We start from the raw sequence: 72,089 nt of genomic DNA, 5'->3' as shown, positions 1-72,089 counted from the left end.
TCTGTGGGCTTGGTTTGAACCTACACAATCTGTGGCCTCTCACTCGGGCCGACAGTCGACTAATGCTCCTATCAGGATGGTGCTGGTAAATGCTAGATCGCTAGCTAACAAAACCTTTATCCTGAAGGATTTTTTATGGCCCGTGAATTGGATTTTCTCTGTGTTCCTGAGACATGGATGACTGCTGGTGAGTCTAGTGCTTTCTGTGAACTTATGCCACCCGAGCGCACTTATTTTAACTCTCCGAGGGTGTCAGGATGCGGCGGAGGCACCGCCACCATTTCAAAGAACAATATACAAGGTCTGTTAGAAAAGTATCCAACCTTTTTATATTTTTCAAAAACCTGATGGATTTGAATCACGTGTGCTTGCATGAGCCAACCTTGAACCTTCGTGCGCATGCATGAGTTTTTTCACGCCTGTTGATTGCGTCATTTGCTTGTAAGCAGCCTTTGTGTGAGGATGGGTGGAGTCTCTCGTCGGATTTTCTTTGCAAGGAAAATGGCGGAACAACTGGAGCAGCATGACTGCATCAAATTTTGCCAGAAACTGGGCGACAGCCAGGTGGAAACCATTTGGATTATTCAGATGGCTTTCGGTGATGATCCTCTGGGCATCAAACAGATTAAGGAGCGGTACAACCGGTTTAAAGACGTCTGCACAACGGTGGAGAGCGAGCCACGCTCTGGGCGGCCATCAACATGCTGAAATGACCAGATCATTTCCAAAATGAACGCTGTGGTGATGTGGGGCCGTCGTGTGATTATCCAAAAATTGTGGAAGAGGTGGACATCAGCACTTTTTCGGCACATTGCACTGTGACAGAAGATTTGGCCATGAAAAGAGTTGCAGCCAAATTCATGCCGATGGCTTCGGCACGAAGCTGATGGCGGAACAAAAGTGCCACCGTGTTGAAGCCTCACAGGACATGTTGTGACATGCCCAGCTCTTCCACAATTTCTCGGATAGTCACACGACTGAAAAGCCACTGAAAGCCGTCTGAATCTTCCAAATGGTTGACGAGCTGGGCATGTCACAACATGTCCTGTGAGGCTTCAACACAAAGGCGCTTTTACTGATTTTAACAGTGATTTTGCTGATTTTCTGTCACAAATAATGCCAAACTATGATCGGATTTTAATAGTTGGTGATTTTAATATTCATGTTTGCTGTCCTCTGAAGCTGCTGGCCAATGATTTTTTAGATTTGATTGATTCTTTTAATTTTGTGCAGTCTGTGTCTCGTCTGACACAGGAACATGGGCACATTCTCGATCTTGTTTTAACTTATGATTTTACTGTTTCTAATTTAGAGGTTTATGATGCTGTTTTTTTGGACCATATGCCCATTGTTTTTGACATGTCTCCTTTTTGTCATATGGTGAAATCTTGCGCTCCTACTCAGACCTGTCGTGTTTTTAATTTTTCCACTGCTGCTCAGTTCTCTGCTGCCTTTAACGCTGCGATCAGCCATTCTGAGTCTTGGCTTTAATTTAGATGTTGACTCCTTCACCTCTTGATTCAACTTGATCTGTCAGACTGTCTTAGATACCGTGGCTCCATTGAAAATGAAATCTTCCAAACGTTGCTCTGAGCCTTGGATAAATGATGTTACACGCACTGTCAGGTGCGAGTGTAGGAGAGCTGAGCGAAAGTGGAAGAAGGACAGACTTCAGTTGTCCTTCCAGTTACTGCGTGACTGTTGGCGTTTTTATTAGAAAACTATGAAGGCTGCTAAATTTAAGTACTTTTCTGATGTTATTGCTTCGAACTGTCATAATCCTCGTGTTCTTTTTAAGATTGTAAATTCTGTTTTACGTGCACCACAATTGGATTGTCTCGAGAGCTCCACTGAATTGTGTGAGAATTTTATGAGTTTTTTCTTAGAAAGGTTGCTGGTATTAGGGCCCTCATTAGTTCTCCTGTTTATGACCCTTCTATCTCTGTGACATGCTCAGCTGTTTTTGACCAGTTTGAGTCTGTCAGTTTGCCGTCTTTGAGACATATTATTGATCATATGAAGCCTGCTGGTTCTCCAAATGACCCTTTGCCACCTCATCTTCTTAAAGAGGCTTTTTCCATGTTGGCACCATTTGTATTGAATATTATTAATGGGAGTTTGGTTAATGGAATAGTGCCTACCAGTTTCAAGAATACAGTGGTAACCCCACTTATTAAGAAACCTGGCTTAGATTCTTCTGAACTTTCCAATTTTAGGTCAATTTCCAAACTTCCTTTACTCGCTAAAATTTCGAAAAAAATTGTTTACTGCCAGTTGAGTTCTTTTCTTAATAATCATGACACCCTGGAGTTGTTTTAGTCTGGTTTTAAATCTCGTCACACTATTGAGTCGGCACTGTTGTGGGTTTTTAACAATATTTTTTAGCTACTGATTCTGGTCATTGTGTTGTTTTGGTCCTGTTGGACCTGACAGCGGACTTCGATACAGTGGACCATCAGATCCTCTTGTCTCACCTGGAATACTGGGTGGGCATTAAGGGTGTTGTTATAGATTGGTTTAGCTCCTACTATCAGAGAGAAGTTTCTGTGTCTGCATTGAAGCTGTTGAATCTTGTGCAGTGCCCTTTACATGTGGGGTCCCTCAAGGCTCCATACTTGGCCCTCTTATTTTTTCTCTGTATCTACTCCCAATGTGATACATTTTTAGGAGACATGATATCTCATTTCACTTTTATGCTGATGATTGTCAGATTTATGTGCTTGATACCATATCAACTCACTATAGAAATCTTTTTTCTCCTTCATCTCACAACCTACCTGTGGGACATATGCACTGATAATATTCATCATCACCTCTTCAATTTCCGCCTTAAAGAGTTTAAAACATTTAATACTAAATGAATGACATCAGAACGCTGACCATCTGTGTGTTCCTGTGTGTTGATCTGTCCTTCACTGTGTTTTCCACTATGTATAACATCATCATGTGACTTCTGCATGACGGCATCATTGAGACGCTCTGATCAGGCTTAACAGCATTAATGCTGTTGTCCGTATGCAGCAGCTTGACCAGAGCATCTCAATGCATTTCTCCTGTCGTGAAACTTATAAAACACCAAATGTGTTGTTAATTTAAATAACTTGTCCAGAATTAGTTTGGTTAAAATTTTAACCATAAGTTAAAACTGTATGCCTGGAGATGACTTGGTTGATATGCCGGCAAGTCATTATTGTGTAAAGACAAATGACAAATCTTTTTTTTCCTCTCTCTTGCTTTTTCTTCTGTAACCAGCTTTTCTCTGCCTGCAGAGGATAGAGCTGTCCCTGTGCTACAAATCATTTAGCAGGCAGGCACTAAAATCTTTGATTTCAGACTTAAGAAATATTTTTAACTGTTAAGCTTTATTTACTATGCCTGCAAAAATATGTTGGTGGTCTAAATTTATCAGATGCTAATTGGTCCACTGATGGTTTTCAAAGTTATCTGAAAAGCTAATCCGATAATGAAAACATTAGCTTCGATAATTAGCAGTTAGCAGATTAGCAGAACTGTGCATCAACTATGAGATTTTTGGTCATGTGGTGCATTTCTCTGGACATGATGCAGTACACTGGATCCTCAGTGTTGAGGACCCTAGTGGCTGGAGAAGGTCACAGACATGCCCATGTTTCATGTGAGATCTGAACTGACCTGACCCGGTTTTGTAGATCTAACGAGATGGTGGAGCCAAAATCTGTTGATGAACTTTTGAGTTCAAGATACTTTTAAAATAAGAAGTTCAGAATTACAGCCCTTTTTAAGTAGATGGATGGACAGGATCCTCCGGAACCCTGGAGCAGCACCCGGAGCTGCCGGAGCCATGGAGTCTCTGAAGCCCCTGGAACCCTGGAGCTCTGGAGCACCAGAGCTCTGGTGCACCAGAGCCCCCAGAGTCCCATAGCCCTGTAGCCCAGGAACCCAGGAGCATGCAGAGCCCCGGAGTACTGGAGCACCAGCAGCCGGACAGTTTTCTGTGTGAGTGAATGTTTATCTTCATATGATGACACACTCGTAAACCGCCTCGGCGCTGAAATCCATCTGACAGATGCAACCACTCTGATGGACCCCCTCCGCCGAGGATCCTGGGTGAGAGCAGATTTACAGAGCTAATAATAGAGTAAACTAGATATATTTCCAGAGAAGGAATTCTGCACAGAGCCTATTTATAATGACAGAATCCTATGATGGATCCCTGGACGATTAACGCCAAACCAGTATTAGACCACTGGTACGCTGCAGTACAGGAACTCACTCAGATAAAGTTAGCATCATCTTCCCACTCTCACTTAGTTGCTGACAAATATGAAAGACAGACGTCAGATGATTGACAGGAGGGAGGGGTGGGATCTGAAATACATTCAAGGAACCGGAGCTGTTTTTAATGGGGCAGGGCCCATCGTTAATCCTCAACTCTGTAAGTGAGATAGAGTATCTCGTCAATAGTTTTACATCCTCATTGAAGACAACTTTGGATGCTGTAGCTCCTCTGGAAAAGAGAGCTTTAAATCAGAAGTGCCTGACTCCGTGGTATAACTCACAAACTAGCAGCTTAAAGCAGATAACCCGTAAGTTGGAGAGGAAATGGCGTCTCACTAATTTAGAAGATCTTCACTTAGCCTGGAAAAAGAGTCTGTTGCTCTATAAAAAAGCCCTCTGTAAAGCTAGGACATCTTACTACTCATCACTAATTGAAGAAAATAAGAACAACCCCAGGTTTCTTTTCAGCACTGTAGCCAGGCTGACAAAGAGTCAGAGCTCTATTGAGCCGAGTATTCCTTTAACTTTAACTAGTAATGACTTCATGACTTTCTTTGCTAATAAAATTTTAACTATTAGAGAAAAAATTACTCATAACCATCCCAAAGACGTATCGTTATCTTTGGCTGCTTTCAGTGATGCCGGTATTTGGTTAGACTCTTTCTCTCAGATTGTTCTGTCTGAGTTATTTTCATTAGTTACTTCATCCAAACCATCAACATGTCTATTGGACCCATTCCTACCAGGCTGCTCAAGGAAGCCCTACCATTATTTAATGCTTCGATCTTAAATATGATCAATCTATCTTTGTTAGTTGGCTATGTACCACAGGCTTTTAAGGTGGTAGTAATTAAACCATTACTTAAAAAGCCATCACTTGACCCAGCTATCTTAGCTAATTATAGGCCAATCTCCAACCTTCCTTTTCTCTCAAAAATTCTTGAAAGGGTAGTTGTAAAACAGCTAACTGATCATCTGCAGAGGAATGGTCTATTTGAAGAGTTTCAGTCAGGTTTTAGAATTCATCATAGTACAGAAACAGCATTAGTGAAGGTTACAAATGATCTTCTTATGGCCTCAGACAGTGGACTCATCTCTGTGCTTGTTCTGTTAGACCTCAGTGCTGCTTTTGATACTGTTGACCATAAAATTTTATTACAGAGATTAGAGCATGCCATAGGTATTAAAGGCACTGCGCTGCGGTGGTTTGAATCATATTTATCTAATAGATTACAATTTGTTCATGTAAATGGGGAATCTTCTTCACAGACTAAGGTTAATTATGGAGTTCCACAAGGTTCTGTGCTAGGACCAATTTTATTCACTTTATACATGCTTCCCTTAGGCAATATTATTAGACGGCATTGCTTAAATTTTCATTGTTACGCAGATGATACCCAGCTTTATCTATCCATGAAGCCAGAGGACACACACCAATTAGCTAAACTGCAGGATTGTCTTACAGGCATAAGGACATGGATGACCTCTAATTTCCTGCTTTTAAACTCAGATAAAACTGAAGTTATTGTACTTGGCCCCACAAATCTTAGAAACATGGTGTCTAACCAGATCCTTGCTCTGGATGACATTACCCTGACCTCTAGTAATACTGTGAGAAATCTTGGAGTCATTTTTGATCAGGATATGTCATTCAAAGCGCATATTAAACAAATATGTAGGACTGTTTTTTTGCATTTACGCAATATCTCTAAAATCAGAAAGGTCTTGTCTCAGAGTGATGCTGAAAAACTAATTCATGCATTTATTTCCTCTAGGCTGGACTATTGTAATTCATTATTATCAGGTTATCCTAAAAGTTCCCTGAAAAGCCTTCAGTTAATTCAAAATGCTGCAGCTAGAGTACTAACGGGGACTAGAAGAAGAGAGCATATCTCACCCATATTGGCCTCTCTTCATTGGCTTCCTGTTCATTCTAGAATAGAATTTAAAATTCTTCTTCTTACTTATAAGGTTTTGAATAATCAGGTCCCATCTTATCTTAGGGAACTCATAGTACCATATCACCCCAATAGAGCACTTCGCTCTCAGACTGCAGGCTTACTTGTAGTTCCTAGGGTTTGTAAGAGTAGAATGGGAGGCAGAGCCTTCAGCTTTCAGGCTCCTCTCCTGTGGAACCAGCTCCCAATTCAGATCAGGGAGACAGACCCCCTCTCTACTTTTAAGATTAGGCTTAAAACTTTCCTTTTTGCTAAAGCTTATAGTTAGGGCTGGATCAGGTGACCCTGAACCATCCCTTAGTTATGCTGCTATAGACTTAGACTGCTGGGGGGTTCCCATGATGCACTGTTTCTTTCTCTTTTTGCTCTGTATGCACCACTCTGCATTTAATCCTTAGTGACTGATCTCTGCTCCCCTCCACAGCATGTCTTTTTCCTGGTTCTCTCCCTCAGCCCCAACCAGTCCCAGCAGAAGACTGCCCCTCCCTGAGCCTGGTTCTGCTGGAGGTTTCTTCCTGTTAAAAGGGAGTTTTTCCTTCCCACTGTCGCCAAGTGCTTGCTCACAGGGGGTCGTTTTGACCTTTGGGGTTTTTACGTAATTATTGCATGGCTTTGCCTTACAATATAAAGTGCCTTGGGGCAACTGTTTGTTGTGATTTGGCGCTATATAAATAAAATTGAATTGAACTGAATTGAATCTCACTGTGCTGATGTCAGCAAAACAGTCGCAGATTACTGATGCTAAACAAACACCGAAACAATGGCAATTCTGGCCTGCATTCCCATGATGCTTTGCTTTCTTCCCACAATGTTTCACCATTACCAAAAGCACAAATACTTGACCCAAACCAGATGATGGAATAGTCATCAGATCTGTTCCAGGAAAGGTCTCTCAGCCTGAGCTCACATCATTTTAAGGAATTACATTAAGCGAGCTGATAACCTGCCCCAGGACGGGTTTGATCCAAAGACTGAAATGACAACATCATCTTCACCAACAAAGCTATCACCTGCCACCTACCACGGATGCCAAAGAACTGTTAGGGCGCGACGACAGCTGCCTCAAGAAGAGAAAGCTACTGCTACTAATACTATCACTACTACTACTACTACTACAAGTATATATATATATATATATATATATATATATATATATATACACAATTCACCATGAATATTACACAAATCAATCAAGTAGGAGCATTTATGTGCAAAAAGTAAAGGTCATTTAGGCAGCCATCTTGAATTTTCAAGTGGCCAGTTGACCAGATTTGGTAAGTATGACCTTGGGAATCATGCCAAATCTCATAGTTATGTCAGGATTTATACAATGTTGCCTTAAAACTGATGTTATTTGGTCCGCGAACAGTTTTGACCATGTTGAATGTTTGGTCTCCAAGGTAACGGTCAAACAAGTTTGAAATCCATCCGATTCTATGACATATGTTACACTGTAATGTGACAATTAAACATGACAGATTGCGTGAACTGTTCCTTTTTTGACCCCTGTACAAACTGAAACATACGTTTGACACCATTTTTGCTGTTTTTACCCCATGACTCTTTAATCACTATTCATTAATCACATAACTAGTTACTTTATTAGTTATATTCAGCAGCTGCAGACAACTGAATGGAACTACAGCAACTACAGTAACTACAGCAACTACAGTAACTACAGCAACTACAGTAACTACAGTAACTACAGCAACTACAGTAACTACAGCAACTACAGAACTACAGAATTACAGTAACTACATTAACTGCAGTAACTACAGAACTACAGTAACTACAGCAACTACAGCAACTACAGAACTACAGCAACTACAGTAACTACAGTAACTACAGCAACTACAGAACTACAGAACTACAGCAACTACAGTAACTACAGCAACTACAGCAACTACAGCAACTACAGAACTACAGCAACTACAGTAACTACAGTAACTACAGCAACTACAGAACTACAGAACTACAGCAACTACAGTAACTACAGTAACTACAGCAACTACAGAACTACAGAACTACAGCAACTACAGTAACTACAGCAACTACAGCAACTACAGAACTACAGCAACTACAGTAACTACAGTAACTACAGCAACTACAGAACTACAGCAACTACAGTAACTACAGCAACTACAGCAACTACAGCAACTACAGAACTACAGCAACTACAGTAACTACAGTAACTACAGCAACTACAGAACTACAGAATTACAGTAACTACATTAACTGCAGTAACTACAGAACTACAGTAACTACAGCAACTACAGCAACTACAGAACTACAGCAACTACAGTAACTACAGTAACTACAGCAACTACAGAACTACAAATTACAGTAACTACATTAACTGCAGTAACTACAGAACTACAGTAACTACAGCAACTACAGCAACTACAGAACTACAGCAACTACAGTAACTACAGTAACTACAGCAACTACAGAACTACAGAACTACAGCAACTACAGTAACTACAGCAACTACAGCAACTACAGCAACTACAGAACTACAGCAACTACAGTAACTACAGTAACTACAGCAACTACAGAACTACAGAACTACAGCAACTACAGCAACTACAGTAACTACAGCAACTACAGTAACTAGAGCAACTATAGTAACTACAGCAACTACAGTAACTACAGAACTACAGCAACTACAGTAACTACAGTAACTACAGCAACTACAGTAACTACAGCAACTACAGTAACTAGAGCAACTACAGCAACTATAGTAACTACAGTAACTATAGTAACTACAGTAACTAGAGCAACTATAGTAACTAGAGCAACTACAGTAACTAGAGCAACTATAGTAACTACAGCAACTACAGTAACTAGAGCAACTACAGCAACTACAGCAACTATAGTAACTACAGCAACTATAGTAACTACAGTAACTACTGTAACTATCAATCAATCAATCAATCAATTTTTTTTATAACTACAGTAACTACAGAACTACAGTAACTGTGGCAACACTGCTTGTGTTTTTTGAAGAAGTAAATGGAAAATGTGTGTGCAGCTGATTGAAATGAGACTATGCTGAAGTGTAATAAAGGTGGTTAAATGCAGAGGGAAGATTTCACCTTCTTTTTATGTTTTCACTTCTTTTTCTGCCAAGCACATAGTGAAATTTTCAGGGTTCATTTATTTAGTTATTTGTCTCTCTGTTAGCGAGATTATGTCAAAACTACTGCACAGATTTTGACTAAATTTGCACCACAGATAGACATTAGACTCCACTGACTTTTGGAGGTGATCTGGTTCTGCATGCGGACTGGCGGACGTCAGAAATCTCGGATTGCTCTTGTTTTACGCCGCCGCGGCCTGCAATTGGCTGAGAGTGAACTCACTCACTTTGTAACCATGTGATTGTGCAACATACACTTTGGTTCACATTTACCAGTAAAGACCAAACACCTGACATGTTGGTGTCTGTTGTCCGCCGTCAGTCCGTCCCTGTCGCGCACTGCTGCCAGCTGCTGACCTCTGACCCCTTTCTGGTGCTGGCTCCCGTGCAGCGAGGAGATGTTTGGAATCAGGACTATTTATTGCTGAACCACAATGAATCCGTGTCTTCACGGTGATGTCACTGCATTTCTGTGGCCACATGCCCAGAGTCAGGAGTCACTGCCAAAGATCATCTGTGAGAGAAGATGACTCACTCCGGATTTAGAGATGAATCTGCTGCTGGTCTGAAGCTGCTCAGCAACATCTCCGCTTCAAAATGCCACTAGAGCTCAAACCATAAAACACCCACCGAAACGCTTCTGAAGAACATGATCCAGTTTCATCAGTCAGCGTGGGTTTGGATGTCAGAGAGGGGGCGTGACCCAAAGACCAAAACGTTAAAAGGAACAAGGAATATCAAATAAATAAAAAATAAATAAATCAACAAAATCAATGCAGCTATAAATGTGTCAGGCTCAGTGGAAAACAGATTATGAGTGAAAGATGTAGGCACACAGACATGGAGACAGACGCACAGAATTGTTCTCAAAGCTCAGGAGCACAGCAGGGGTTAAAAGAAAAGGTTTAAAAAACCAGTCAGAACTCTGTGTGTGTGTGTGTGTGTGTGTGTGTGTGTGTGTGTGTGTGTGTGTGTGTGTGTGTGTGTGTGTGTGTGTGTGTGTGTGTGTGTGTGTGAAAGAGGCAGTTTGGCAAACATCATGATTTTAACATTTCATCTTCTTCATAACTGTAAACTGTGTTTGTCAGGAGAAATTCCAGCAAACTTTCATATCATAAAAGTCAACAACTATAAAACTCAAAATTGAAAAGTTTATGTATTAATAATGGGATGTCAAAACCGTGTGTGTCCAAAATAAATAAATAAATAAATAAATAAGATGGATTTCTGACATTTATAAATGCCCTTTTTTTTTTAACTGAATTCTGTCTGTCAAGTAGGAAATGTACCAGATGCCCTGAAATGCTCACATCAGCCTCCTAGATGGCGACAAAAGCTGCTCAAATGTGCAGCGACATTTCAACTTTTTATTCCTGTGAAATTTATCTTTTGGTCAAAATAAGATGGGCTGACAGCCAAAAATCAACTTCCAGTTGTGTCCCTGACTTTATGGGCAACTTACTTGTCAATTCGGGGTTTTCACGTATCCCATCATCCCTTGCGTGCGAGAGAGTCGCTGCAGTCAGAACAACATAGAGAATCTACACAATGACAGTTGTAAATGAATATTATACTACGAAAATCTAATTTTTTTTATGCTTTTCATCACGTTAATAAGAGACTGCTGCATGATACCCTGAAAACTGACTAAAACTGTTGTGTGGGCCGCTGAAGAGGAGGTACTGCTGGCCCACCACCACCAGAGGGCGCCCTGCCTGGAGTGCGGGCTCCAGGCACCAGAGGGCGCTGCCGCATCATGGGAGTAGCCTGGGTGACAGCTGTCACCCATCACCAGACACAGCTGTTCCACTCAGCACAGAGGTATATCAGGAGGACGGCGTCTCCACCTCAGTGCCGAGATATCGCCTAAGACTAAGGTAGTATTCTCTGCATTTATATATATTAACCAGCTAAACCTATTAAACCTTTTCAGGACTGGTGACTACAGATAGCTTCACTGTTTTGGATAAGTACTCACCTTCCTGCTGTTCTTTGACAAGAGGTGGAGGCGGCTTCTCCCCTCTCCGTTACTGGGTGCGGTCATCCACGCCTGTGTGTTGTCGCTCTCTCCTGCCAGCAGTACCGGATCCGACGAGCGGAGGCAGTGGCCACCTGGGAATTCGGGACTTGGCGGTTCCAGTATTTCCAGGGTTCGGTGGCAGAGGAGATCTGGGTGGTTCCGGTTCGACTGAGACGGACGTCTCCTACCTTCGAGCCTGCCCACACGACACCAGCGGATTCGACCCCAAATTGTGTTTGTTATATTAATTGTGCCTGTTTCACAGAAGTAAATCTTGTTATTTACCTTCTCCATTGTCCGTTCATTGCGCCCCCTGTTGTGGGTCCGTGTTCCAACACTTTCACAACAAAAACAATTATAACAAATAATCCGTGTCTGTTACGTTTAATCTGTGTGGACTTTAATAAACGCAAACTGAATTTCAGACATATATATATTAGTCTGGAACAAAGAGGACAAACAGTGTTGTAAAGAACAATAATCAAGACGTTAAAGAGCAAACTTCACTTTCCCCCAGAATGACATGATCAGGAAGCGATTGTAGCTCACAGCAGCTCCCATTGAAAATAACAGAGAGACAGACTGTGATTCTCACATGTTTACATAAAACAAACACAATAACAACGTCTATAAACCCAGAGAATATATTCATGAGAGTTTTAGGCACAATATAAAAATAGTTTTATATTGCGATGTTAATTGTGTTGTCCGTGTGCAGCGGTTAAAGTGCAGCGTGATCAGAGCGTCTCAATGCAGTTCTCAATGTTACTGAGATCTCACAGCGTGGCGACCTCTCTGAGGTTTTGTGGGATTTGAAACCTGAAAAGCCTCAATAATATAATTCTGAAAGCAGAGTGATGCCTCTTACCTTCCCTGAGTCTTTGCCCTCACACTGGATGGGTGTGCTGCTGATGGGAGGGTGATGCTGCCAAATGTGCAGGAAAGAAATGTGACCTGAGCCCAGTTTTTTTTTTCTGCAGATGACTGTGAGCACTATAAAAGTGCGTGAGGGTGCGAGGCGGGCGGATCGTGTGAGCAGCGGTGGACTGAAGTCAGAACCATGGGTCTGCACAGTGTGGAGGAACTGGTAAGACCTGCTGACATCACAGACCAGAGGACGTGAAGATAAGACACATCTGACAACATACTACAATGAAGTATCATGATTTAATCTGCTAATATTGAATTATTACATCACTTTAAAATCTTATCTTGATTAAACTTTTATTATCTGGATTTCAGAAAGCCTCAGAAGATTATAAATATCTATATCCAAAATGAAATTTATTTAAACCAAACACAAATTATTAATACTATGCACATATCTTTATCTGTTTCTATGTTGTGAATAATTCATAAATCAACATTTACATTAGGAATATGTATCTTAAATGAAAGTAAAATACAGCAAATTAAAATTGTAAAATAATTTACAGGGATATGATGAATTATTTGCTATAGTCCAAAAATAAAGACTTTAAAGAAAAAAAACAAATAAAAATATTTTTAAAACAATTTTTTAAACCTGAAATAAAATATAAATTACTTCTTATAATCAGCTTCTCTCAAACCCAAACAAAAAAGTGGATTATTGATAATAAGGGTTTTTATTAACCGCGTCACTGTCCAATCAAAAATTAAAATAAAATAGTTTAATTCACAACATTTATTATTCTTTTATAAACTAAATAGTTCTACTGATGTAAAACGTTTAAAGAAAAGCTTTATTACAAATATTTAAGTATAAATCCAAACACTAAATAGCTGAAAATATCACATTTATGTTTTCAATTCTATGACTTAAAAGTAAAAAAAAAAATTAGAAACAACAGAAGATTTCTGCATGTTGATATTTTAATACATTCATTACCTTTCTGAATCAAGAGTTTCTTTCCAAAAAGTGACTTTTTTGCAATATGTGAACACAAAGCAGAGCAGTTTTAATCTTATTTTCTCGCTGACACGATGAGCAGCCATAGAAACATTCTGGGAGCGTTAAACCGGGGAGCTTCTGCTGCTGTTCTTATTTTAGAGATTTTAAAAATAAAAATGTTCACTTTGGTGTCTAAACTTTGACTTGTGCTCCAGTTCAAAGATTGATCATTAAACTGTAAACTCAAGGAAAACCTGAAGAAACGCAAAGACAAATAAATAACAGATGTCTATTCTATTCTATTCTATTCTATTCTATTCTATTCTATTCTACTCTATTCTAAGAGAGACAAAAGCACGGCTGGCTACAAAGTGGGACTTACCCTGATTTGATCAACAAAAACAAGCATAACTCAAAGTTTGTGTTCGACACAGTGGCAACACTTATTCATGGACAACCACCTATAAGTCGCTCTCCTTTCTTTATTACTTTGAGAAGAAAATATTACATCATGTTAAACATATCCCAGCATGCCTTAATCCAGCCACTACACCCTGCTATTGAGGTGGGCGCCACTACTGAGGTATTACCTAGATTTACAGAATTTGACAGTATCTCACTAGACATGCTGACAAAACTCATAATGTCAACAAAAAGCACAACCTGTTTATTTGATCCTATACCAACAAAACTGTTTAAGGACCTGTGGTCCACTCTTGGGCCGACTGTGCTGGAAATTATTAATCTTTCTTTCACTTCTGGATCTGTTCCTAAATGTTTCAAATCTGCAGTGATTAAACCATTACTTAAGAAACCTAATATTGACCCTAGTGTATTGAAAAACTATCAGTCGATATCAAATGTATCATTTTGCTCTAAAATTCTGGAAAAAGTGGCATTTTGGGATTACCTTTCATTGCTATGCTGATGATACTCAGTTATACATGCCGATAACTGCTGGTAATCTAATCCACATAAAATTTTTAGAAGATTGCCTTGCATCAGTGAGAAGTTGGATGTCTAGAAACTTCCTACTTTTAAACTCTGATAAGACTGAAATGATAGTTCTTGGTCCAGTGAGACATCGGCATCAATTTGACCAGTTAATGCTCAGCCTAGACTCGTGTGTCATACATCACACTGACAAAGTGAGGAACCTTGGGGTAATTTTTGATTCTATGTTGTCCTTTGACCTCCACATTAGAGATATTATGAAGACTGGTTTCTTCCACCTGTGAAATATAGTGAAGATTCGTCCCATCCTGTCTATGGCTGATGCTGAGACCGCTTGTTGGAAACGTGGCTGTCAGCATATGCTGGTTAAATCGTCACAATGTGACAGGGCCCTTAGTAGTTGTTGTAATCATAGTATATTTCATTAATACTTCATTAATTTCACATATTTAAATAAAGTATCTATTTTAAGTATTTTTATTTTGGAGAATTTCAGAGTGGTTTTATCTGCAGGGACCGAGCTCGTATTTAACTAAATGCCTGTTGAGACTCTAAACTCGAGTCATCAGAACTTTGGTCTCCGGAAACAGTCAGAACCTGAAAAACTCTGGAGAACTGCACAGCAAAAAAAAAAAAAAAAAAAAATCAGACATGCAGAAGAATCTGCAACTTTTTATTTTTAATGTACGTGTATTATCTTGACATTTGCTTATTTGCTAAAAAAAAACCCACAATGAAAACAAAAAACAAAAAAACCACAAACAGATTTATTACTTTCATCCACTCACTCAGACACGCCCACTTTCTCTTCTCTCCTTCAGGTGACTGGGAAGAGGTCAGAGGGCAAGGAGGTGGATGACTTTCCAGAGGGCGTGTACGAGGCAGCTGTCAATCAAGAGAAACAGGATGACCATAAGTCTCATGTGGAGCTGGTGGGCGGAGTTCTGTTGGACGACAGCGACAGTGGCGGTGAACTGGATGAAGTTAGCGTGGCGGCTGTCCATGTAAGAACCTGAACCCAAGACAGTCCTAGATCCGAATCTGGACTGCCCTCTGTGTGTGCCAAAAGTCAGCTGTTGTCATTTTTCTTTATGAAGGTGTCATGTGTTTTTATATGCCAGCTGGATGTGGATCCTCGGGTTTACGAGTGGATCCAGACCCCCGTATCAGGTGGTTTGGATCCACATTGTGCCGAATTACTTTCCTTCGGTCATCTTTGTTCACGGAGGGATAACAGTTCCACACAAAAGGGATCCCCTAATCAGTGGTGGGCACTGTTCAGCAAAAGCGATAACCGATAATTATCAAAGCTAATGTTTTTGTTAGTGGATTATAAATTTAGTACTGATAACTTTTAGACCACTAACATTTCTTTTTAAAATAGCTAGCAACTTGATAAACATTTATAATCCCTTTTGCTGTTGTTTACTATGTATTTTGCAGCAGTGAGATAGTTAAACGGAGCTAGCTTATCTCTGCCCCCAGCAGAAAAGGCCTGGCTGTCAAGCTGCCACATATATTTAAAACAAACAAACACACAAACAAACAAACAAACCAAAAAAATAAACATTAATTCTTAACTTTATACAGTGGTCCAGCGATGAGGTAGAGGTCTTGAAATGGGAAGCAGATTTCACTTATGGTTTTGCTTTACAAATAAAATTATTCCAGATAGACTAACTACATTAATGTAAACTCTTATGTAAAATGTACAAAGTGGATATTTAACAAATATCTGTTAATTTTAAAATAATGCACTAATTCTGAAGATTTGAACATTAACACACAGGTGCCCAAAGGGATTATGGGTAAACTTAGTCTCCACTCATACTGATTGGTTGACTAATTCATTCTATATAAAAACTAACACAAGTGAATCAATGTAACATGTGTTGGTGTTTACAAATAAATGTGCTTTTGGAAAATATGTCATTTTTTCATTTGTGTAAAAAAAGCATTTGCAAAGCCGAAAAGTCTGTTAAATTGTGATTCAGGCCGTGTGATATAACCGGCCTCAAAATGCATAGAACACTGCCATCTACTGGCGACCAGTTATATCACAGTGTTGTCGACCGCAGGATTTTAAAATTATCTGGAGGTTTCCAAAACCTGAGAGACACGTGGAGATAAAAACAAATCATAGATCTGACAGGTTTAGTTGTACAGTGTGTGGTGTCAGCCACACGGTAAAAACAACACACACAAACAGATTTCACACACGAACATTCCCAGGTCAGACACCTCGCTTTCTGATTGGCTGCATGTCACATTTAGCTCCTCACATCCTTCTGAGCACATCAGAGCACTCTTACAAACTGCACACGGCAGGAATATCTGATAAGATTATATTTAGCGTCATCACAATTGTCGGGGCGTCCTTAAGATTGTCGGAAGGGGAAGCTCGGGTCCGACATCGGCCTAATTATCTTGTCATGTGAACCAGGCTTGATGTCATGATGCCTCACGGAGCGACTGATTGATCTGTTATAACACCGCACCGAGCCGCTAACCGATCGGATGTTATGATGCCTCACAGAGCGACTGATTGATGTGTTATTATGATGCTGCACCGCAAAGTTCAACGACCAAAATACAAACATTCTGGGTGCAATGAACATGTTTTCACTATTATTTGATTTCTTTGTGCAACTGACATTGTTATTCAAACATTCAAAAGGTGATTCCTATCACCACACAATTCCAACACACAAGAAAGTTTTTTTGACAGTTCTTGTTATTGACAGAAACCTGGTCTCCCTAACCAGATAGGGTTGTGATGTCATCATGCGTGTGTTTTGGTGCTGTCTAGCGCAATCTTGAAAATTTCTTTCTTTTTTTATACAAATGAGAAAAATGACATATTTTACAAAAGCACATTTATTTGTAAACACCAACACATGTTACATTGATTCACTTGTGTTGGTTTTTTACATAGAATGAATGAATCAACCAATCAGTATGAGCGGAGGCTTAGTTACCCATAATCCCCTTTGGGCATCTGTGTGTTAATGTTCAAATCTTCAGAATTAGTGCATTATTTAAAAATTAACAGATATGTTTTATATATCACTTTGTACAGTTTAAGAATCTACATTAATGTAGTTATACTATCCGGAATAATTTTTTTTTATAAAGCAAAACCATAATTCAAACCTGCTTTCCATTTCAAGACCTCTGCCTCATCGCGTGACTACTGTATCCTGTCAGGGTAAACTGACTGTGTGACTGCGCAACAACAAAAGACCAGAGGGGGGAGGGTGTGCTGCTCTTTGTTGTGTGATGCAGCACTACTGTTACAGACAGAGAGTAGACTTTGATGAATCTGCGTGAGCAGCAGTCAGTGCGTGCGGGAGAGAAAAAAGCTTGAGTATCTATCTTTTTACACGAGGATTGTTCCATATCAATACCAGCGTTGGTTTCGATAGTATTGATATTAGGATCGATCCGCCCACCTCTAGCTTTGACGGTGTTTAAATTTGAAAGTGGCTTGTTAGGAGGTGACAGCGTATGAGAGGCAAAATGATTGAAAGTTATCGCTTAGGATAGGTTTTAGGCAGTTTAGCGTTAAAAAAGCTAACTATTCAGTTAGCTGATTACTCGTTATTGAAGCTACCTTTTTGGTTAGCTGTGCCCACCACTGCCCCAACTCTTGTTTAACGTATCAGTTTTGTAAAAGTACAGTCACCGCTGAGGTATAAAAACAAAACACCCACGCGTCTGGTTCGTTGGGGATCCCCAACTCACTGGATCCGCTCACATTTCTCTCCAGACAAGTGGGTGTTTCGTCATTAAATACTTGCGCCAAAAAGTATTTTCAAGTAGAAGAAAACATGAGGTGAATCTTTGAATGAATGAATGAGGAAGTGAAAAATCTGCAGGAGGGAAGAAACTGAGGGAAACCTGCTCCAGATCTGGGTTAGGTTCACATCCTGCATTACCATAGTAATGGAGTCTGATCTTCACTCACCTCCCTTTCTGAAACAGGCTTGAGTTAAGCTGCTTTCTCTGGGTTAGATGAAGCTCATTCCAGGGTGACGTAAACCTGCTCTCTGAAACAGGTGAACAAAACAGAGATTTGCCTGACTATGATTTTGAGTCTCTGACTGAGACCAGTGGATGAATTTAACAGTTTGAATTTATGTTGTTGAAATATCAGCTTCAGCTTTTCAGGACTGTGTGCACAGTTCCATTTTTTGTGTGTGTATGTAATGGATACAAAAACTGTAAAATAAAGACATAGAAAGGATGTCATAGTCCATGGTGCCACCTAGTGGCGGAAGTGTGTAATATCAATCATAAATGGTTAAATGGTTTTTGGAGGTAAAAGGTTTCATCAAAGTCTAACTTCAGCTTTAAGGACTGAAGGATCATTTGCCATGTGTCAGATTTTTTTCTTGTTGTTTGATAAGACAATCAGCAACAGTCCTGTACTGGTGAGTATTTTAAGGAAATCAAAATACTACAATACTTTCTGCACTTTTAGTTCATTTCTTCAAATGTGATTCATTTTTAGTTAGACTTTTTTTTAACTTCAAGGTGCAGGTGGAGAAATAAACGTGTTCCACGAGACGTTCAGTCGATTTGGAGAGAACTCTGAATGTTTGAGGATTGTCATTAGCAGATTTTTCATGAAAATCCAAAAATGGAACAAAAGATTTTACTTGAAACCAGAAGCTGAAGGTCTTCTAATGCCTCTGCCAACCGACATATTTTTGGCCTGGTTTGTTGAAGTGCCTTGTGGCGTTTTTATGCTTCCAGACGGACAAAAGTGGACACCTGAAGTTGGAGACGGTGGATGACCTGTTCAACATCCTGCAGCTGAGGAAGAGGAGGAGGGAGAGGAAGGCATCCATCGACAAGAAGCAACAGCCAGAGTCTGAGACCCTGGTGAGCTTTTACTCCAGTTACCAGAGAGGAAACATCATGAATTATCACAGAGTAAACATCTCACATTATCACAGTGGAAACATCTTACGTTACCACAGAGGAAACATCTCACGTTATCACAGAGGAAATATCTCACATTATCACAGAGGTAACATCTCACGTTATCACAGAGGAAACAGCTCACATTATCACAGAGGAAATATCTCACATTATCACAGAGGAAACATCTCACATTATCACAGAGGAAACATCTCACATTATCACAGAGGAAATATCTCACATTATCACAGAGGAAACATCTCACGTTATCACAGAGGAAACAGCTCACATTATCACAGAGGAAATATCGCACATTACCACAATGGAAACATCTCACATTATCACAGTGGAAACATCTCGCATGATCACAGAGGAAACACCTCACAGTATCACAGAGGAAATATCTCACATTATCACAGAGGAAACATCTCACGTTATCACAGAGGAAACAGCTCACATTATCACAGAGGCAATATCTCACATTATCACAGAGGAAATATCTCACATTATCACAGTGGAAACAGCTCACATTATCACAGAGGAAATATCTCACATTATCACAGAGGAAACATCTCACGTTATCACAGAGGAAACAGCTCACATTATCACAGAGGAAATATCTCACATTATCACAGTGGAAACAGCTCACATTATCACAGAGGAAATATCTCACATTATCACAGTGGAAACAGCTCACATTATCACAGAGGAAATATCTCACATTATCACAGTGGAAACAGCTCACATTATCACAGAGGAAATATCGCACATTATCACAATGGAAACATCTCACATTATCACAGTGGAAACAGCTCACATTATCACAGAGGAAACATATCACATTATCACAGTGGAAACAGCTCACATTATCACAGAGGAAATATCTCACATTATCACAGTGGAAACAGCTCACATTATCACAGAGGAAATATCGCACATTATCACAATGGAAACATCTCACATTATCACAGAGGAAACATCTCACATTATCACAGTGGAAACAGCTCACATTATCACAAAGGGAATATCTCACATTATCACAGTGGAAACAGCTCACATTATCACAGAGGAAATATCTCACATTATCACAGTGGAAACAGCTCACATTATCACAGAGGAAACATCTCACATTATCACAGTGGAAACATCTCACATGATCACAGAGGAAATATCGCACAGTATCACAATGGAAACAGCTCACATTATCACAGAGGGAATATCTCACATTATCACAGTGGAAACAGCTCACATTATCACAGAGGAAATATCGCACATTATCACAATGGAAACATCTCACATTATCACAGAGGAAACATCTTGCATTATCACAGAGGAAACACCTCACATTATCACAGTGGAAACATCTCACATTATCACAGTGGAAACAGCTCACATTATCACAGAAGAAATATCTCACATTATCACAGTGGAAACATCTCGCATTATCACAGAGGAAACATCTCACATTATCATAATGGAAACATGTGACATTATCACAGAGGAAACATCTCACATTATCACAGAGGAAACATCTCACATCACAGTGGAAACATCTCACATTATCACAGAGGAAACATCTTGCACTATCACAGAGGAAACATCTTACATTATCATAGTGGAACCATCTGACATTATCACAGAGGAAACATCTCACATTATCACAGTGGAAACATCTCACATTATCACAGAGGAAACATCTCACATTATCACAGTGGAAACAGCTCACATTATCACAGAGGAAATAGCTCACATTATCACAGTGGAAACAGCTCACATTATCACTGAGGAAACATCTCACATTATCACAGTGGAAACAGCTCACATTATCACAGAGGGAATATCTCACATTATCACAGTGGAAACAGCTCACATTATCACAGAGGAAATATCGCACATTATCACAATGGAAACATCTCACATTATCACAGAGGAAACATCTTGCATTATCACAGAGGAAACACCTCACATTATCACAGTGCAAACATCTCACATTATCACAGTGGAAACAGCTCACATTATCACAGTGGAAAAAGCTCACATTATCACAGAGGAAATATCTCACATTATCACAGAGGAAATCTCTGACATTATCACAGTGGAAACAGCTCACATTATCACAGAAGAAATATCTCACATTATCACAGAGGAAACACCTCACATTATCACATTGGAAACATCTCACATTATCACAGTGGAAACAGCTCACATTATCACAGTGGAACCAGCTCACATTATCACAGAGGAAATATCTCACTTCATCCAAACCATCAACATGTTTATTAGACCCCATTCCTACCAGGCTGCTCAAGGAAGCCCTACCATTATTTAATGCTTCGATCTTAAATATGATCAATCTATCTTTGTTAATTGGCTATGTACCACAGGCTTTTAAGGTGGCAGTAATTAAACCATTACTTAAAAAGCCATCACTTGACCCAGCTATCTTAGCTAATTATAGGCCAATCTCCAACCTTCCTTTTCTCTCAAAAATTCTTGAAAGGGTAGTTGTAAAACAGCTAACTGATCATCTGCAGAGGAATGGTCTATTTGAAGAGTTTCAGTCAGGTTTTAGAATTCATCATAGTACAGAAACAGCATTAGTGAAGGTTACAAATGATCTTCTTATGGCCTCGGACAGTGGACTCATCTCTGTGCTTGTTCTGTTAGACCTCAGTGCTGCTTTTGATACTGTTGACCATAAAATTTTATTACAGAGATTAGAGCATGCCATAGGTATTAAAGGCACTGCGCTGCAGTGGTTTGAATCATATTTGTCTAATAGATTACAATTTGTTCATGTAAATGGGGAATCTTCTTCACAGACTAAAGTTAATTATGGAGTTCCACAAGGTTCTGTGCTAGGACCAATTTTATTCACTTTATACATGCTTCCCTTAGGCAATATTATTAGACGGCATTGCTTAAATTTTCATTGTTACGCAGATGATACCCAGCTTTATCTATCCATGAAGCCAGAGGACACACACCAATTAGCTAAACTGCAGGATTGTCTTACAGACATAAAGACATGGATGACCTCTAATTTCCTGCTTTTAAACTCAGATAAAACTGAAGTTATTGTACTTGGCCCCACAAATCTTAGAAACATGGTGTCTAACCAGATCCTTACTCTGGATGGCATTACCCTGACCTCTAGTAATACTGTGAGAAATCTTGGAGTCATTTTTGATCAGGATATGTCATTCAAAGCGCATATTAAACAAATATGTAGGACTGCTTTTTTGCATTTACGCAATATCTCTAAAATCAGAAAGGTCTTGTCTCAGAGTGATGCTGAAAAACTAATTCATGCATTTATTTCCTCTAGGCTGGACTATTGTAATTCATTATTATCAGGTTGTCCTAAAAGTTCCCTAAAAAGCCTTCAGTTAATTCAAAATGCTGCAGCTAGAGTACTGACGGGGACTAGAAGGAGAGAGCATATCTCACCCATATTGGCCTCTCTTCATTGGCTTCCTGTTAATTCTAGAATAGAATTTAAAATTCTTCTTCTTACTTATAAGGTTTTGAATAATCAGGTCCCATCTTATCTTAGGGACCTCGTAGTACCATATCACCCCAATAGAGCGCTTCGCTCTCAGACTGCAGGCTTACTTGTAGTTCCTAGGGTTTGTAAGAGTAGAATGGGAGGCAGAGCCTTCAGCTTTCAGGCTCCTCTCCTGTGGAACCAGCTCCCAATTCAGATCAGGGAGACAGACACCCTCTCTACTTTTAAGATTAGGCTTAAAACTTTCCTTTTTGCTAAAGCTTATAGTTAGGGCTGGATCAGGTGACCCTGAACCATCCCTTAGTTATGCTGCTATAGACGTAGACTGCTGGGGGGTTCCCATGATGCACTGTTTCTTTCTCTTTTTGCTCTGTATGCACCACTCTGCATTTAATCATTAGTGATCGATCTCTGCTCCCCTCCACAGCATGTCTTTTTCCTGGTTTAGGCCTCTACTGGTGGTTGGCTCTCACTGCGGTATTGTATCACTTCCTGTTCCGGAGCACAGCGGTGTTTTTCTGTATCTGTTAGCTGTTTACTCTGCGCAGTTAGATTGATCTAGTTATCTAGATTACGATTTGTTTCCCAGTGTAATCTTTACGTGCCTTAACTAAAGCACTCCTTCTGCTGAATCACCTATAAATTATTTACACATTATTCACTTTGCGTGTTTTTAGGAATCCGCTAGCTTAGCGTAGCTACTAGCTCTTAGCCGATTTAGCATGGCGGCTTCTCCTGTCTCTCCCGCACTTTTCTGCTCTGGGTGTGAAATGTTTAGTTATTCCTCGGCCTCCTTTAGCAGTAACGGTACTTGTAATAAGTGTAGCTTATTCGTAGCTTTGGAGGCCAGGCTGGGCGAATTGGAGACTCGGCTCCGCACCGTGGAAAATTCTACAGTTAGCCAGGCCCCTGTAGTCGGTGCAGACCAAGGTAGCTTAGCCGCCGTTAGTTCCCCCCTGGCAGATCCCGAGCAGCCGGGAAAGCAGGCTGACTGGGTGACTGTGAGGAGGAAGCGTAGCCCTAAACAGAAGCCCCGTGTACACCGCCAACCCGTTCACATCTCTAACCGTTTTTCCCCACTCGGCGACACACCCGCCGAGGATCAAACTCTGGTTATTGGCGACTCTGTTTTGAGAAATGTGAAGTTAGCGACACCAGCAACCATAGTCAATTGTCTTCCGGGGGCCAGAGCAGGCGACATTGAAGGAAATTTGAAACTGCTGGCTAAGGCTAAGCGTAAATTTGGTAAGATTGTAATTCACGTCGGCAGTAATGACACCCGGTTACGCCAATCGGAGGTCACTAAAATTAACATTAAATCGGTGTGTAACTTTGCAAAAACAATGTCGGACTCTGTAGTTTTCTCTGGGCCCCTCCCCAATCGGACCGGGAGTGACATGTTTAGCCGCATGTTCTCCTTGAATTGCTGGCTGTCTGAGTGGTGTCCAAAAAATGAGGTGGGCTTCATAGATAATTGGCAAAGCTTCTGGGGAAAACCTGGTCTTGTTAGGAGAGACGGCATCCATCCCACTTTGGATGGAGCAGCTCTCATTTCTAGAAATCTGGCTAATTTTCTTAAATCCTCCAAACCGTGACTATCCAGGGTTGGGACCAGGAAGCAGAGTTGTAGTCTTACACACCTCTCTGCAGCTTCTCTCCCCCTGCCATCCCCTCATTACCCCATCCCCGTAGAGACGGTGCCTGCTCCCAGACCACCAATAACCAGCAAAAATCTATTTAATCATAAAAATTCAAAAAAAATAAATAATATAGCACCTTCAACTGCACCACAGACTAAAACAGTTAAATGTGGTCTATTAAACATTAGGTCTCTCTCTTCTAAGTCCCTGTTGGTAAATGATATAATAATTGATCAACATATTGATTTATTCTGCCTAACAGAAACCTGGTTACAGCAGGATGAATATGTTAGTTTAAATGAGTCAACACCCCCGAGTCACACTAACTGTCAGAATGCTCGTAGCACGGGCCGGGGCGGAGGATTAGCAGCAATCTTCCATTCCAGCTTATTAATTAATCAAAAACCCAGACAGAGCTTTAATTCATTTGAAAGCTTGTCTCTTAGTCTTGTCCATCCAAATTGGAAGTCCCAAAAACCAGTTTTATTTGTTATTATCTATCGTCCACCTGGTCGTTACTGTGAGTTTCTCTGTGAATTTTCAGACCTTTTGTCTGACTTAGTGCTTAGCTCAGATAAGATAATTATAGTGGGCGATTTTAACATCCACACAGATGCTGAGAATGACAGCCTCAACACTGCATTTAATCTATTATTAGACTCTATTGGCTTTGCTCAAAAAGTAAATGAGTCCACCCACCACTTTAATCATATCTTAGATCTTGTTCTGACTTATGGTATGGAAATAGAAGACTTAACAGTATTCCCTGAAAACTCCCTTCTGTCTGATCATTTCTTAATAACATTTACATTTACTCTGATGGACTACCCAGCAGTAGGGAATAAGTTTCATTACACTAGAAGTCTTTCAGAAAGCGCTGTAACTAGGTTTAAGGATATGATTCCTTCTTTATGTTCTCTAATGCCATATAACAACACAGTGCAGAGTAGCTACCTAAACTCTGTAAGGGAGATAGAGTATCTCGTCAATAGTTTTACATCCTCATTGAAGACAACTTTGGATGCTGTAGCTCCTCTGAAAAAGAGAGCTTTAAATCAGAAGTGTCTGACTCCTTGGTATAACTCACAAACTCGTAGCTTAAAGCAGATAACCCGTAAGTTGGAGAGGAAATGGCGTCTCACTAATTTAGAAGATCTTCACTTAGCCTGGAAAAAGAGTCTGTTGCTCTATAAAAAAGCCCTCCGTAAAGCTAGGACATCTTTCTACTCATCACTAATTGAAGAAAATAAGAACAACCCCAGGTTTCTTTTCAGCACTGTAGCCAGGCTGACAAAGAGTCAGAGCTCTATTGAGCTGAGTATTCCATTAACTTTAACTAGTAATGACTTCATGACTTTCTTTGCTAACAAAATTTTAACTATTAGAGAAAAAATTACTCATAACCATCCCAAAGACGTATCGTTATCTTTGGCTGCTTTCAGTGATGCCGGTATTTGGTTAGACTCTTTCTCTCCGATTGTTCTGTCTGAGTTATTTTCATTAGTTACTTCATCCAAACCATCAACATGTTTATTAGACCCCATTCCTACCAGGCTGCTCAAGGAAGCCCTACCATTATTTAATGCTTCGATCTTAAATATGATCAATCTATCTTTGTTAGTTGGCTATGTACCACAGGCTTTTAAGGTGGCAGTAATTAAACCATTACTTAAAAAGCCATCACTTGACCCAGCTATCTTAGCTAATTATAGGCCAATCTCCAACCTTCCTTTTCTCTCAAAAATTCTTGAAAGGGTAGTTGTAAAACAGCTAACTGATCATCTGCAGAGGAATGGTCTATTTGAAGAGTTTCAGTCAGGTTTTAGAATTCATCATAGTACAGAAACAGCATTAGTGAAGGTTACAAATGATCTTCTTATGGCCTTGGACAGTGGACTCATCTCTGTGCTTGTTCTGTTAGACCTCAGTGCTGCTTTTGATACTGTTGACCATAAAATTTTATTACAGAGATTAGAGCATGCCATAGGTATTAAAGGCACTGCGCTGCGGTGGTTTGAATCATATTTGTCTAATAGATTACAATTTGTTCATGTAATTGGGGAATCTTCTTCACAGACTAAAGTTAATTATGGAGTTCCACAAGGTTCTGTGCTAGGACCAATTTTATTCACTTTATATATGCTTCCCTTAGGCAGTATTATTAGACGGTATTGCTTAAATTTTCATTGTTACGCAGATGATACCCAGCTTTATCTATCCATGAAGCCAGAGGACACACACCAATTAGCTAAACTGCAGGATTGTCTTACAGACATAAAGACATGGATGACCTCTAATTTCCTGCTTTTAAACTCAGATAAAACTGAAGTTATTGTACTTGGCCCCACAAATCTTAGAAACATGGTGTCTAACCAGATCCTTACTCTGGATGGCATTACCCTGACCTCTAGTAATACTGTGAGAAATCTTGGAGTCATTTTTGATCAGGATATGTCATTCAAAGCGCATATTAAACAAATATGTAGGACTGCTTTTTTGCATTTACGCAATATCTCTAAAATCAGAAAGGTCTTGTCTCAGAGTGATGCTGAAAAACTAATTCATGCATTTATTTCCTCTAGGCTGGACTATTGTAATTCATTATTATCAGGTTGTCCTAAAAGTTCCCTAAAAAGCCTTCAGTTAATTCAAAATGCTGCAGCTAGAGTACTGACGGGGACTAGAAGGAGAGAGCATATCTCACCTATATTGGCCTCTCTTCATTGGCTTCCTGTTAATTCTAGAATAGAATTTAAAATTCTTCTTCTTACTTATAAGGTTTTGAATAATCAGGTCCCATCTTATCTTAGGGACCTCGTAGTACCATATCACCCCAATAGAGCGCTTCGCTCTCAGACTGCAGGCTTACTTGTAGTTCCTAGGGTTTGTAAGAGTAGAATGGGAGGCAGAGCCTTCAGCTTTCAGGCTCCTCTCCTGTGGAACCAGCTCCCAATTCAGATCAGGGAGACAGACACCCTCTCTACTTTTAAGATTAGGCTTAAAACTTTCCTTTTTGCTAAAGCTTATAGTTAGGGCTGGATCAGGTGACCCTGAACCATCCCTTAGTTATGCTGCTATAGACGTAGACTGCTGGGGGGTTCCCATGATGCACTGTTTCTTTCTCTTTTTGCTCTGTATGCACCACTCTGCATTTAATCATTAGTGATCGATCTCTGCTCCCCTCCACAGCATGTCTTTTTCCTGGTTCTCTCCCTCAGCCCCAACCAGTCCCAGCAGAAGACTGCCCCTCCCTGAGCCTGGTTCTGCTGGAGGTTTCTTCCTGTTAAAAGGGAGTTTTTCCTTCCCACTGTAGCCAAGTGCTTGCTCACAGGGGGTCGTTTTGACCGTTGGGGTTTTACATAATTATTGTATGGCCTTGCCTTACAATATAAAGCGCCTTGGTGCAACTGTTTGTTGTGATTTGGCGCTATATAAAAAAAATTGATTGATTGATTGATTGGTTCTCTCCCTCAGCCCCAGCCAGTCCCAGCAGAAGACTGCCCCTCCCTGAGCCTGGTTCTGCTGGAGGTTTCTTCCTGTTAAAAGGGAGTTTTTCCTTCCCACTGTAGCCAAGTGCTTGCTCACAGGGGGTCGTTTTGACCGTTGGGGTTTTACATAATTATTGTATGGCCTTGCCTTACAATATAACGCGCCTTGGGGCAACTGTTTGTTGTGATTTGGCGCTATATAAAAAAATTGATTGATTGATTATCACAGAGGAAACATCTCACGTTATCACAGAGGAAACAGCTCACATTATCACAGAGGAAATATCTCACATTATCACAGTGGAAACAGCTCACATTATCACAGAGGAATTATCTCACATTATCACAGAGGAAACATCTCACGTTATCACAGAGGAAACAGCTCACATTATCACAGAGGAAACATCTCACGTTATCACAGAGGAAATATCTCACATTATCACAGTGGAAACAGCTCACATTATCACAGAGGAAATATCTCACATTATCACAGTGGAAACAGCTCACATTATCACAGTGGAAACATCTCACATGATCACAGAGGAAATATCGCACAGTATCACAATGGAAACAGCTCACATTATCACAGAGGGAATATCTCACATTATCACAGTGGAAACAGCTCACATTATCACAGAGGAAATATCGCACATTATCACAATGGAAACATCTCACATTATCACAGAGGAAACATCTTGCATTATCACAGAGGAAACACCTCACATTATCACAGTGGAAACATCTCACATTATCACAGTGGAAACAGCTCACATTATCACAGAAGAAATATCTCACATTATCACAGTGGAAACATCTCGCATTATCACAGAGGAAACATCTCACATTATCATAATGGAAACATGTGACATTATCACAGAGGAAACATCTCACATTATCACAGAGGAAACATCTCACATCACAGTGGAAACATCTCACATTATCACAGAGGAAACATCTTGCACTATCACAGAGGAAACATCTTACATTATCATAGTGGAACCATCTGACATTATCACAGAGGAAACATCTCACATTATCACAGTGGAAACATCTCACATTATCACAGAGGAAACATCTCACATTATCACAGTGGAAACAGCTCACATTATCACAGAGGAAATAGCTCACATTATCACAGTGGAAACAGCTCACATTATCACTGAGGAAACATCTCACATTATCACAGTGGAAACAGCTCACATTATCACAGAGGGAATATCTCACATTATCACAGTGGAAACAGCTCACATTATCACAGAGGAAATATCGCACATTATCACAATGGAAACATCTCACATTATCACAGAGGAAACATCTTGCATTATCACAGAGGAAACACCTCACATTATCACAGTGCAAACATCTCACATTATCACAGTGGAAACAGCTCACATTATCACAGTGGAAAAAGCTCACATTATCACAGAGGAAATATCTCACATTATCACAGAGGAAATCTCTGACATTATCACAGTGGAAACAGCTCACATTATCACAGAAGAAATATCTCACATTATCACAGAGGAAACACCTCACATTATCACATTGGAAACATCTCACATTATCACAGTGGAAACAGCTCACATTATCACAGTGGAACCAGCTCACATTATCACAGAGGAAATATCTCACTTCATCCAAACCATCAACATGTTTATTAGACCCCATTCCTACCAGGCTGCTCAAGGAAGCCCTACCATTATTTAATGCTTCGATCTTAAATATGATCAATCTATCTTTGTTAATTGGCTATGTACCACAGGCTTTTAAGGTGGCAGTAATTAAACCATTACTTAAAAAGCCATCACTTGACCCAGCTATCTTAGCTAATTATAGGCCAATCTCCAACCTTCCTTTTCTCTCAAAAATTCTTGAAAGGGTAGTTGTAAAACAGCTAACTGATCATCTGCAGAGGAATGGTCTATTTGAAGAGTTTCAGTCAGGTTTTAGAATTCATCATAGTACAGAAACAGCATTAGTGAAGGTTACAAATGATCTTCTTATGGCCTCGGACAGTGGACTCATCTCTGTGCTTGTTCTGTTAGACCTCAGTGCTGCTTTTGATACTGTTGACCATAAAATTTTATTACAGAGATTAGAGCATGCCATAGGTATTAAAGGCACTGCGCTGCAGTGGTTTGAATCATATTTGTCTAATAGATTACAATTTGTTCATGTAAATGGGGAATCTTCTTCACAGACTAAAGTTAATTATGGAGTTCCACAAGGTTCTGTGCTAGGACCAATTTTATTCACTTTATACATGCTTCCCTTAGGCAATATTATTAGACGGCATTGCTTAAATTTTCATTGTTACGCAGATGATACCCAGCTTTATCTATCCATGAAGCCAGAGGACACACACCAATTAGCTAAACTGCAGGATTGTCTTACAGACATAAAGACATGGATGACCTCTAATTTCCTGCTTTTAAACTCAGATAAAACTGAAGTTATTGTACTTGGCCCCACAAATCTTAGAAACATGGTGTCTAACCAGATCCTTACTCTGGATGGCATTACCCTGACCTCTAGTAATACTGTGAGAAATCTTGGAGTCATTTTTGATCAGGATATGTCATTCAAAGCGCATATTAAACAAATATGTAGGACTGCTTTTTTGCATTTACGCAATATCTCTAAAATCAGAAAGGTCTTGTCTCAGAGTGATGCTGAAAAACTAATTCATGCATTTATTTCCTCTAGGCTGGACTATTGTAATTCATTATTATCAGGTTGTCCTAAAAGTTCCCTAAAAAGCCTTCAGTTAATTCAAAATGCTGCAGCTAGAGTACTGACGGGGACTAGAAGGAGAGAGCATATCTCACCCATATTGGCCTCTCTTCATTGGCTTCCTGTTAATTCTAGAATAGAATTTAAAATTCTTCTTCTTACTTATAAGGTTTTGAATAATCAGGTCCCATCTTATCTTAGGGACCTCGTAGTACCATATCACCCCAATAGAGCGCTTCGCTCTCAGACTGCAGGCTTACTTGTAGTTCCTAGGGTTTGTAAGAGTAGAATGGGAGGCAGAGCCTTCAGCTTTCAGGCTCCTCTCCTGTGGAACCAGCTCCCAATTCAGATCAGGGAGACAGACACCCTCTCTACTTTTAAGATTAGGCTTAAAACTTTCCTTTTTGCTAAAGCTTATAGTTAGGGCTGGATCAGGTGACCCTGAACCATCCCTTAGTTATGCTGCTATAGACGTAGACTGCTGGGGGGTTCCCATGATGCACTGTTTCTTTCTCTTTTTGCTCTGTATGCACCACTCTGCATTTAATCATTAGTGATCGATCTCTGCTCCCCTCCACAGCATGTCTTTTTCCTGGTTTAGGCCTCTACTGGTGGTTGGCTCTCACTGCGGTATTGTATCACTTCCTGTTCCGGAGCACAGCGGTGTTTTTCTGTATCTGTTAGCTGTTTACTCTGCGCAGTTAGATTGATCTAGTTATCTAGATTACGATTTGTTTCCCAGTGTAATCTTTACGTGCCTTAACTAAAGCACTCCTTCTGCTGAATCACCTATAAATTATTTACACATTATTCACTTTGCGTGTTTTTAGGAATCCGCTAGCTTAGCGTAGCTACTAGCTCTTAGCCGATTTAGCATGGCGGCTTCTCCTGTCTCTCCCGCACTTTTCTGCTCTGGGTGTGAAATGTTTAGTTATTCCTCGGCCTCCTTTAGCAGTAACGGTACTTGTAATAAGTGTAGCTTATTCGTAGCTTTGGAGGCCAGGCTGGGCGAATTGGAGACTCGGCTCCGCACCGTGGAAAATTCTACAGTTAGCCAGGCCCCTGTAGTCGGTGCAGACCAAGGTAGCTTAGCCGCCGTTAGTTCCCCCCTGGCAGATCCCGAGCAGCCGGGAAAGCAGGCTGACTGGGTGACTGTGAGGAGGAAGCGTAGCCCTAAACAGAAGCCCCGTGTACACCGCCAACCCGTTCACATCTCTAACCGTTTTTCCCCACTCGGCGACACACCCGCCGAGGATCAAACTCTGGTTATTGGCGACTCTGTTTTGAGAAATGTGAAGTTAGCGACACCAGCAACCATAGTCAATTGTCTTCCGGGGGCCAGAGCAGGCGACATTGAAGGAAATTTGAAACTGCTGGCTAAGGCTAAGCGTAAATTTGGTAAGATTGTAATTCACGTCGGCAGTAATGACACCCGGTTACGCCAATCGGAGGTCACTAAAATTAACATTAAATCGGTGTGTAACTTTGCAAAAACAATGTCGGACTCTGTAGTTTTCTCTGGGCCCCTCCCCAATCGGACCGGGAGTGACATGTTTAGCCGCATGTTCTCCTTGAATTGCTGGCTGTCTGAGTGGTGTCCAAAAAATGAGGTGGGCTTCATAGATAATTGGCAAAGCTTCTGGGGAAAACCTGGTCTTGTTAGGAGAGACGGCATCCATCCCACTTTGGATGGAGCAGCTCTCATTTCTAGAAATCTGGCTAATTTTCTTAAATCCTCCAAACCGTGACTATCCAGGGTTGGGACCAGGAAGCAGAGTTGTAGTCTTACACACCTCTCTGCAGCTTCTCTCCCCCTGCCATCCCCTCATTACCCCATCCCCGTAGAGACGGTGCCTGCTCCCAGACCACCAATAACCAGCAAAAATCTATTTAATCATAAAAATTCAAAAAAAATAAATAATATAGCACCTTCAACTGCACCACAGACTAAAACAGTTAAATGTGGTCTATTAAACATTAGGTCTCTCTCTTCTAAGTCCCTGTTGGTAAATGATATAATAATTGATCAACATATTGATTTATTCTGCCTAACAGAAACCTGGTTACAGCAGGATGAATATGTTAGTTTAAATGAGTCAACACCCCCGAGTCACACTAACTGTCAGAATGCTCGTAGCACGGGCCGGGGCGGAGGATTAGCAGCAATCTTCCATTCCAGCTTATTAATTAATCAAAAACCCAGACAGAGCTTTAATTCATTTGAAAGCTTGTCTCTTAGTCTTGTCCATCCAAATTGGAAGTCCCAAAAACCAGTTTTATTTGTTATTATCTATCGTCCACCTGGTCGTTACTGTGAGTTTCTCTGTGAATTTTCAGACCTTTTGTCTGACTTAGTGCTTAGCTCAGATAAGATAATTATAGTGGGCGATTTTAACATCCACACAGATGCTGAGAATGACAGCCTCAACACTGCATTTAATCTATTATTAGACTCTATTGGCTTTGCTCAAAAAGTAAATGAGTCCACCCACCACTTTAATCATATCTTAGATCTTGTTCTGACTTATGGTATGGAAATAGAAGACTTAACAGTATTCCCTGAAAACTCCCTTCTGTCTGATCATTTCTTAATAACATTTACATTTACTCTGATGGACTACCCAGCAGTAGGGAATAAGTTTCATTACACTAGAAGTCTTTCAGAAAGCGCTGTAACTAGGTTTAAGGATATGATTCCTTCTTTATGTTCTCTAATGCCATATAACAACACAGTGCAGAGTAGCTACCTAAACTCTGTAAGGGAGATAGAGTATCTCGTCAATAGTTTTACATCCTCATTGAAGACAACTTTGGATGCTGTAGCTCCTCTGAAAAAGAGAGCTTTAAATCAGAAGTGTCTGACTCCGTGGTATAACTCACAAACTCGTAGCTTAAAGCAGATAACCCGTAAGTTGGAGAGGAAATGGCGTCTCACTAATTTAGAAGATCTTCACTTAGCCTGGAAAAAGAGTCTGTTGCTCTATAAAAAAGCCCTCCGTAAAGCTAGGACATCTTTCTACTCATCACTAATTGAAGAAAATAAGAACAACCCCAGGTTTCTTTTCAGCACTGTAGCCAGGCTGACAAAGAGTCAGAGCTCTATTGAGCTGAGTATTCCATTAACTTTAACTAGTAATGACTTCATGACTTTCTTTGCTAACAAAATTTTAACTATTAGAGAAAAAATTACTCATAACCATCCCAAAGACGTATCGTTATCTTTGGCTGCTTTCAGTGATGCCGGTATTTGGTTAGACTCTTTCTCTCCGATTGTTCTGTCTGAGTTATTTTCATTAGTTACTTCATCCAAACCATCAACATGTTTATTAGACCCCATTCCTACCAGGCTGCTCAAGGAAGCCCTACCATTATTTAATGCTTCGATCTTAAATATGATCAATCTATCTTTGTTAGTTGGCTATGTACCACAGGCTTTTAAGGTGGCAGTAATTAAACCATTACTTAAAAAGCCATCACTTGACCCAGCTATCTTAGCTAATTATAGGCCAATCTCCAACCTTCCTTTTCTCTCAAAAATTCTTGAAAGGGTAGTTGTAAAACAGCTAACTGATCATCTGCAGAGGAATGGTCTATTTGAAGAGTTTCAGTCAGGTTTTAGAATTCATCATAGTACAGAAACAGCATTAGTGAAGGTTACAAATGATCTTCTTATGGCCTTGGACAGTGGACTCATCTCTGTGCTTGTTCTGTTAGACCTCAGTGCTGCTTTTGATACTGTTGACCATAAAATTTTATTACAGAGATTAGAGCATGCCATAGGTATTAAAGGCACTGCGCTGCGGTGGTTTGAATCATATTTGTCTAATAGATTACAATTTGTTCATGTAAATGGGGAATCTTCTTCACAGACTAAAGTTAATTATGGAGTTCCACAAGGTTCTGTGCTAGGACCAATTTTATTCACTTTATATATGCTTCCCTTAGGCAGTATTATTAGACGGTATTGCTTAAATTTTCATTGTTACGCAGATGATACCCAGCTTTATCTATCCATGAAGCCAGAGGACACACACCAATTAGCTAAACTGCAGGATTGTCTTACAGACATAAAGACATGGATGATCTCTAATTTCCTGCTTTTAAACTCAGATAAAACTGAAGTTATTGTACTTGGCCCCACAAATCTTAGAAACATGGTGTCTAACCAGATCCTTACTCTGGATGGCATTACCCTGACCTCTAGTAATACTGTGAGAAATCTTGGAGTCATTTTTGATCAGGATATGTCATTCAAAGCGCATATTAAACAAATATGTAGGACTGCTTTTTTGCATTTACGCAATATCTCTAAAATCAGAAAGGTCTTGTCTCAGAGTGATGCTGAAAAACTAATTCATGCATTTATTTCCTCTAGGCTGGACTATTGTAATTCATTATTATCAGGTTGTCCTAAAAGTTCCCTAAAAAGCCTTCAGTTAATTCAAAATGCTGCAGCTAGAGTACTGACGGGGACTAGAAGGAGAGAGCATATCTCACCTATATTGGCCTCTCTTCATTGGCTTCCTGTTAATTCTAGAATAGAATTTAAAATTCTTCTTCTTACTTATAAGGTTTTGAATAATCAGGTCCCATCTTATCTTAGGGACCTCGTAGTACCATATCACCCCAATAGAGCGCTTCGCTCTCAGACTGCAGGCTTACTTGTAGTTCCTAGGGTTTGTAAGAGTAGAATGGGAGGCAGAGCCTTCAGCTTTCAGGCTCCTCTCCTGTGGAACCAGCTCCCAATTCAGATCAGGGAGACAGACACCCTCTCTACTTTTAAGATTAGGCTTAAAACTTTCCTTTTTGCTAAAGCTTATAGTTAGGGCTGGATCAGGTGACCCTGAACCATCCCTTAGTTATGCTGCTATAGACGTAGACTGCTGGGGGGTTCCCATGATGCACTGTTTCTTTCTCTTTTTGCTCTGTATGCACCACTCTGCATTTAATCATTAGTGATCGATCTCTGCTCCCCTCCACAGCATGTCTTTTTCCTGGTTCTCTCCCTCAGCCCCAACCAGTCCCAGCAGAAGACTGCCCCTCCCTGAGCCTGGTTCTGCTGGAGGTTTCTTCCTGTTAAAAGGGAGTTTTTCCTTCCCACTGTAGCCAAGTGCTTGCTCACAGGGGGTCGTTTTGACCGTTGGGGTTTTACATAATTATTGTATGGCCTTGCCTTACAATATAAAGCGCCTTGGTGCAACTGTTTGTTGTGATTTGGCGCTATATAAAAAAAATTGATTGATTGATTGATTGGTTCTCTCCCTCAGCCCCAGCCAGTCCCAGCAGAAGACTGCCCCTCCCTGAGCCTGGTTCTGCTGGAGGTTTCTTCCTGTTAAAAGGGAGTTTTTCCTTCCCACTGTAGCCAAGTGCTTGCTCACAGGGGGTCGTTTTGACCGTTGGGGTTTTACATAATTATTGTATGGCCTTGCCTTACAATATAACGCGCCTTGGGGCAACTGTTTGTTGTGATTTGGCGCTATATAAAAAAATTGATTGATTGATTATCACAGAGGAAACATCTCACGTTATCACAGAGGAAACAGCTCACATTATCACAGAGGAAATATCTCACATTATCACAGTGGAAACAGCTCACATTATCACAGAGGAATTATCTCACATTATCACAGAGGAAACATCTCACGTTATCACAGAGGAAACAGCTCACATTATCACAGAGGAAACATCTCACGTTATCACAGAGGAAATATCTCACATTATCACAGTGGAAACAGCTCACATTATCACAGAGGAAATATCTCACATTATCACAGTGGAAACAGCTCACATTATCACAGAGGAAATATCGCACATTATCACAATGGAAACATCTCACATTATCACATTGGAAACATCTCACATTATCACAGAGGAAACACCTCACATTATCACAGTAGAAACATCTCACATCACAGTGTAAACATCTCACATTATCACAGAAGAAACATCTCAGATTTCCACAGTGGAAACATCTCACATTATCACAGAGGAAACATCTCGCATTATCACAGAGGAAACACCTCGCATTATCACAGAGGAAACACCTCACATTATCACAGTAGAAACATCTCACATCACAGTGTAAACATCTCACATTATCACAGAAGAAACATCTCAGATTTCCACAGTGGAAACATCTCACATTATCACAGAGGAAACATCTCGCACTATCACAGAGGAAACATCTCACATTATCATAGTGGAAACATCTGACATTATCACAGAGGAAACAGCTCACATTATCACAGAGGAAACATCTCACATTATCACAGAGGAAACATCTCACATTATCATAGTGGAAACATCTGACATTATCACAGAGGAAACATCTCACATTATCACAGTGGAAACATCTCACATTATCACAGAGGAAATATCTCACATTATCACAGTGGAACCAGCTCACATTATCACAGAGGAAACACCTCACATTATCACAGTAGAAACATCTCACATCACAGTGTAAACATCTCACATTATCACAGAAGAAACATCTCAGATTTCCACAGTGGAAACATCTCGCTCTATCACAGAGGAAACATCTCACATTATCATAGTGGAAACATCTGACATTATCACAGAGGAAACATCTCACATTATCACAGAGGAAACATCTCACATTATCACAGAGGAAACATCTCACATTATCATAGTGGAAACATCTGACATTATCACAGAGGAAACATCTCACATTATCACAGTGGAAACATCTCGCATTATCACAGAGGAAACATCTTGCACTATCACAGAGGAAACATCTTACATTATCATAGTGGAACCATGTGACATTATCACAGAGGAAACATCTCACATTATCACAGTGGAAACATCTCACATTACTACAGTGGAAACATTTCACATTATCACAGTGGAAACATCTCACATTATCACAGAGGAAATATCTCACATTATCACAGTGGAACCAGCTCACATTATCACAGAGGAAACACCTCACATTATCACAGTAGAAACATCTCACATCACAGTGTAAACATCTCACATTATCACAGAAGAAACATCTCAGATTTCCACAGTGGAAACATCTCACATTATCACAGAGGAAACATCTCGCACTATCACAGAGGAAACATCTCACATTATCATAGTGGAAACATCTGACATTATCACAGAGGAAACAGCTCACATATCACAGAGGAAACATCTCACATTATCACAATGGAAACATCTCACATTATCACAGTGGAAACATCTCACATTATCATAGAGGAAACACCTCACATTATCACAGTGGAAACATCTCACATTACAGTGTAAACATCTTACATTATCACAGAAGAAACATCTCAGATTTTCACAGTGGAAACATCTCACATTATCATAGTGGAAACATCTCGCACTATCACAGAGGAAACATCTCACATTATCATAATGGAAACATCTGACATTATCACAGAGGAAACATCTCACATTATCACAGAGGAAACATCTCACATTATCATAATGGAAACATCTGACATTATCACAGAGGAAAAATCTCACATTATCACAGAGGAAACATCTCAGATTATCATAGTGGAAACATCTGACATTATCACAGAGGAAACATCTCACATTATCACAGTGGAAACATCTCACATTATCACAGAGGAAACATCTTGCACTATCACAGAGGAAACATCTTACATTATCATAGTGGAACCATGTGACATTATCACAGAGGAAACATCTCACATTATCACAGTGGAAACATCTCACATTACTACAGTGGAAACATTTCACATTATCACAGAGGAAACATCTCGCATTATCACAGAGGAAACATCTTGCATTATCACAGAGGAAACATTTCACATTATTACAGTGGAAACATCTCACATTATCACAGAGGAAACATCTCACATTATCACAGAGGAAGCATCTTGCATTATCACAGAGGAAACATCTTACATTGACCATCAACAGAACTGTTCTTTGGCGACTACCACAGTAAGGCTTTCTTGATCACCAGAACTTTTCTTTCGTGACCACCAGACCTAGGCTTTGGTGGTCACCAGACCTGTTCTTGTCAGGTTCCTGGTTTTATGGGTTGTTTTTGTGTTCTGTCTGTCTCTTGCTCTGTCTCTGTTCTATCTTTCTGCTTGGGTTTTCTCTGTCCTGTTGTTTCTTGCCTTTCTCTCCTGGTTCTTTGGTAGGTGTCTGGCCACACCCCAGTTCTGGGAGTTTCTCCACACACCTGTTCTGAGTTTGCAGTTAATCACCTGGGTGCTTATTAAGCCTCACAGTTTGTCTCTGTCCTCCACCAGATCGATGTGCCTTGTGCCTTCCTTCCAGCTCAGTTCTTGTTCTCTTGCCTTGCTTTGTTTGCCTCATCAGTTTTTGACTACCTGGCTGTGTACTCTGATGACGCCTTTTTGCCTGATGTTTTTGATCCTGTTGCTCTGTTTGGACTGCCTTTTGGTGTACCGACCCCAGACCAAGGCTTTTGAAATCACCAGACCTGTTCTTTGGTGACCACCACACCTGTTCTTGAGTGACCACCCGACCTGGGCTTTGATGACCACAGCACCTGGGCTTTGGTGACCTCCAGAACTGGACTTTAGTGACCACCAGACCTAGGCTTTGGTGGCTTAAGTCCTGTTGAATTGAACCAAAGAAAAGGCTGTTTGTCGCTTCTTTTGATAGTTGTGTATCGTCCCTTATAATTCTGTGTTGCTGATTGAGAAAAGTCACCATGTGTTTGTCTTCACTCCCAAACTGGTCTCATACCTTCTTACAAAGACTTAATAAGTCTAAAAGCTGAACATAATGTTTGACACTGTAACAAAGTATAGGAAATGACAGTGCGCCATATGTACAGGTATGCGTGCTGATGACTTCCATGTTTACGTATGATCCACTTCAGTCAGCAGCTCTGAACATCAGTGATGTTTCCAGAACTGTAGGATTTATTTATCCCATTTTTCTCTCAGCCAGAGATGGTGGACCAGCAGCTCTTCCTCACTGCAACTTTGGACAACAAACTGTCTGTGGTGGACAAATACCTGAAGGACGGAGGTGACCCAAATGTAGTTGACCATGTGAGTGTAACACAGACTGGGGAACCCTGGTCAACACATGTTCATGTGGAACATGTCTAATCCCATCTTCTGGTACTAGACACTGAACGGCTGTTTCTTTTTAAAGATCTAATCTTGTTTACACAAACTTTTCAAATTCTTCTGCAGTTCCAGAAGACAGCCCTGCACAAGGCTGCCTTTAAAGGACATGTGGAAATCATAGAGATGCTGCTGCAGGCCGGAGCCACAATCGAGACAAAAGACAAGGTGACCCCATTTGTATATTTGTATGTCCATGAAGCCTTCCTTCTTATCTTCTTCTTCCTGTATGTTCTAATTTTACATCATCAATCTGGCCTTCCTTATATCGTCCCTGTGCCCTTCCTTCCATTGTACATCTGTCTTTCTTTCCTCATCCCCCGTCTTCCTTCCATCATCCCTCTCTCCATCCTTCCAGTGTCCATCTTTATCCTTCTGTCATTCATTCCATTGTCCCTGTCTGTCCTTCTTTTTATCATTTGTCTGTCCTTGCATTGTCCATAGTCATTTGGTATTCTCTCCTGTTTGTGTTCTATATGTTTGTTGTTTGCATGTTGTAATTGTGTTCTATGATTTTTTTTTGTGTGTTATTTGTACATTGTATGTGTTAGGTACAGCAATGTTTGTATGTTTGTGTTTCATAAATTATGTTGTTTATATGGTATTTGCATTATTATATGTTATAAACAATGTATGCATGTGTTTTTGGTATGTTTTATATGTGTTGCATTGTTTGTGTTTTTTGTATGTTGTATATACGTTGTACTGTTTGTGTTTTTCTATGTTGTACATGCGTTGTACTGTTTGTGTTTTTGTATGTTGTACAAGAGTTGTACTGTTTGTGTTTTTGTATGTTGTACAAGAGTTGTACTGTTTGTGTTTTTGTATGTTGTACAAGAGTTGTACTGTTTGTGTTTTTTGTATGTTGTATATGCTTTGTACTGTTTGTGTTTTTTGTATGTTGTACAAACATTGTACTGTTTGTGTTTTTGTATGTTGTACAAACATTGTACTGTTTGTGTTTTGTATGTTGTATATGCGTTGTACTGTTTGTGTTTTTGTATGTTGTATATGCGTTGTATGATTTTTTTAATGTTGTATATGTGTTGTACTGTTTGTGTTTTTGTATGTTTCATATGCGTAGTACTGTTTGTGTTTTTGTATGTTGTATATGCTTTGTACAGTTTGTGTTTTTGTATGTTGTACAAGAGTTGTACTGTTAGTGTTTTAGTATATTGTATATGCGTTGTACTGTTTGTGTTTTTGTATGTTGTATATGCATTGTACTGTTTGTGTTTTTGTATGTTGTATATGCATTGTACTGTTTATGTTTTTGTATGTTGTACAAGAGTTGTACTGTTTGTGTTTTTGTATGTTGTACAAGAGTCGTACTGTTTGTGTTTTTTTGTATGTTGTACAAACATTGTACTGTTTGTGTTTTTGTATGTTGTATATGCGTTGTACTGTTTGTGTTTTTGTATGTTGTATATGCATTGTACTGTTTGTGTTTTTTTGTATGTTGTACAAACATTGTACTGTTTGTGTTTTTGTATGTTGTATATGTGTTGTACTTGTACTGTTTGTGTTTTTGTATGTTGTATATGTGTTGTACTGTTTGTGTTTTTGTATGTTGTATATGTGTTGTACTTGTACTGTTTGTGTTTTTGTATGTTGTATATGTGTTGTACTTGTACTGTTTGTTTTTGTATGTTGTATATGCGTTGTACTGTTTGTGTTTTTGTATGTTGTATATGCGTTGTACTGTTTGTGTTTTTGTATGTTGTATATGTGTTGTACTTGTACTGTTTGTGTTTTGTATGTTGTATATATGTTGTACTTGTACTGTTTGTTTTTGTATGTTGTATATGCGTTGTACTGTTTGTTTTGTATGTTGTATATGTGTTGTACTTGTACTGTTTGTTTTTGTATGTTGTATATGCGTTGTACTGGTAGTGTTTTTGTATGTTGTATATGTGTTGTACTTGTACTGTTTGTGTTTTTGTATGTTGTATATGTGTTGTACTTGTACTGTTTGTGTTTTTGTATGTTGTATATGTGTTGTACTGTTTGTGTTTTTGTATGTTGTATATGTGTTGTACTTGTACTGTTTGTGTTTTTGTATGTTGTATATGTGTTGTACTTGTACTGTTTGTTTTTGTATGTTGTATATGCGTAGTACTGTTTGTGTTTTTGTATGTTGTATATGCGTTGTACTGTTTGTGTTTTTGTATGTTGTATATGTGTTGTACTTGTACTGTTTGTGTTTTTGTATGTTGTATATATGTTGTACTTGTACTGTTTGTTTTTGTATGTTGTATATGCGTTGTACTGTTTGTTTTTGTATGTTGTATATGTGTTGTACTTGTACTGTTTGTTTTTGTATGTTGTATATGCGTTGTACTGGTAGTGTTTTTGTATGTTGTATATGTGTTGTACTTGTACTGTTTGTGTTTTTGTATGTTGTATATGTGTTGTACTTGTACTGTGTGTGTTTTTGTATGTTGTATATGTGTTGTACTTGTACTGTTTGTGTTTTTGTATGTTGTATATGTGTTCTACTTGTACTGTTTGTTTTTGTATGTTGTATATGCGTTGTACTGTTTGTGTTTTTGTATGTTGTATATGCGTTGTACTGCTTGTGTTTTTGTATGTTGTATATTCATTGTACTGCTTGTGTTTTTGTATGTTGTACAAGAGTCGTACTGTTTGTGTTTTTGTATGTTGTACAAGAGTCGTACTGTTTGTGTTTTTGTATGTTGTATATGCGTTGTACTGTTTGTGTTTTTGTATGTTGTACAAGAGTTGTACTGTTTGTGTTTTTGTATGTTGTACAAGAGTTGTACTGTTAGTGTTTTTGTATGTTGTATATGCGTTGTACTGTTTGTGGTTTTTGTATGTTGTATATGCAATGTACTGTTTGTGGTTTTTGTATGTTGTATATGCGTTGTACTGTTTGTGTTTTTGTATGTTGTATATGCGTTGTATGGTTTGTGGTTTTTTATGTTGTATATGCGTTATACTGTTTGTGTTTTTGTATGTTGTACAAGAGTTGTACTGTTTTTGTTTTTGTATGTTGTATATGTGTTGTACTTGTACTGTTTGTGTTTTTGTATGTTGTATATGGGTTGTACTTGTACTGTTTGTGTTTTTGTATGTTGTATATGTGTTGTACTGTTTGTGTTTTTGTATGTTGTATATGTGTTGTACTTGTACTGTTTGTGTTTTTGTATGTTGTATATGTGTTGTACTTGTACTGTTTGTTTTTGTATGTTGTATATGCGTTGTACTGTTTGTTTCTGTATGTTGTATATGTGTTGTACTTGTACTGTTTGTTTTTGTATGTTGTATATGCGTTGTACTGTTTGTGTTTTTGTATGTTGTATATGCGTTGTACTGTTTGTGTTTTTGTATGTTGTATATGTGTTGTACTGTTTGTGTTTTTGTATGTTGTATATGTGTTGTACTTGTACTGTTTGTTTTTGTATGTTGTATATGCGTTGTACTGTTTGTTTCTGTATGTTGTATATGTGTTGTACTTGTACTGTTTGTTTTTGTATGTTGTATATGCGTTGTACTGTTTGTGTTTTTGTATGTTGTATATGTGTTGTACTGTTTGTGTTTTTGTATGTTGTATATGTGTTGTACTTGTACTGTTTGTGTTTTTGTATGTTGTATATATGTTGTACTTGTACTGCTTGTTTTTGTATGTTGTACTGTTTGTTTTTGTATGTTGTATATGTGTTGTACTTGTACTGTTTGTTTTTGTATGTTGTATATGCGTTGTACTGGTAGTGTTTTTGTATGTTGTATATGTGTTGTACTTGTACTGTTTGTGTTTTTGTATGTTGTATATGTGTTGTACTTGTACTGTGTGTGTTTTTGTATGTTGTATATGCGTTGTACTGTTTGTTTTTGTATGTTGTATATGTGTTGTACTTGTACTGTTTGTGTTTTTGTATGTTGTATATGTGTTGTACTTGTACTGTTTGTGTTTTTGTATGTTGTATATGCGTTGTACTGTTTGTGTTTTTGTATGTTGTACAAGAGTTGTACTGTTTGTGTTTTTGTATGTTGTACAAGAGTTGTACTGTTAGTGTTTTTGTATGTTGTATATGCGTTGTACTGTTTGTGTTTTTGTATGTTGTATATGCGTTGTACTGCTTGTGTTTTTGTATGTTGTATATGCGTTGTACTGTTTGTGTTTTTGTATGTTGTACAAGAGTCGTACTGTTTTTGTATGTTGTACAAACATTGTACTGTTTGTGTTTTTGTATGTTGTATATGCGTTGTACTGTTTGTGTTTTTGTATGTTGTATATGCATTGTACTGTTTGTATTTTTGTATGTTATATATGTATTGTACTGTTTGTGTTTTTGTATGTTGTATATGCATTGTACTGTTTGTATTTTTGTATGTTTCATATGCATTGTACTGTTAGTGTTTTTGTATGTTGTATATGCGTTGTACTGTTTGTGTTTTTGTATATTGTATATGCGTTGTACTGTTTATGTTTTTGTATGTTGTACAAGAGTTGTACTGTTTGTGTTTTTGTATGTTGTATATGCGTTGTACTGTTTGTGTTTTTGTATGTTGTATATGCGTTGTACTGCTTGTGTTTTTGTATGTTGTATATTCATTGTACTGCTTGTGTTTTTGTATGTTGTATATTCATTGTACTGTTTGTGTTTTTGTATGTTGTACAAGAGTCGTACTGTTTGTGTTTTTGTATGTTGTATATTCATTGTACTGCTTGTGTTTTTGTATGTTGTATATTCATTGTACTGTTTGTGTTTTTGTATGTTGTACAAGAGTCGTACTGTTTGTGTTTTTGTATGTTGTACAAGAGTTGTACTGTTTGTGTTTTTGTATGTTGTATATGCGTTGTACTGTTTGTGTTTTTGTATGTTGTACAAGAGTTGTACTGTTTGTGTTTTTGTATGTTGTACAAGAGTTGTACTGTTAGTGTTTTTGTATGTTGTATATGCGTTGTACTGTTTGTGGTTTTTGTATGTTGTATATGCAATGTACTGTTTGTGGTTTTTGTATGTTGTATATGCGTTGTACTGTTTGTGTTTTTGTATGTTGTATATGCAATGTACTGTTTGTGGTTTTTGTATGTTGTATATGCGTTATACTGTTTGTGTTTTTGTATGTTGTATATGCGTTGTATGGTTTGTGGTTTTTTATGTTGTATATGCGTTATACTGTTTGTGTTTTTGTATGTTGTAAAAGAGTTGTACTGTTTGTGTTTTTGTATGTTGTATATGCAATGTACTGTTTGTGGTTTTTGTATGTTGTATATGCGTTATACTGTTTGTGTTTTTGTATGTTGTATATGCGTTGTATGGTTTGTGGTTTTTTATGTTGTATATGCGTTATACTGTTTGTGTTTTTGTATGTTGTAAAAGAGTTGTACTGTTTTTGTTTTTGTATGTTGTATATGTGTTGTACTTGTACTGTTTGTGTTTTTGTATGTTGTATATGTGTTGTATTTGTACTGTTTGTTTTTGTATGTTGTATATGCGTTGTACTGTTTGTTTTTGTATGTTGTATATGCGTTGTACTGTTTATGTTTTTGTATGTTGTACAAGAGTCGTACTGTTTTTGTATGTTGTACAAGAGTTGTACTGTTTGTGTTTTTGTATGTTGTATATGCGTTGTACTGTTTGTGTTTTTGTATGTTGTATATGCGTTGTACTGCTTGTGTTTTTGTATGTTGTATATTCTTTGTACTGTTTGTGTTTTTGTATGTTGTACAAGAGTTGTACTGTTTGTGTTTTTGTATGTTGTATATGCGTTGTACTGTTTGTGTTTTTGTATGTTGTATATGCGTTGTACTGCTTGTGTTTTTGTATGTTGTATATTCTTTGTACTGTTTGTGTTTTTGTATGTTGTACAAGAGTCGTACTGTTTGTGTTTTTGTATGTTGTACAAGAGTCGTACTGTTTGTGTTTTTGTATGTTGTATATGCGTTGTACTGTTTGTGTTTTTGTATGTTGTACAAGAGTTGTACTGTTTGTGTTTTTGTATGTTGTACAAGAGTTGTACTGTTAGTGTTTTTGTATGTTGTATATGCGTTGTACTGTTTGTGGTTTTTGTATGTTGTATATGCAATGTACTGTTTGTGGTTTTTGTATGTTGTATATGCGTTGTACTTGTACTGTTTGTGTTTTTGTATGTTGTATATGCAATGTACTGTTTGTGGTTTTTGTATGTTGTATATGCGTTATACTGTTTGTGTTTTTGTATGTTGTATATGCGTTGTATGGTTTGTGGTTTTTTATGTTGTATATGCGTTATACTGTTTGTGTTTTTGTATGTTGTAAAAGAGTTGTACTGTTTTTGTTTTTGTATGTTGTATATGTGTTGTACTTGTACTGTTTGTGTTTTTGTATGTTGTATATGCGTTGTACTGTTTGTGTTTTTGTATGTTGTACAAGAGTTGTACTGTTTGTGTTTTTGTATGTTGTACAAGAGTTGTACTGTTAGTGTTTTTGTATGTTGTATATGCGTTGTACTGTTTGTGGTTTTTGTATGTTGTATATGCAATGTACTGTTTGTGGTTTTTGTATGTTGTATATGTGTTGTACTTGTACTGTTTGTGTTTTTGTATGTTGTATATGCAATGTACTGTTTGTGGTTTTTGTATGTTGTATATGCGTTATACTGTTTGTGTTTTTGTATGTTGTATATGCGTTGTATGGTTTGTGGTTTTTTATGTTGTATATGCGTTATACTGTTTGTGTTTTTGTATGTTGTAAAAGAGTTGTACTGTTTTTGTTTTTGTATGTTGTATATGTGTTGTACTTGTACTGTTTGTGTTTTTGTATGTTGTATATGTGTTGTATTTGTACTGTTTGTTTTTGTATGTTGTATATGCGTTGTACTGTTTGTGTTTTTGTATGTTGTATATGTGTTGTACTTGTACTGTTTGTGTTTTTGTATGTTGTATATGTGTTGTACTTGTACTGTTTGTGTTTTTGTATGTTGTATATGTGTTGTACTTGTACTGTTTGTGTTTTTGTATGTTGTATATGTGTTGTACTGTTTGTGTTTTTGTATGTTGTATATGTGTTGTACTTGTACTGTTTGTGTTTTTGTATGTTGTATATGTGTTGTACTTGTACTGTTTGTTTTTGTATGTTGTATATGCGTAGTACTGTTTGTGTTTTTGTATGTTGTATATGCGTTGTACTGTTTGTGTTTTTGTATGTTGTATATGTGTTGTACTTGTACTGTTTGTGTTTTTGTATGTTGTATATATGTTGTACTTGTACTGTTTGTTTTTGTATGTTGTATATGCGTTGTACTGTTTGTTTTTGTATGTTGTATATGTGTTGTACTTGTACTGTTTGTTTTTGTATGTTGTATATGCGTTGTACTGGTAGTGTTTTTGTATGTTGTATATGTGTTGTACTTGTACTGTTTGTGTTTTTGTATGTTGTATATGTGTTGTACTTGTACTGTTTGTGTTTTTGTATGTTGTATATGTGTTGTACTGTTTGTGTTTTTGTATGTTGTATATGTGTTGTACTTGTACTGTTTGTGTTTTTGTATGTTGTATATGTGTTGTACTTGTACTGTTTGTTTTTGTATGTTGTATATGCGTAGTACTGTTTGTGTTTTTGTATGTTGTATATGTGTTGTACTTGTACTGTTTGTGTTTTTGTATGTTGTATATATGTTGTACTTGTACTGTTTGTTTTTGTATGTTGTATATGCGTTGTACTGTTTGTTTTTGTATGTTGTATATGTGTTGTACTTGTACTGTTTGTTTTTGTATGTTGTATATGCGTTGTACTGGTAGTGTTTTTGTATGTTGTATATGTGTTGTACTTGTACTGTTTGTGTTTTTGTATGTTGTATATGTGTTGTACTTGTACTGTGTGTGTTTTTGTATGTTGTATATGTGTTGTACTTGTACTGTTTGTGTTTTTGTATGTTGTATATGTGTTCTACTTGTACTGTTTGTTTTTGTATGTTGTATATGCGTTGTACTGTTTGTGTTTTTGTATGTTGTATATGCGTTGTACTGCTTGTGTTTTTGTATGTTGTATATTCATTGTACTGCTTGTGTTTTTGTATGTTGTACAAGAGTCGTACTGTTTGTGTTTTTGTATGTTGTACAAGAGTCGTACTGTTTGTGTTTTTGTATGTTGTATATGCGTTGTACTGTTTGTGTTTTTGTATGTTGTACAAGAGTTGTACTGTTTGTGTTTTTGTATGTTGTACAAGAGTTGTACTGTTAGTGTTTTTGTATGTTGTATATGCGTTGTACTGTTTGTGGTTTTTGTATGTTGTATATGCAATGTACTGTTTGTGGTTTTTGTATGTTGTATATGCGTTGTACTGTTTGTGTTTTTGTATGTTGTATATGCGTTGTATGGTTTGTGGTTTTTTATGTTGTATATGCGTTATACTGTTTGTGTTTTTGTATGTTGTACAAGAGTTGTACTGTTTTTGTTTTTGTATGTTGTATATGTGTTGTACTTGTACTGTTTGTGTTTTTGTATGTTGTATATGTGTTGTACTTGTACTGTTTGTGTTTTTGTATGTTGTATATGGGTTGTACTTGTACTGTTTGTGTTTTTGTATGTTGTATATGTGTTGTACTGTTTGTGTTTTTGTATGTTGTATATGTGTTGTACTTGTACTGTTTGTGTTTTTGTATGTTGTATATGTGTTGTACTTGTACTGTTTGTTTTTGTATGTTGTATATGCGTTGTACTGTTTGTTTCTGTATGTTGTATATGTGTTGTACTTGTACTGTTTGTTTTTGTATGTTGTATATGCGTTGTACTGTTTGTGTTTTTGTATGTTGTATATGCGTTGTACTGTTTGTGTTTTTGTATGTTGTATATGTGTTGTACTGTTTGTGTTTTTGTATGTTGTATATGTGTTGTACTTGTACTGTTTGTGTTTTTGTATGTTGTATATATGTTGTACTTGTACTGCTTGTTTTTGTATGTTGTACTGTTTGTTTTTGTATGTTGTATATGTGTTGTACTTGTACTGTTTGTTTTTGTATGTTGTATATGCGTTGTACTGGTAGTGTTTTTGTATGTTGTATATGTGTTGTACTTGTACTGTTTGTGTTTTTGTATGTTGTATATGTGTTGTACTTGTACTGTGTGTGTTTTTGTATGTTGTATATGCGTTGTACTGTTTGTTTTTGTATGTTGTATATGTGTTGTACTTGTACTGTTTGTGTTTTTGTATGTTGTATATGTGTTGTACTTGTACTGTTTGTGTTTTTGTATGTTGTATATGTGTTGTACTGTTTGTGTTATTTTTTGTATGTTGTACAAGAGTTGTATTGTTTGTGTTTTTCTATGTTGTGTATGTTGCACGGTGTGTGTATGATGTTTTTAATTTATTGCTGTGTTATATTATTTATGTTGTACAGTGTGTGCGTGTGTGTATATTTTTCTGTAGTATGTGTGTTGTATGATGCTTATATGTGTGTGTGTGTGTGTGTTTTGTGTGTGTGTCTTCCAGCTGGAGGCCACGGCCGTGCACTGGGCCTGCAGAGGAGGCAGCCTGCCCGCTCTGCAGCTCCTCATTAATAAAGGAGCTGACTTCACCTCCACAGACAAGGTTTGTCCTCATGTGGACGTCAGAGGACATCTTTACCACAGCTGTCCTGATCAGCTGACATACTGTCTTCAGTTATTGCAGTTAGCAAGAAAACCTAAAAAAGTCTCCTCGTTGTGTCTCCTCTGACCTTGTTTTTGTCCCTGTGAGCACTGTCATCTCTTCTCTCCTGGTTTCACATGTCCCTGCATCTCCTCCTTCCTCCTTGTCTTCTAGTGTTGCCAACTCTCTTGATTCCTGTCCCCTTTCTCCTTGTCTCTTGTCACTGTCTCAGTTGCACAGCACGCCTCTCCATGTTGCAGTGAGGACAGGACACTGTGAGTGTGCAGAACACCTTATTCATTGTGGAGCGGACATCAATGCCAAAGACAGAGTGAGACCTCACTCGTATACAAATGCAAAATCTGTGAAAAAGTGAACTTTCAGCCTGTGATGTTTACTGACTGGATTGCATCTTTTGTTATTGGAGGACGGAGACACACCGATGCATGATGCCGTGAGAATCAACAGATTTAAGATGATCAAACTGCTGATGATGTACGGTGCCAGTCTCAACACCAAGAACTGCGTAAGGAACCTAACCCAGACAACTTCCTAGTCACCCAACTTTTACCAGTAACCCTCTAGCGACAGTTTACTCAAACAATATCATCCTAAACCTAATGCCTAACTTCCTAGCTGTGAATCCCAGCCCAATAAACCTCACCCTTCCTAAAGCACCTGTAATCCAGCAAGCAAGTCCCTGTGTGTTGAAGACCTGAGGTGGAGACGGTCAAGGTGTCACCCATGTGTCACCTGGCAACCGCAGACAGATGGTTATTTTAGAGATGTGGGAATGGAACAGTTGTATGCCTGGATGGTTGCCATCCAGGACCCAATGTGGTTCTATGGATGAGGCAAAGCACAGCACCAGTGCATCCTCTCAGACTTGACCTGATTTCCTCAGTACAGTATAACCGCCAATCTCCTCCCCCTCAGTGGTCCAAATCTCTGAAACCTAATGCACAACCCCAAAACTCTAATGCTGAGCCACGTAAGTCTTAAAGATGCAACATCCTAAACCAGGGGTGCCCAACCTTCTTTTAACAAAGATTTACTGTTAAAGTTGACAGTGTATTGAGGTCTACCAACACACATTGAAAGCCACAGTGTGGCCACAATTTATTGTGCGCCAATATAATAACACAATTTTCTGGCACAAATATAAAGTTTTAACAATAGTAATACATTATTGAAGTAAATATGTCTGGTGTAAACAATAAGCACAAGTAGGCGCTTTTCTCTGGGCCCCTCCCCAATCGGACCGGGAGTGACATGTTTAGCCGCATGTTCTCCTTGAATTGCTGGCTGTCTGAGTGGTGTCCAAAAAATGAGGTGGGCTTCATAGATAATTGGCAAAGCTTCTGGGGAAAACCTGGTCTTGTTAGGAGAGATGGCATCCATCCCACTTTGGATGGAGCAGCTCTTATTTCTAGAAATCTGGCCAGTTTTCTTAAATCCTGCAAACCGTGACTATCCAGGGTTGGGACCAGGAAGCAGAGTTGTTCTCTCCCCCTGCCATCCCCTCATTACCCTATCCCCGTAGAGACGGTGTCTGCTCCCAGACCACCAATAACCAGCAAAAATCTATTTAAGCATAAAAATTCAAAAAGAAAAAATAATATAGCACCTTCAACTGCACCACAGACTAAAACAGTTAAATGTGGTCTATTAAACATTAGGTCTCTCTCTTCTAAGTCCCTGTTAGTAAATGATATACTAATTGATCAACATATTGATTTATTCTGCCTTACAGAAACCTGGTTACAGCAGGATGAATATGTTGTATGATCAACACCCCCGAGTCACACTAACTGCCAGAACGCTCATAGCACGGGCCGAGGCGGAGGATTAGCAGCAATCTTCCATTCCAGCTTATTAATTAATCAAAAACCCAGACAGAGCTTTAATTCATTTGAAAGCTTGACTCTTAGTCTTGTCCATCCAAATTGGAACTCCCAAAAACCAGTTTTATTTGTTATTATCTATTGTCCACCTGGTCGTTACTGTGAGTTTCTCTGTGAATTTTCAGACCTTTTGTCTGACTTAGTGCTTAGCTCAGATAAGATAATTATAGTGGGCGATTTTAACATCCACATAGATGCTGAGAATGACAGCCTCAACACTGCATTTAATCTATTATTAGACTCAATTGGCTTTGCTCAAAATGTAAATGAGTCCACCCACCACATTAATCATATCTTAGATCTTGTTCTGACTTATGGTATGGAAATTGAAGACTTAACAGTATTCCCTGAAAACTCCCTTCTGTCTGATCATTTCTTAATAACATTTACATTTACTCTGATGGACTACCCAGCAGTGGGGAATAAGTTTCATTACACTAGACGTCTTTCAGAAAGCGCTGTAACTAGGTTTAAGGATATGATTCCTTCTTTATGTTCTCTAATGCCATATACCAACACAGTGCAGAGTAGCTACCTAAACTCTGTAAGTGAGATAGAGTATCTCGTCAATAGTTTTACATCCTCATTGAAGACAACTTTGGATGCTGTAGCTCCTCTGAAAAAGAGAGCTTTAAATCAGAAGTGCCTGACTCCGTGGTATAACTCACAAACACGCAGCTAAAAGCAGATAACCCGTAAGTTGGAGAGGAAATGGCATCTCACTAATTTAGAAGATCTTCACTTAGCCTGGAAAAAGAGTCTGTTGCTCTATAAAAAAGCCCTCCGTAAAGTTAGGACATCTTAGTACTCATCACTAATTGAAGAAAATAAGAACAACCCCAGGTTTCTTTTCAGCACTGTAGCCAGGCTGACAAAGAGTCAGAGCTCTATTGAGCCGAGTATTCCTTTAACTTTAACTAGTAATGACTTCATGACTTTCTTTGCTAATAAAATTTTAACTATTAGAGAAAAAATTACTCATAACCATCCCAAAGACGTATCTGTTGGGAAAGTGTAGGCACACGGACCCACAACAGGGGGCGCAAATGAACGGACAATGGAGTAGGTTAAATAACAACACTTTACTGTTGTGAATGTGCACAACAAATACAACAGATTACAACAATAGACAAAAGTCAATTCACAAAGGTATCGTGTGGGCAGGCTCGAAGATAGGAGACGCCTGTCCAAAGCAGAACCGGAACCACACGATTTCCTCCGCCACCAGACCCCGGGAATACTGGAGCCGCCAAGTCCCGAACTCCCAGGTGGCCACTGCCTCCGCGTGCCGGACCTGGTACTGCTGGCGAGGAACAAAAAGCAATTAAATGAGGGCGCGTTTGCACCCAGGAATCCGTATGGCAGGAAAGCTACCTCCACCTCTCGTTGGAAAAGTAGTCCACAATACAACGCACAAAGTTACCAAAGAATACTGTCAAACAGTCAGCTGAGGTACGTTACCTTCCAGGTAAAACGATATCTCGGCAAAGAGGTGGAGATGACGTCTTGCTGATATACCGATGCTGATCAGATGAGTGGTGACAGCTGTCATAGGTGATGAGTGTCAGCTGTCACCCCGGCTACTCCTGTGAGGCGGCAGCGCCCTCTTGTGCCTGGAGCCCGCACTCCAGGCAGGGTGCCCTCTGGTGGTGGTGGGCCAGCAGTACCTCCTCTTCAGAACACCCTGACCCTGACCTATAGTAATACTGTGAGAAATCTTGGAGTCATTTTTGATCAGGATATGTCATTCAAAGCGCATATTAAACAAATATGTAGGACTGCTTTTTTGCATTTACGCAATATCTCTAAAATCAGAAAGGTCTTGTCTCAGAGTGATGCTGAAAAACTAATTCATGCATTTATTTCCTCTAGGCTGGACTATTGTAATTCATTATTATCAGGTTGTCCTAAAAGTTCCCTAAAAAGCCTTCAGTTAATTCAAAATGCTGCAGCTAGAGTACTGACGGGGACTAGAAGGAGAGAGCATATCTCACCCATATTGGCCTCTCTTCATTGGCTTCCTGTTAATTCTAGAATAGAATTTAAAATTCTTCTTCTTACTTATAAGGTTTTGAATAATCAGGTCCCATCTTATCTTAGGGACCTCGTAGTACCATATCACCCCAATAGAGCGCTTCGCTCTCAGACTGCAGGCTTACTTGTAGTTCCTAGGGTTTGTAAGAGTAGAATGGGAGGCAGAGCCTTCAGCTTTCAGGCTCCTCTCCTGTGGAACCAGCTCCCAATTCAGATCAGGGAGACAGACACCCTCTCTACTTTTAAGATTAGGCTTAAAACTTTCCTTTTTGCTAAAGCTTATAGTTAGGGCTGGATCAGGTGACCCTGAACCATCCCTTAGTTATGCTGCTATAGACGTAGACTGCTGGGGGGTTCCCATGATGCACTGTTTCTTTCTCTTTTTGCTCTGTATGCACCACTCTGCATTTAATCATTAGTGATCGATCTCTGCTCCCCTCCACAGCATGTCTTTTTCCTGGTTCTCTCCCTCAGCCCCAACCAGTCCCAGCAGAAGACTGCCCCTCCCTGAGCCTGGTTCTGCTGGAGGTTTCTTCCTGTTAAAAGGGAGTTTTTCCTTCCCACTGTAGCCAAGTGCTTGCTCACAGGGGGTCGTTTTGACCGTTGGGGTTTTACATAATTATTGTATGGCCTTGCCTTACAATATAAAGCGCCTTGGGGCAACTGTTTGTTGTGATTTGGCGCTATATAAAAAAAAAAATTGATTGATTGATCTTTGGCTGCTTTCAGTGATGCCGGTATTTGGTTAGACTCTTTCTCTCAGATTGTTCTGTCTGAGTTATTTTCATTAGTTACTTCATCCAAACCATCAACATGTTTATTAGACCCCATTCCTACCAGGCTGCTCAAGGAAGCCCTACCATTATTTAATGCTTCGATCTTAAATATGATCAATCTATCTTTATTAGTTGGCTATGTACCACAGGCTTTTAAGGTGGCAGTAATTAAACCATTACTTAAAAAGCCATCACTTGACCCAGCTATCTTAGCTAATTATAGGCCAATCTCCAACCTTCCTTTTCTCTCAAAAATTCTTGAAAGGGTAGTTGTAAAACAGCTAACTGATCATCTGCAGAGGAATGGTCTATTTGAGGAGTTTCAGTCAGGTTTTAGAATTCATCATAGTACAGAAACAGCATTAGTGAAGGTTACAAATGATCTTCTTATGGCCTCAGACAGTGGACTCATCTCTGTGCTTGTTCTGTTAGACCTCAGTGCAGCTTTTGAAACTGTTGACCATAAAATTTTATTATAGAGATTAGAGCATGCCATAGGTATTAAAGGCACTGCGCTGCGGTGGTTTGAATCATATTTATCTAATAGATTACAATTTGTTCATGTAAATGGGGAATCTTCTTCACAGACTAAGGTTAATTATGGAGTTCCACAAGGTTCTGTGCTAGGACCAATTTTATTCACTTTATACATGCTTCCCTTAGGCAGTATTATTAGATGGCATTGCTTAAATTTTCATTGTTACGCAGATGATACCCAGCTTTATCTATCCATGAAGCCAGAGGACACACACCAATTAGCTAAACTGCAGGATTGTCTTACAGACATAAAGACATGGATGACCTCTAATTTCCTGCTTTTAAACTCAGATAAAACTGAAGTTATTGTACTTGGCCCCACAAATCTTAGAAACATGGTGTCTAACCAGATCTTTACTCTGGATGGCGTAAACAAATATGTAGGACTGCTTTTTTGCATTTACGCAATATCTCTAAAATTAGAAAGGTCTTGTCTCAGAGTGATGCTGAAAAACTAATTCATGCATTTATTTCCTCTAGGCTGGACTATTGTAATTCATTATTATCAGGTTGTCCTAAAAGTTCCGTGAAAAGCCTTCAGTTAATTCAAAATGCTGCAGCTAGAGTACTAACGTGGACTAGAAGGAGAGAGCATATCTCACCGATATTGGCCTCTCTTCATTGGCTTCCTGTTAATTCTAGAATAGAATTTAAAATTCTTCTTCTTACTTATAAGGTTTTGAATAATCAGGTCCCATCTTAGGGACCTCATAGTACCATATCAGGTTGGCTCTCACTGCGGTATTGTATCACTTCCTGTTCCGGAGCACAGCGGTGTTTTGCTGTATCTGTTAGCTGTTTAATCTGCGCAGTTAGATTGATCTAGTTATCTAGATTACGATTTGTTTCCCAGTGTAATCTTCACGTGCCTTAACTAAAGCACTCCTTCTGCTGAATCACCTCTAAATTATTTACACATTATTCACTTTGCGTGTTTTTAGGAATCCGCTAGCTTAGCGCAGCTACTAGCTCTTAGCCGATTTAGCATGGCAGCTTCTCCTGTCTCTCCCGCACTTTTCTGCTCTGGGTGTGAAATGTTTAGTTATTCCTCGGCCTCCTTTAGCAGTAACGGTACTTGTAATAAGTGTAGCTTATTCGTAATAATCAGGTCCCATCTTATCTTAGGGACCTCATAGTACCATATCACCCCAATAGAGCGCTTCGCTCTCAGACTGCAGGCTTACTTGTAGTTCCTAGGGTTTGTAAGAGTAGAATGGGAGGCAGAGCCTTCAGCTTTCAGGCTCCTCTCCTGTGGAACCAGCTCCCAATTCAGATCAGGGAGACAGACACCCTCTCTACTTTTAAGATTAGGCTTAAAACTTTCCTTTTTGCTAAAGCTTATAGTTAGGGCTGGATCAGGTGACCCTGAACCATCCCTTAGTTATGCTGCTATAGACTTAGACTGCTGGGGGGTTCCCATGATGCACTGAGTGTTTCTTTCTCTTTTTGCTCTGTATGCACCACTCTGCATTTAATCATTAGTGATTGATCTCTGCTCCCCTCCACAGCATGAGGAGTCTGGTTCTGCTGGAGGTTTCTTCCTGTTAAAAGGGAGTTTTTCCTTCCCACTCGCCAAGTGCTTGCTCACAGGGGGTCGTTTTGACCGTTGGGGTTTTTACGTAATTGTTGTATGGCCTTGCCTTACAATGCGAAGTGCCTTGGGGCAACTGTTTGTTGTGATTTGGCGCTATATAAATAAAATTGACTGATTGATTGATTGATTGAGGCCTAGGACTGGCCCATAACAACACAACAACAAACAACCCAAATAATACAACGCCTAATACAAGTTGGAAAACTTTTTTTCTCTACCTTAGTGGGACTTCTGGCACTGAGACGAGGCAGCTGGTCTCTCATAGTCTGGACAGTAGGAGCTGAGTGCAGCTGTCATGTGTGAAAAGACAGACTCAGGCACAGCTATCCAGGTTGGAAAGTGATGCCACTTTGGACATTATACAGTCCACATCTAGATTTTCCCCAAATGCGTGCCAAGTCAGTAAAGCGCCTGTCAAATTCTGACAAGATGCTCTACACTTGATCATCATAATGTACACTCTGAAGCTCCACCCAGTCTTTGCCCCAATGCTTATGTTCTGTGTCCATATGTGGAAGGTTCTGCAGATCACACTGTTGCAACCTGCTTGATAGCAGGTGTAACATGCAGCCGTCATGTGTGGCTCTTGGATTTAGCCTTTCAGCTATGCGACTGTCTTCTAGCTGTCCATATTCAGCATGGTTTGAACATTTCAGAAATTCTTTTTAATTTTGGGCAAAAATTCAGCAAACCTCTGTATGCAGCAGCAGATCTATGTGTTCTGCACCTGTTTCATCCAGCTGCACACAGAATAATCACCTCTGCAGATTCCTCCTGGCCCAAACAGAACATGCAATTTTGTTAGCCACATCCATCACATCTTCCATATTTATGGACTGTTGTGCTGCTAGCTGAATTTTCAATTCCTGAACTTTTTTGGGCAGGCAGAGGGGATTTAGCCAGGAAGTTTGCATTGTAGGTCCTGAAATGTTGTCTTGAAATGTTGCTACAAAAACCCTTTTTTCGGTAAAGCCACGTTTGCATTGCAGAAAAGACATGGACTTGGCATTCAAATAAATGAAAAAATAATCGTCCTCCCACTCTGAATGAAAATGTCTCCGATTTTTTAGCTTCCGTCATTGTGCACTTGCTCAATTGTAGCTTCTCGCGCCTGTTCGACCCTGTGCATGCGCAGATAGAAAGAACTATGTGAGATTTTTTTTTTTCATGTGAATGACTGGAACTCAGCCTGTGATCAACTGGTCACCGCGATCCACTGGCTGGGTGCCCTGGCTCTACAAATTACCCCAACCCTCTTATGTTCAACTGTCCAAACCCCAACTCCCTACACTGGACCCTTCAATCTGCCTAAATGGACTGCATTATATAGTGCTTTCCTTATGAAGCAAATGCTCCAAGTGTTTTCCATTGATTCCTCACATTCGCACACTGATGTCAACATGTCATGCAAGGAGCAACGTGCAGAAAAAGGACCTTGCTCTTAGTGGTTTTCTGGTGTTGAACCAAGGATCCTCTGGTCTCAGAGCCACCAGTTTAGCCTCTGAAGCAGAGGTCTTCAACTCATTCCAGAAAGGGCTGAGAGGGTGCAGGTTTTCTTTCCCACCACCCATTGATTTCACCAGCTGATTTCACTGATTACCTGATTCCACCTGTTCAAAATGATGCTAATCAGTGAAACCACCTGGTGGAGTGGGTGGTTGGAAAGAAAACCTGCACCCTCTCAGCCCTTTCTGGAATGAGTTGAAGAGCCCTGCTCTAAAGCATTATCCTATCCATCTAATCCTCAGTCATCAAACATCCTCAAATCATCAAATCACTTCCAACCCTCCCGACCTCCTCTGACTCAACCTACCATATACCCAAACACTAATACCCAGTTTAAGCTCCACCCCCTTAAATGTGACCCTCTAACCCAAACACTCAACATCAAAACTCTCAACCCATCCTAACCCTGTTAAACATAACCTTGAACCAGTTTTATCAAATTTAACACAATGGTTTATGTGGAGGTAAGACATTTGTGTCTTTGACTCTGTCATGCAGGATGAGAAAACTCCAATGGAGGCACTGTATTCCTGGCAGAACGGCGCCAAGAGCATCCTCTGTAACTTCAGTGAGGAGAAGCCAGATCTCATCTTGTAAAAATTGGAGTCTGTCTTGAGATTGAAATGCAGGAGCTCTGAGTTTATTAGGAAAAAAAGGCAGATGGTACATCTAAATTTTAAATTCTGCCCAAATTTCCTCTCAGAAGTGTTTCCACACAGAGAATTGCACAAATCTTTCTTTAATTTAGTATGGTTTTTCTGTTCCAGAAATATGAATTTTCATAAAGTCTCATCATCACTTGATATTGATTGCATTGAGGAAATGCCACTCTTCAACCTTGGAGTACTTAAGGTAGATCCTCCAAGCTGGATCCAGGATTTGAACCAGCAACCTTTCTTCCAGACTGGTTCCTTCATCTCTGGATCGGTGGCATTCAGGGTTCAGTCCAGTGAAGTTTTTGTAAATTCAGAATTACATTCTGAATTTCCTGGTTCTGATACTTAAGCATAGAAAGATGTTTCGTCTTACATATTTTGTTAAATAACTTAATACGGGAAGCACATTCATGGTCTGGTGCGTAAGGTTTTCAGAAGGGCAGGTGGCGCGGCTGTTAACATGCTCAGAATTGAGTTGTGACACCAGTATTCTTGAAATTTCAGGAATGGGCTTCTACCTCGCTTCAGTGCTGATAAGCACATTTGTCAGGCCTTGACAGAGAGCGCTCAGGGTAATACGGATTATTTTATTTTATTTTTAAACTTCGAACAACTTTAAGTTTTTGGTAATTAAAACAAATTTAAACTTTTCTGAACATATTTGAGAATTTTGTTGAATCAGATGTAAAAAAAACATCTGCTGGTCCTGGTTCTTCTGTATTAGATGCTGTTTTTATTTCAATTTTTGCCCAAGTTTCCAGATTTAGTCAAATCTAAATATGGGTCCAAACTCTAATAACACAGTCTACTGGAGAATTATATCAATTTCTAATTCTAAACCAGTTCTACCATGAAGACTCAGGAGACGAGAAGCAGTTACAGATTTAACCCGTAATGACATTGAATGTCATGTTAGGACATCTGAATGTTAGGACGGTCTTTGGGGGAGGTCCAAAATATGATGGTAAAAGGATGTGTTGATCTCGAATCCTGCCATCAGAAGAAGGCAGGGTGGAGCGTACCCCAGGTGTCAGGTGGCAGTGGGTTGGATGGGGTAGCGTGTCAGGCAACGTCTGCAAGCAGTAGGGAGATGAGATTGAACCGACATTTTTAAATAAGGTGTATGCTTCCTATTGGTTGAAAGTTGATAAATGGAATTGGCCCAGTTGTTTCCTTTTGGATATACAGCTGTTACCAATTAGCTGACTCTGAACAAAACCTTTGAAATCTGAGTCTTTCTGGTTAGAACTTACAATACGCTACATTTCTTGATAATGGCACTGTGACTTAAAATGTTGATCAATGAAACACATGAAATATACAGTGCCATATGGACAGGGACATGGATAATAATTTGATCAGTAATGTGAATCTGATCAAGATATCTTTAATGATATGATCATTAACATTGATTAACAAATATTTCAGGACAATGTTTTGATTCAACTGTGACTTTTTTTAAAGCTGAGATGAAATCAGTAATATTGTAGTTGTATTTTTAGGCTTATTTATTGATTTTTCTGATGTATTGATGATTACAATAAGACACATTATCTGCAAAACAATGCTGTAGTTAAATTTTTGATGTTCAGATTAATTTATTGAGTACTAATGATGTACTGGAAACAGTTTGTTTCATTGGTTCAGTGTATTTGTGATAATAAAGAATTGTTGGAGATAAACATTCATCAAGGAGGAACTCACGCTGAAACCTTGTGCGAGCCACATTTAAAGATTGTCAATAAGAGATAGGAATAACTATGCTCATGGATCAATGAGAACTGTCCACTTGCACTCCTTTCTGCCAATCTTAACAAAATAAAAAAAATAAAAACTATAAAATACTATAAAATCATCTTCTCATTCTGCAACTTTTTTTGATCTGTGTAGTTGATAAAATATCAGAAAATACAGCAACACTTTGTATTAAGGCCCTTGTGATAAGTGTTAAATAATCAGTAACGGGGCCCTTAGAAATCAGGACAAGATGCTTATTAACATTATTATGTGTCAGCAAGAAGATACAATAACAGCATAATGTACATATTTCTTTGGACATTCATAACCACCAAAATGAAACCTTTTAAGAGTTTATAAATTGCTTAGGTCTGTTTATAAACATCCTTATCATCCTCGGGTGGCACGGTGGATTAGCGGTTAGCAGTGACGCCTCACAGTAAGAGGGTCGTGGGGTCACTTCCCGCCCTTTCTGTGTGGAGTTTGCATGTTCTCCCCATGTCTGTGTGGGTTTCCTCCCACAGTCAAAAACATGCTTATTTAGGGTCTGCTCCTTTCACTGCCCCTGAGCAAGGCAGCGTCTACACCTGGAGATGGTCCCCAGGCACCGGGCTGTGGCTGCCCACTGCCCCTAGTGGTTGGATTGTCTCTAACTGCAATTAGGATGGTTAAATGCAGAGGACAAATTTAATTGTATGTATGTGCAATGACAATAAAGGCTCTATTATTTTTATTATTACAAGTTTCTTGTAATTGTTTATAAATGTATTTGGTGATGAATTACTGATAAATTATTTTACCTTTACCTTTACCTTTAAATTTTTCCTTTGCTATATTGAGATAAATACATAATTAATTATGCATTTATTACCTGTTAACTATGTCATTACCATTCTTTTCAATAAACATTTTACAACAGTTTATTACCAGTTGGCTCACCTGAGAAATCTGGCAACTTTAAAAAACCAGTAACCCTGTTACTGACTAGTCAGGCTGGCCTGCCAAATTTCTTTTCTTTGCTTGTGTTAAACATTAGTCACTTTGTTTCTTCAATAAAACATGGATGACAACTATGAAAAAAGCTGAATGTGTCCAGCAGGATAGATAGAAGATACAGTTGTTTTCCCAAAAATCTTATGTTGCTGCTTTAAAACTCAAAGACACTCGGGTTACAGCAGAACGACCCCACTGTTTATGGACATGCAGGGTGAGTGGATTATGGATTGTGTGGATTGTGGTCTGTGTCTGTTTATCCCAATAATGATTTGTTTTTTCACTTTCCTTATCAATGTTTCTTATCAAATTCTCTTCCCTAAAGCCCCAAGAACCAGCTGGGCCATGTCGTGACCACTCACAGGATGTTTTAACATGTTCTTGTAGGTTAAACTGATCTTGACATATGACTTATTATTTAAATTTTTAAAAATATGTTTCAGTTTTTGCCTTTTATTAATGGAATGTAATAAATGTAATAAAAGTGATTTTGAAATTAAGATGTTTTTATTTTTATGCCAAAATGGAGCAAGTCAGGAGTTTATCATTTCCTACATCATTATACAACCCCAATTCCAATGAAGTTGGGACGTTGTGTAAAATGTAAAAAAAAACAGAATACAATGATTTCCAAATCCTCTTCAACCTATATTCAATTGAATACACCACAAAGACAAGATACTTAATGTTCAAACTGATAAACTTTATTGTTTTTGTGCAAATATTTGCTCATTATGAGGTGGATGCCTGCAACACATTTCAACAAAAGACTGGGAAAGTTGATGAATGCTCAAAGAAGACCGAATTGGAAACAGGCGAGTGTCATAATTGGGTATAAAAGGAGCATCCTCAAAAGGCTCAGTCATTCACAAGCAAAGATGGAGTGAGGATCACCACTCTGTGAACAACTGCATGAAAAAATAGTCCAACAGTTTAACAACAATGTTTCTCAATATTCAATTGCAAGGAATTTAGGGATTCCATCATCTACAGTCAATAATATAAACAGAAGATTCAGAGAATCTTATGAATTTACGACACGTAAGCGGCAAGGCCGAAAACCAACATTGAATGCCCGTGATCTTCGATCCCTCAGGCGGCACTGCATTAAAAACTGACATCATTGTGTAAAGGATCTTACCGCGTGGGCTCAGGAACACTTCAGAAAACCATTGTCAGTTAGCACAATTCGTTGCTACATCTACAAGTGCAAGTTAAAACTCTATCATGCAAAGCGAAAGCCATACATCAACAACATCCAGAAACACCGCCGCCTTCTCTGGGCCCGAGCTCATTTGAAATGGACAGACGCAAAGAGGAAAAGTGTGCTGTGGTCTGATGAGTCCACATTTCAAATTGTTTTTGGAAATCATGGACGTTGTGTCCTCCGGACAAAAGAGGGAAAAGACCATCCAGATTGTTACCAGCTCAAAGTTCAAAAGCCAGCATCTGTGATGGTATGAGGGTATGTTAGTGCCCATGGCATGGACAACTTACACATCTGTGATGGTACCATCAATGCTGAAAGGTACATCCAGGTTTTGGAGCAACACATGCTGCCATCCAAGCAACGTCTTTTTCAGGAAAAAGACTAGACCTGTCGCCCATTGAAAATGTGTGGCGCATTATGAAGCGCAAAATACGACAACGGAGACTCCAGACTGTTGAACAACTGAAGTCATACATCAAGCAAGAATGGGAAAGAATCCCACCTACAAAGCTTCAACAATTAGTGTCCTCAGTTGCCAAACGCTTATTGAGTGTTGTTAGAAGGAAAGGTGATGTAACACAGTGGGAAACATACCACTGTACCAGCTTTTTGAAACATGTTGCAGGCATCCATTTCAAAATGAGCAAATATTTGCACAAAAACAATAAAGTTAATCAGTTTGAACATTAAATATCTTGTCTTTGTGGTGTATTCAATTGAATATAGGTTGAAGAAGATTTGCAAATCTTTGTATTCTGTTTTTATTTACATTTTACACAATGTTCCAACTTCATTGGAAGTGGGGTTGTACTTTTACTATCTATATATGCTGATCTAATGTGGGAGAGGTGTGGTCGCCAAGTGGTGAGTGCACTTGTTTTCTGTGCGGAAGGTCCCCGGTCAAATCCCACTCCCGCCACATTTCTCCATGTAATGTGGAGTTGCATCAGGAAGGGGATCCAGTGTAAATCAACATGCAGATCCACCTTGGATATGCTGTGGAGACCCTGAGTGAAAACGAGGAAGCAGCGGAAGGGACTTACTGTGTGCGCTGATGTAATGTTATCCAAACCAGCTACTACTCCAAAAACCATTCACCTGCCTCAACATGACAATAATTTTAATTCACAGCAGGTGATTATTGAAGCCAACAGGCAGTGTCACTGCTGCTCCTGCTGCAGCTGTCTGTGGGCTGCTGTATGACTGATATTTGCTGTTCGCTGTCCATGGTGCTGAAAATAAAAAGAAAATATAATCACCACCTTCAAATTATTTTCAGATTTTCAAATGATTTGAAAAAGCCTCATTTCACAAAACTACAATGGAAACACTTTTTCACCCATTACAGGTCATGTGACATACAGAAAACATCACGCGTTACCCTTTCAGTGCTCCCTGGTCTACCAATCTGCCCTGTTGCCAGCTCAGGCAGAGGAGGTTACTGTTCAAGCCATACTTTCACTTCTGCCCTCCTCTGGACTGTTTCCCTTCACTCAGCTGGGAGTAGAAGATCTGCTTGAGGTGACCCACCCACTGAAGCTGGTTCTTGAAGATGACATACTCTGTTCTGTACAGTGGAGCTTGGCTATCACTGGCTGAGGAGTATCATCCGCCTCAGGCGTGAAGAAGACCGTATGTATTGGAGTACATTGGTTTATTGATATTGAAGATTTTTATATGCTGCTCACTTTTGTCTGATACATTTCATCACTGGGGGTTCTGCTTTGAACAATGATGTGTGAGCCAAAATGGAAGAGGAGGGACATGAAGCAGAAAGGGAAACGTGAACAGGGTCCGTGTGGATGAGTTGGTGGGGTGATGGCAAATGTGGCCGGGACTCTGCCTTTTGAAGTAGAATCATTTCTGTTGGGAAGTTTTGCTGTTATTTTGATTTGTTTTCTTTTTATTTGGGAGGACTGTGTTACTTGTTTCATTTTCAGTGCCAGTGCCCTGGATTTAACCTTTTTTTTCTGCCATGGCTCCCTTCTAGTATTGTTTTGTCATTTTTGTCCCTGCCTCCTGGGCTATGGCAGCTATGATTAATGGAGGGAAGAATGGTGAGTAGACGACGAGGATTATCTCACTGAATTACTGCGCTGCGGAGGTTTGAATCATATTTATCTAATAGATTACAATTTGTTCATGTAAATGGGGAATCTTCTTCACAGACTAAGGTTAATTATGGAGTTCCACAAGGTTCTGTGCTAGGACCAATTTTATTCACTTTATACATGCTTCCCTTAGGCAGTATTATTAGAAAGCATTGCTTAAATTTTCATTGTTACGCAGATGATACCCAGCTTTATCTATCCATGAAGCCAGAGGAGACACACCAATTAGCTAAACTGCTCTTGACTGCCTCTACTGGTGGTTGGCTCTCACTGTGGTATTGTATCACTTCCTGTTCCGGAGCACAGCGGTGTTTTTCTGTATCTGTTAGCTGTTTAATCTGCGCAGTTAGATTGATCTAGTTATCTAGATTACGATTTGTTTCCCAGTGTAATCTTTACGTGCCTTAACTAAAGCACTCCTTCTGCTGAATCACCTCTAAATTATTTACACATTATTCACTTTGCGTGTTTTTAGGAATCCGCTAGCTTAGCGTAGCTACTAGCTCTTAGCCGATTTAGCATGGTGGCTTCTCCTGTCTCTCCCGCACTTTTCTGCTCTGGGTGTGAAATGTTTAGTTATTCCTTGGCCTCCTTTAGCAGTAACGGTAATTGTAATAAGTGTAGCTTATTCATAGCTTTGGAGGCCAGGCTGGGCGAATTGGAGACTCGGCTCCGCACCGTGGAAAATTCTACAGCTAGCCAGGCCCCTGTAGTCGGTGCGGACCAAGGTAGCTTAGCCGCCGTTAGTTACCCCCTGGCAGATCCCGAGCAGCCGGGAAAGCAGGCCGACTGGGTGACTGTGAGGAGGAAGCGTAGTTCTAAACAGAAGCCCCGTGTACACCGCCAACCCGTTCACATTTCTAACCGTTTTTCCCCACTCGGCGACACACCCGCCGAGGATCAAACTCTGGTTATTGGCGACTCTGTTTTGAGAAATGTGAAGTTAGCGACACCAGCAACCATTGTCAATTGTCTTCCGGGGGCCAGAGCAGGCGACATTGAAGGAAATTTGAAACTGCTGGCTAAGGCTAAACGTAAATTTGGTAAGATTGTAATTCACGTCGGCAGTAATGACACCCGGTTACGCCAATCGGAGGTCACTAAAATTAACATTAAATCGGTGTGTAACTTTGCAAAAACAATGTCGGACTCTGTAGTTTTCTCTGGGCCCCTCCCCAATCAGACCGGGAGTGACATGTTTAGCCGCATGTTCTCCTTGAATTGCTGGCTGTCTGAGTGGTGTCCAAAAAATGAGGTGGGCTTCATAGATAATTGGCAAAGCTTCTGGGGAAAACCTGGTCTTGTTAGGAGAGACGGCATCCATCCCACTTTGGATGGAGCAGCTCTCATTTCTAGAAATCTGGCCAATTTTCTTAAATCCTCCAAACCGTGACTATCCAGGGTTGGGACCAGGAAGCAGAGTTGTAGTCTTACACACCTCTCTGCAGCTTCTCTCCCCCTGCCATCCCCTCATTACCCCATCCCCGTAGAGACGGTGCCTGCTCCCAGACTACCAATAACCAGCAAAAATCTATTGAAGCATAAAAATTCAAAAAGAAAAAATAATATAGCACATTCAACTGCACCACAGACTAAAACAGTTAAATGTGGTCTATTAAACATTAGGTCTCTCTCTTCTAAGTCCGTGTTGGTAAATGATATAATAATTGATCAACATATTGATTTATTCTGCCTTACAGAAACCTGGTTACAGCAGGATGAATATGTTAGTTTAAATGAGTCAACACCCCCGAGTCACACTAACTGTCAGAATGCTCGTAGCACGGGCCGGGGCGGAGGATTAGCAGCAATCTTCCATTCCAGCTTATTAATTAATCAAAAACCCAGACAGAGCTTTAATTCATTTGAAAGCTTGACTCTTAGTCTTGTCCATCCAAATTGGAAGTCCCAAAAACCAGTTTTATTTGTTATTATCTATCGTCCACCTGGTCGTTACTGTGAGTTTCTCTGTGAATTTTCAGACCTTTTGTCTGACTTAGTGCTTAGCTCAGATAAGATAATTATAGTGGGTGATTTTAACATCCACACAGATGCTGAGAATGACAGCCTCAACACTGCATTTAATCTATTATTAGACTCTATTGGCTTTGCTCAAAAAGTAAATGAGTCCACCCACCACTTTAATCATATCTTAGATCTTGTTCTGACTTATGGTATGGAAATAGAAGACTTAACAGTATTCCCTGAAAACTCCCTTCTGTCTGATCATTTCTTAATAACATTTACATTTACTCTGATGGACTACCCAGCAGTGGGGAATAAGTTTCATTACACTAGAAGTCTTTCAGAAAGCGCTGTAACTAGGTTTAAGGATATGATTCCTTCTTTATGTTCTCTAATGCCATATACCAACACAGTGCAGAGTAGCTACCTAAACTCTGTAAGTGAGATAGAGTATCTCGTCAATAGTTTTACATCCTCATTGAAGACAACTTTGGATGCTGTAGCTCCTCTGAAAAAGAGAGCTTTAAATCAGAAGTGCCTGACTCCGTGGTATAACTCACAAACTCGTAGCTTAAAGCAGATAACCCGTAAGTTGGAGAGGAAATGGCGTCTCACTAATTTAGAAGATCTTCACTTAGCCTGGAAAAAGAGTCTGTTGCTCTATAAAAAAAAGCCCTCCGTAAAGCTAGGACATCTTTCTACTCATCACTAATTGAAGAAAATAAGAACAACCCCAGGTTTCTTTTCAGCACTGTAGCCAGGCTGACAAAGAGTCAGAGCTCTATTGAGCTGAGTATTCCATTAACTTTAACTAGTAATGACTTCATGACTTTCTTTGCTAACACAATTTTAACTATTAGAGAAAAAATTACTCATAACCATCCCAAAGACGTATCGTTATCTTTGGCTGCTTTCAGTGATGCCGGTATTTGGTTAGACTCTTTCTCTCCGATTGTTCTGTCTGAGTTATTTTCATTAGTTACTTCATCCAAACCATCAACATGTTTATTAGACCCCATTCCTACCAGGCTGCTCAAGGAAGCCCTACCATTATTTAATGCTTCGATCTTAAATATGATCAATCTATCTTTGTTAGTTGGCTATGTACCACAGGCTTTTAAGGTGGCAGTAATTAAACCATTACTTAAAAAGCCATCACTTGACCCAGCTATCTTAGCTAATTATAGGCCAATCTCCAACCTTCCTTTTCTCTCAAAAATTCTTGAAAGGGTAGTTGTAAAACAGCTAACTGATCATCTGCAGAGGAATGGTCTATTTGAAGAGTTTCAGTCAGGTTTTAGAATTCATCATAGTACAGAAACAGCATTAGTGAAGGTTACAAATGATCTTCTTATGGCCTCGGACAGTGGACTCATCTCTGTGCTTGTTCTGTTAGACCTCAGTGCTGCTTTTGATACTGTTGACCATAAAATTTTATTACAGAGATTAGAGCATGCCATAGGTATTAAAGGCACTGCGCTGCGGCGGTTTGAATCATATTTGTCTAATAGATTACAATTTGTTCATGTAAATGGGGAATCTTCTTCACAGACTAAAGTTAATTATGGAATTCCACAAGGTTCTGTGCTAGGACCAATTTTATTCACTTTATACATGCTTCCCTTAGGCAGTATTATTAGACGGTATTGCTTAAATTTTCATTGTTACGCAGATGATACCCAGCTTTATCTATCCATGAAGCCAGAGGACACACACCAATTAGCTAAACTGCAGGATTGTCTTACAGACATAAAGACATGGATGACCTCTAATTTCCTGCTTTTAAACTCAGATAAAACTGAAGTTATTGTACTTGGCCCCACAAATCTTAGAAACATGGTGTCTAACCAGATCTTTACTCTGGATGGCATTACCCTGACCTCTAGTAATACTGTGAGAAATCTTGGAGTCATTTTTGATCAGGATATGTCATTCAAAGTGCATATTAAACAAATATGTAGGACTGCTTTTTTGCATTTACGCAATATCTCTAAAATCAGAAAGGTCTTGTCTCAGAGTGATGCTGAAAAACTAATTCATGCATTTATTTCGTCTAGGCTGGACTATTGTAATTCATTATTATCAGGTTGTCCTAAAAGTTCCCTAAAAAGCCTTCAGTTAATTCAAAATGCTGCAGCTAGAGTACTGACGGGGACTAGAAGGAGAGAGCATATCTCACCCATATTGGCCTCTCTTCATTGGCTTCCTGTTAATTCTAGAATAGAATTTAAAATTCTTCTTCTTACTTATAAGGTTTTGAATAATCAGGTCCCATCTTATCTTAGGGACCTCGTAGTACCATATCACCCCAATAGAGCACTTCGCTCTCAGACTGCAGGCTTACTTGTAGTTCCTAGGGTTTGTAAGAGTAGAATGGGAGGCAGAGCCTTCAGCTTTCAGGCTCCTCTCCTGTGGAACCAGCTCCCAATTCAGATCAGGGAGACAGACACCCTCTCTACTTTTAAGATTAGGCTTAAAACTTTCCTTTTTGCTAAAGCTTATAGTTAGGGCTGGATCAGGTGACCCTGAACCATCCCTTAGTTATGCTGCTATAGACGTAGACTGCTGGGGGGTTCCCATGATGCACTGTTTCTTTCTCTTTTTGCTCTGTATGCACCACTCTGCATTTAATCATTAGTGATGGATCTCTGCTCCCCTCCACAGCATGTCTTTTTCCTGGTTCTCTCCCTCAGCCCCAACCAGTCCCAGCAGAAGACTGCCCCTCCCTAAGCCTGGTTCTGCTGGAGGTTTCTTCCTGTTAAAAGGGAGTTTTTCCTTCCCACTGTAGCCAAGTGCTTGCTCACAGGGGGTCGTTTTGACCGTTGGGGTTTTACATAATTATTGTATGGCCTTGCCTTACAATATAAAGCGCCTTGGGGCAACTGTTTGTTGTGATTTGGCGCTATATAAAAAAAATTGATTGATTGATTGATAATTTCCAGCAGTCAGCCCAAGAGTGGGCCACAGGTCCTTAAACAGTTCGCACAAACACTTTCCTAGCAATTAGCAACTGTATGAATTATTCATGCATTGCACATTTAGTAAATCATTTATTCAGACACTTCCTAATCATTAATACATGTCTACCATCCATCCATCCATCCATTTTCTTCCGCTTTATCCGGAGTTAGGTTGCGGGGGCAGCAGCTCAAGCAAAGCTGTCCAGACCTCCCGATCCACACACACCTCCCCCAGCTCCTCCGGGGGAACCCCAAGGCGTTCCCAAGCCAGCCGAGAGACGTAGTCCCTCCAGCGTGTCCTGGGTCTTCCCCGGGGCCTCCTCCCAATGGGACGTACCCGGAACACCTCTCCAGTGAGGTGTCCAGGGGACATCCGGAAAAGATGCCCGAGCCACCTCAAATGACTCCTTTTGACGTGGAGGAGCATGCGGCTCGACTCTGAGCTCCTCCCGAGTGACCGAGCTCCTCACCCTATCTCTAAGGAAGTGCCCAGCCACCCTGTGGAGGAAACTCATCTCGGTCGCTTTTACTCACGATCTCGTTCTTTCGGTCATGAGCCAAATCTCATGACCATAGGTGAGGATCGGAACGTAGATCGATCGGTAAATTGAGAGCTTTGCCCCCCTACTCAGCTCTCTCTTCACCACGACGGTCCGATACAGTGACTGCATCACTGCAGATGCTGCACCGATCCGTCTATCGATCTCACGCTCCATCCGTCCCTCACTCGTGAACAAGACCCCGAGATACTTAAACTCCTCCACTTGAGGCAAGGACACTCCACGGACCTGAAGAGGCCAAAGCACCTTTTTCCGGTCGAGAACCATGGCCTCGGATTTGGAGTTGCTGATTTTCATCCCGGACACTTCACACTCGGCTGCAAACCACCCCAGTGCACATTGAAGGTCCTGATTTGACGAAGCCAACAGAACCACATCGTCCACAAACAGCAGAGACGAGATTCTGTGGTTCCCAAACCAGACCCCCTCTACACCCTGGCTGCGCCTATAAATTCTCTCCATAAAAATAAAGAACCGGTGACAAAGGGCAGCCCTGGCGGAGGCCAACATGCACTGGAAACAGGTTTGACTTACTGCCGGCAATGCGAACCAAGCTCCTGCTCCGATGTTGGAGAGGCGTGTCAGCCAAGACAGTCCCACAACATCCAGAGACTTAAGGTACTCAGGACAGATTTCATCCACACCAGGAGCCTTGCCACCGAGGAGCTTTCTAACCACCTCGGTGACTTCGGCCTGGGTAATGGATGAGTCCGCCTCTGAGTCCCCAGTCTCTGCTTCCTCTTCGGAAGACGTGATGATGGGATTGAGGAGATCCTTGAAGTATTCCTTCCACCGCCCGACAACATCCCCAGTCAGGGTCAACAGCTCCCCACCTGCACCATAAACAGTGCTGGTGGAGAGCTGCTTCCGCCTCCTGAAGCGTCGGACAGTTTGCCAGAATCTCTTCGAGGCCGACCGATAGTCCTCCTCCATGGCCTCCCCGAACTTGTCCCAGATCCGAGTTTTTGCCTCTGTGACCGCACGGGCTGTGGCACGCTAGCCCTGCCGGTACCTGTCAACTGCCTCCGGGGTCCCACCTACCAACAAAGATAAGTAGGACTCCTTCTTCAGCTTGACGGCATCCCTTACTTCAGTTACTTACAGTTTATTCAATTAAAATAAATAAATATTTAGCTAAAACTAGAAAAAGTCAATAGAAAATGTCTGGAACCGGTAAAAATAATAAATAAGAAAGAAAAAACCCAAAGCCTCAGTCAAAAAAAATAAAATCACAAAGATCTTGCTTTTTTAAAAAAAAAAAAAAAGATTCTGCATAGTGCTGGGCGGGGACAGTGGAGATCAATGCACAAGAAGAACAGCAAAGGAAGAGGAAGAGGAGTTGCTGGGTCAGAGAGTGGCTCCTGTATCAGCCACAATATGGACAGTACGATGTGCTTGTGAAAGAATTGCAGCAAACAGATGCAAAAGGGTACAAGGGCTTTCTCAGAGTGGAACCTGCCCTGTTTGAGGAGTTGGTGGACAGAGTCGGGCCAAGAATCAAGAAGCAAGACACTAATTACAGACTCGGTCTCAGTCCTGCCCTGAGGCTGGCCATCACGCTGAGGCACTTAGGAGACTCCTACAGAAGTATGGCCTATGGGTTTAGAGTTGGTCTAAACAGCATCAGCCGTGTCATCTCTGAAACCTGTGAGGCCATCATTTCTGAGTATATGGAGGAAGTTCTGCAGTGCCCCAAGATACCGGAAGAGTGGAAGCTGGTAGCCAAGGGATTCAGCACCAGATGGCAGTTCCACAATTGCTGCGGGGCTGTAGACGGGAAGCACATTTAAGCAATGCCGTCTAATAATACTACCTAAGGGAAGCATGTATAAAGTGAATAAAATTGGTCCTAGCACAGAACGTTGTGGAACTCCATAATTAACCTTAGTCTGTGAAGAAGATTCCCCATTTACATGAACAAATTGTAATCTATTAGATAAATATGATTCAAACCACCGCAGCGCAGTGCCTTTAATACCTATGGCATGCTCTAATCTCTGTAATAACATTTTATGGTCAACAGTATCAAAAGCAGCACTGAGGTCTAACAGAACAAGCACAGAGATGAATCCACTGTCTGAGGCCATAAGAAGATCATTTGTAACCTTCACTAATGCTGTTTCTGTACTATGATGAATTCTAAAACCTGACTGAAACTCTTCAAATAGACCATTCCTCTGCAGATGATCAGTTAGCTGTTTTACAACTACCCTTTCAAGAATTTTTGAGAGAAAAGGAAGGTTGGAGATTGGCCTATAATTAGCTAAGATAGCTGGGTCAAGTGATGGCTTTTTAAGTAATGGTTTAATTACTGCCACCTTAATAACCTGTGGTACATAGCCAACTAATAAAGATAGA

The 72,089-nt window shown here is 39.6% G+C and overlaps 1 protein-coding gene across 1 annotated transcript; it reads left to right on the top strand.

Annotated features, from left to right (window-relative positions):
- The first annotated feature begins 12,405 nt into the window (after positions 1-12,405).
- On the top strand, positions 12,406-59,503 carry LOC117523860 (ankyrin repeat domain-containing protein 1-like). The gene is made up of 9 exons (XM_034185473.1): positions 12,406-12,461; positions 15,023-15,205; positions 18,960-19,088; positions 39,427-39,534; positions 39,682-39,780; positions 49,051-49,149; positions 49,421-49,519; positions 49,616-49,714; positions 58,038-59,503. Exons 1-9 carry the CDS (start codon positions 12,435-12,437, stop codon positions 58,134-58,136), a joined length of 942 nt encoding a protein of 313 aa, XP_034041364.1. The 5' UTR covers positions 12,406-12,434; the 3' UTR covers positions 58,137-59,503.
- The last annotated feature ends 12,586 nt before the right edge of the window (positions 59,504-72,089 follow it).

Source organism: Thalassophryne amazonica, chromosome 13, assembly GCF_902500255.1.
Source record: "Thalassophryne amazonica chromosome 13, fThaAma1.1, whole genome shotgun sequence".
Classification (NCBI taxonomy): Eukaryota; Metazoa; Chordata; class Actinopteri; order Batrachoidiformes; family Batrachoididae; genus Thalassophryne; species Thalassophryne amazonica.
This window is presented reverse-complemented; position numbering and strand designations above follow the sequence as displayed.

Coding starts and splice junctions, on each gene's coding strand:
- LOC117523860 (XM_034185473.1), top strand. CDS start 12,435: ATGGGTCTGCACAGTGTGGAGGAACTG. Junction 12,462..15,022: donor TGCACAGTGTGGAGGAACTG/GTAAGACCTGCT, acceptor TCTCTCCTTCAG/GTGACTGGGAAGAGGTCAGA. Junction 49,715..58,037: donor GTCTCAACACCAAGAACTGC/GTAAGGAACCTA, acceptor TCTGTCATGCAG/GATGAGAAAACTCCAATGGA.